The sequence below is a fragment of the Zootoca vivipara genome, chromosome 6 (genome assembly GCF_963506605.1).
Source record: "Zootoca vivipara chromosome 6, rZooViv1.1, whole genome shotgun sequence".
Lineage (NCBI taxonomy): Eukaryota > Metazoa > Chordata > Lepidosauria > Squamata > Lacertidae > Zootoca > Zootoca vivipara.
Genome location: NC_083281.1, coordinates 23,671,570 through 23,740,318, shown reverse-complemented (window position 1 = coordinate 23,740,318; position 68,749 = coordinate 23,671,570). Strand labels below are relative to the sequence as shown.

Below are 68,749 nucleotides of genomic sequence, written 5' to 3'. Positions count from 1 at the left end.
AGGAACATATTTTTGAGGAATAATGCTGTTTTGAGAGGAGCCAAATTTGCCAAACCCTTCCTGCCTGAAAAGAAGAGGGGATTTGGAATGAACGGGGGAGGGGCATATGGGCTGATTTGCACCATGAGGGAAGAGGTAGAGTCCAGGGCATTTGAGCTGCTTCTGCCCTACATTCTTTCTTCTCATCCTTCTGCCCTTTACAGCCTGGGCTTTGCTAGTTTCTCTTTTGAGGGCTGAGTAAGAATTCTGAGGGGAGTTCTTGATAGGCTTTTGGGATCTCCCCTTTTCACCTGTTTTATGTTTGATGTGTTTAACATGAAAATAGATACAGTGGTACCTCGGTTTAAGTACACAATTGGTTCCAGAAGTCTGTACTTCACCTGAAGCGTATTTAACCTGAAGCGAACTTTCTCATTGAAAGTAATGGAAAGTGGATTAATCCATTCCAGATGTGTCCGCGGAATACTTAAACTGAAAGTACTCAAACCGAAGCGTACTTAAACCGAGGTATGACTGTATGGTAAAATAAAATGAGGATTCTCTGGATGCTTAGATCACAGAGGCAATGAGGGGACCTCAGTTGGCATCCAACAGTCTTGAGAGTCAATGGAATGCACCTCCAGCTTTTTTTTTTTTTTTTTGCTGCTGCATCACATTGTTGAAACATGCCAGGTTCACACACTCAAGGCTCACACACCAGGGAGGGAGTGTTGTTTTCAAATATTGTTGCGTGGCCACAGCATGTGACTTTTAACATGCCCAGGAGATGGCAGGGATAGAATTCCTCCCATTTTATTGCAACTCAGCTGCACACAAGAATTTTATCTGGTTAATCTAGTTAATTAGGACTGTTTTCAGATCCTCTAATTTCATTATATTTTATAAATATAACCTGTTTGTTAATAATCTTCATGTCTTGAGACTCATTTGGGTATGATGGCCATTTTGCATTACACCTGAGTTATTGTTTTACCCAAACTTCTAACGTAGAAATTTTTTTGTATATTCATGTTCCGATGAAATTTTAGTATTTTCCAGATTTCTTATATATGCACATTTTAAAACTAACATTAAAATTCCCATTCACAGGCACAGGCACAATCTCCTAGTCCCTGGGTAAAGGACTAATGTCAACATTTCTTTCCTTTCCCACTCAGATAGCTTTATATACCACGATTTCACTTTCCAAGGCTGTGGAACAACAGATCTTTGTGCCATCCGGAATGATGTAAGAGCTGGAGTCGCAGCTGGAAGATATGGCCTATATGTTACCAAAGAAAGATGTTATAATGCTTCACAAATATCACAACAGCCTGAACAGGAAGGGTAAATGGGACAAGTGTAGACTTCCTCCTTGTGTATTCCCAAACCCATGACAATGAGGGGGAATTGGAGGCCTAGTGGTGAAATCCAGGTAAAGGGAAGCAAGAGACAGAGAAAAAGAGGTCGGAATATGGGAATTGTGGATTCTAATTATAAAGAATCCTGCAGTGTATCATTAAAAATAGTTAAGTTTTCATTGTGATCATTATAATGCAAAATAAATGGTTATGGTGAATAAATTGCTGGTTCTCAGATCTGTTTCTTTCAGATACAAATGCAATTATTATTTATTGGTTTAGCCAAAGAGATTACAAAACATAAAATACATAAAATACAATAAAAACAAAATAATATACATTGCACAGGGAAAAAATCATTATTAAAATCAGACGTTTTGTTAGATAAAAGGTTTCTCCTCTGCAGAATGCCCTCTGTTCCTTCTGAACTTTGTTTGGCAAAAAAAATACCTTGAGTGATAGTATGAGCGGGAAATGAGGGTATTGGTTGCGTCCAAGAGCAATGGAAAGAGAAGAAGGAGATAGGCCCAAAGCTGTCCCTCACCCATTGAAACATAAGGTGAACATACTTTGGGTATCAGGTGAAGGTAAAAGTAAAAGTAAAGGTAATGGACCCCTGGATGGTTATGAGCAGTTGAATTCGACTTTGGGGTGCAGCATTCATCTCCACTTTCAGGCCGAGCGAGCAGGTGTTTGCCTGCAGAAAACTTTCTGGGCCCTGTGGTCAGCACGAGTACCGGTAAATCGATTCTGGCGCATAGAGTGGCTGATTCATACCTGACACTCTCTCAGCCATTGGCACATTCAACTCCTGAGCTCTCACTTCAACCCTTTTACCCTTTGGAAACCATGGCCAAGACAGGAGGATCGGTTTTACTGGTTAAAGCCTCCATTGCATCCTTGTGCACCCACAGCCCTTTCCATGTGAATCTAATATCCAGGCTTTCTCTGAAGGAGAGTCTCCATCCCTGTCATTAGGCCCACACACTGAGACATAGCTCTGAGGGTCTTCTGGCAGTTGTCTCAATTTGAGAAGTGAGGTTAGAGGGAACCAGGCAGAGAGACTTTTGGTAGCGGTGTCCACACTGTGGAATGATCTCCCACCAGATGTCAAGGAGATAAATAACTATAGAACCTTTAGAAGACAACTTCTCCTACCTAGGTAGTTATCTTTCCACAAGGGTCAACATTGATGCCAAAATCCAGCATCACCTGAGCTCTGCAAGTGTGGCCTTCTCAGAGTGTTTGAGGACCAGGACATTCGCAGGGAAACCAAAATGCTTGTTTACAAAGCTAATGGTGTCTCCGAAAAATCTTACACATTAAGTGTACTGGATGAAGCAAAGATCACCAGTGTTGAAGCAATGATTCTTCAACAACAGCTTCATTGGACTGGTCATGTGCAGATGTCTGATTATCGTCTTCCAAAGCAACTACTCTATTCTGAACTTAAAAATGGAAAGCGTAATGATGGTAGTCAACAAAAGAGGTTTAAAGACTGTCTCAATGACATTGTTACAACTATGAAGGCCCTAAATCAATCTGCCCCCTCCTTACAACAGCTCAAGATCCCCATATTACTCTATGCGGACGACATGGTGATACTTTCATTAACCAAGCAGGGCCTAAACAACATGCTCAGAGGGCTCATGACATATTGTGATACCAACTCCCTCAAAATCAATTTCGCCCAAACCAAAATTCTTACTTTTGGCACGAAAACTCGGAAGTCATTCTGGAATTTTGAGGGCCACCCCATTGAATATTGTTCAGCATTCAAATATTTGGGTATCACTTTTCAGCATGGGCTTAGCTGGTCAGCTCACCTAAATGGTCAGCTCACCTAAATATGACCATCCTGGCCGCCCGTAGAACCAGCAAAGCCTTGGAGAAATTCTTCTATGCAAAAGGTGGTCAGTTGGTTCCACCAATTAGAAAAACATTTATCAGCAAAGTCCTCCCGATGTTACTGTATGGGGTTGAAATTTGGGGGTGGAATTTAAAAATACTACAACGGCTGGAGATTCTACAAAACTCATTTGCACGAAAGATACTGGGTCTCCCCAAGGGCTCAGTTGCTGCACAGTTAAGAACAGAACTGGGCCTCCCCTCCATTGTTGCGAGAGCCCACATTAGAATTATCAGTTTTTATTGTAAATTAATAAACGTCCCAGGTTCCCTATTAGCCAGGCAAGCCTTTTTAACTTGTTCCCATAGCAACGAATGGTCTAAGGGTATGGAGACTCTTATTACACGCCACTCCCTCCCAGAATTCGACACACTGTCATCCTGGGACCAACATAAAATTCGGGCCTGGATTCTTACAAGGAACGAGGCCATGGACCGGGCACGGTCCACCACAGCCCGCCTCTCTATGTGGTTTCCTAAAGTGTAAGTGGTAAGATCACTTGCCAACTACTTGATAGACCTGACGGAGCCCAATTTGAGAAGAGCGTTTACTATGGCAAGTTTCCATTCTATACCCACGGCCTTCCTGCAGGGGATTTACTCTAAGACCCCTATTACTCAGCGCCTATGACCATGCACAATGAATGAAATAGAGGACTTCCTACATATCTTTTTCTATTGTCCCATTTATGAGCCAATAAGATCTAAGCTCCTCCTCTTGATCTCGTCCACCATTACATCTAAGGAAGACTGTTTGAAATCACTTCTTGTGGATGCAAATCCCCAAATTTCACGTGGGGTGGCAATCTTCATAGTGCAGGCTCTGAAACTCAGGGCTACCCTGGCAGGGAAGTGTGTCCTAGACCTGGACCTGTTTTAATTCTCTCTATTTCATTTTTAACTTAATGTGCCGAGCCTATTTGGGGCTATTTTATGCTTTACATATATCCGCATATTAGATTTTTGGTGCTGGCACCTAAATCTTTGCATTATTGTCTTAGGGTAATTTAAATGTTATTACGCCAGCAATATCGCCTTGAATTATGCTTTGTTGCTTGTCTCTGGCATTTTGTATTGTTTTATTTTGCTATGGCTGTATGTTAACGCAATAAAGGTTTTTTTGGACTGTCTCAAGGCAAATCTATAAAAATGTAGTTTAAACACTGACAACTGGGAAACACCGGCCTGCAAGCGCTCCAGTTGGAGAACAGCTTTTACCAAAGGTGTCATGGACTTTGAAGACACTCGAACTCAGGATGCAAGGGAGAAACGTGCTAAGAGGAAGGCACACTTGGCAAATCCACACTGTGATCAACTCCCACCCGGGAACCAATGTCCCCACTGTGGAAGGACATGTGGGTCCAGAATTGGCCTCCACAGTCACTTACGGACTCATTGTTAAAACCGTGTTTATGGAAGACAATCTTACTCGGCTACAAGTGATCGCCAAAGAAGAAGAAGAATGTTTCTGTATATCCTTGAAGCCACCCAGAGTGGCAGGGGTGATCCAGTCAGATAGGTGGGGTAGAAATATTATTATTATTATTATTATTATTATTATTATTATTAGGAATAAATCTGAGATGTATCTATTAACAAGTAATGAGATCATAGAAATAATTTAGACAATTCCAACAGTGAGCTTTGAATTTCAATATGTCCCTCTTTATCTTTGTAATGAACAAACAATTTCCATTTCCACACCTCACTGAACTATTTGTTCCCAAGAGTTGCCTGCTACATGAGACCATGGCCTATAAATCTCTCCAGGCAAGCCTCTACCTGCATCAAATCCCTTGTTGCTCCATCTCTGCTCTGAGTCTCCTAACCTTTCTAGAATGATGAAGGCACTCCTGAGCACATGTCTCCTCTTGGCCCTGCTTTCTCCAGGTAAGATGTGGAACATTAAATTACCTTTAGAGGACACTGAAGAGAACTTGCTGCTTGGGAGGGAAGGGGAGTTAGGAGTGCAGATCAACACAATGGGGGCAAGGACTGCTGAGTTGCCAAGAGGAAGTAGGGGAGAGTCAAGTCAAGTTTATTTCTATTGAGTTCCAGCAATATACACAAATCATGGATTCCCCCCCCTCTCTCTGTGTGTGTTAATATATGTTTGTGTGTTTACACAGACACAGACACAGACACAGACACAGACACAGACACAGACACAGACACAGACACAGACACACACACACACACAGAGAGAGAGAGAGAGAGAGAGAGAGAGAGAGAGAGAGAGAGAGAGAGAGATGGTTAGGTGTGGAAACAGAAGGGGTGTGCAAAGGCAAGAGATTGTCAGATGAAAATGTTGGATATGATTTCAAAATGCAGGGAAAGTGCTCTTCAGTGGGAGAGGGAGTGAAAATTTGACTTAGAAAATAGGACAGAATAGTAATTCCATTGGAATGGAGAGTAAAAGTTGCTTAGGAAAGGGAAGAAAACAAAGTATGATCATAGCAGGAAGAAATTAAATACATTTTAATAAGAAAGAAACCATCCCTTGGAAAAGATCACAGAAACCCACTGGTGAGGATCCAGATTTGCTACTCCTACTCCTACTCCTCGTTGATTGTGGAAATCTGGGGAGCTGAATTTAAGAGAGCCAATATGCTGTTGTGATTAGAGTGTTAGACAAGGATCCAGGAGGCCAGGGTTTGAACCCCCACTCAGCCACGAAGTTCACTGGGGGATCCTAGACCAGGCACTATTCCTCAGCTCAACCTACCTCACAGAAATCTTCTGGGGATAAGATGGGGATGGGAGGACCATGTACACAGCCTTGAGTTTCTTGGAGGAAGTGGTTGCAGATAAATAAATAAATAAATTTGAAAAAATTTATATTGAGAGCAAGCAAAACTGATTTGTTCATCACTAGTCCCGGATCCTGTCCTCACACTGGACAACCCATTGTCTATGGGAAGCACACAATCAGGACCTCAGCACAGCAGCAACACTCTGGCTTACTGTGGGTTCCAGCAACTTATATCTGAAATATGCTACTTTTTATATTGGACGCAGTTCATAGCCATCATGATTTGTAGCCACTGAGAGTCTTCTTCTCAATCAATTTGTGCTCTGATCTAAGCATGTAATGAAACAGTGGGAAGAGAATGTAATTAAGTGGGAGTCAGGATGGGAGGACAAGTTGGCCATGGGAAAGGGAGGGTTCCCCTCCCCACCTCTTTGAAATTATTCAACCAGTGATTTGGCCAATGGCTTCAAGAGTTTTAATTAATGAGTGCTTTACTCATATCATTTCATATTATTCTATTAAAATGCTTATTATTTTGGACCCCTTAAAATTTAAAAGTTTTAATTCACTATCACCTCCTCCTCTGTGTCAAATTAAGCAAACCACAACACCAAATAATAATAATGGTAATAATAATCTATGAAGTAATCTTTTGCTCCTGTCCTCAGCATTAGCTAGGATGTGCAGAGCTACCTATAACAAGACTGGACTGACATCTCATGGCTATTTGAAAACACCTTGCGACGCCAACCAAGATTCCTGTGTTGCTAGTGCTCTGCGAACAAATTTAAGTAAGACTTTGTCTTTTGCTGTTGGATTAGATCCAGGTTAAGATATTTGGACTTTATTTATTTTCTCCCCCCCCCCTTGTCCCATCCTGATTTGGGAAGTTTGCCATTGTGTCTAAACCAGGGAAATTATGCTTGAAAACCCACCAAAGCTGTGGTTTCTGATTATCCTCCTCCCCCGTTTTGTATTACTTTATTTAAATTTTCAAAAACAAAAAACAAAAGAGCAATTGAAAACAGTTCAGTACATATTCAAACATAGGAATCATAGATCCTTTTACAGTTTCAATACCTTCATCTCCCTTCCCCACCCCCGTGCTTCCCTTCACCCATGTGCAATCTTCTTTGCCTACTATTCTTTTTGTTATCGTTGCATTGCCCACTATCTTATTTATCATGTCATTACTATTCTATTGTATTTTGTATCTCCTTGCGGCTTATTTTAATTAGAGCATATTAAATTTCAGACTCCAGGACCAACTTTTTCCATATATTCCTTTACTCATTCCCACTCTTTCTTATTTTCTTGAGTCAAGCATCCTCTAATTGATGCTGTTAGTTTTGCCATCTCCACAAACTCAAACATTTTAGTTCTCCATTCTACTACTTCAGGTGTTTTATCAGACTTTCAACGTTTTGCCAATAGGATTCTGGCTGCTGCGGTTGCGTACAGGAATACATTCCTTTTATTTTTAGGGAAGTCATTTGAAACTAAACCTAATAAAAATGCCTCTGTTTTTTTTAAAAATTGAGCTCCTAAATATCTTTTTAAGTTCTTCATGTATCATGGTCCAGAATTGTTTCACCAGCTTGCACCCCCCACCACATATGGTACATTGTCCCAACCTCTGTTTTACATTTCCAGCAGAGGTTTGTTTGTTTTTTTATACATCTTTGATAATTTAACTGGGGTGAGGTACCAGTGGTAGAGCGTCTTCATTATATTTTCCTTAATCGAGTAACGCACCGTGAAGTTTATGTCGGTTTTCCATAGCCTTTCCCAACTATCTAACGGTATTATTTGGACCAACTTTTGAGACCATTTTATCATTGGTTCTTTTATTACCTCATCTTTCAGTTCCCATTCGAGGAGCAAGTTATATAATTTCGATATTATTTTTTTATTTGGTTGCAAAAGTTCGCTTTGTAGTTTTGATGTTTCCTGGTCAAATCCTTTTTTAAAATCTTGATTAAAGATATGCAGTATCTGATGGTATTGTAATAATTCTTGACTTCCTCGTAAAGTCTTATTTTAACCTCACCATGTTCTCTTGTTATAAATTGTTGGTATGTTGGCCAGCCCTTCTCCATATTTACTCTTTTTAGTGCCAGTACTTCTAGTGGGGATACCCACCATGGTATCTTAGGTTCCAGCAACCATCTATAAGTTATCCATACTTTATATAGAGATCCTGTAATTATATGGTTTAAAAAGTCATTATTTACTGCCGTTTTGTCGTAAATTAAATAGGCATGCCATCCAAAGCTTCCATCTATCAAGATCTAAAATCTCTGTTTTTTCCAAAATGATCCAGTCTTTTAGCCATCCTAAACATGCTGCCTGATAGTAGATTTTCCAGTCTGGGAGTCCAAACCCACCCCTCTCCTTAAGATCTGTTAACAATTCGTATTTAATCTGTGGCTTTTTGCCTTGCCATACTCATCAAGATATGTCCCTTTTCCATTTCTCAAATATATCATATTTACTAATTACCGGATTCATTTGAAATAAGAAAAGTATTTTTGGTAATATACTCATCTAAATCGTTGAGATTCTCCCCCACATTGACAATTTTAATCTCTGCCAAATTTCCAATTGATGTTTTATTTATTTCCATGTTTTTATATGATTATCCTCAAACAAATTAATATTCCTCATTGTTATGTAAATCCCCAAGTACTTTATTTTTTAACAATTTGCAGACCGCTTGATTTTTTCTGAAATTCTTTTTTCCTGTTTCATTCATATTTTTAACCATTACCTTAGTTTTTTCTCTAATTAATTTAAATCCTTCTACCTTTCCAAATTCTTCCATCTTCTCTAATAGTTTATTTATACTGTTTATTTGATTTTCTACCATTACTATCATATCGTCTGCAAATGCTCTGATTTTATACACATTATTGCCAAACATTATACCCTTTATTCCTTCTTCCTTTCTTATAGCCTCATTTAATACTTCCAGTGTTAATATAAATGAAAGGGGAGAAAGTGGGCATCCCTGTCGTGTGCCCTTCTGTATAGGAAAGTGCTCTGAACTTTAAGGGTTCTACTAACTAGCATATAAAAGTCTATGCTGGGGCAACTCAACTATGAAAAAGTGAGGTGAGGAAACTGTAACACTTCAGCTGTAGATGAATCAGAACTCCCATCAGCCTCAGCTAACCAGGCCACCAGTCAGAGATGATGGGAGATGCAGTCCAACAACATCTGAAGTAAGGAATGGCTTGCATATGAAAATGGGGAATCTAACATCACCTGATCACAACCAGTGGCCGAATTTGGGTGCTGATCGTCAAGCTTGGAGAACTTGATTTGCATTAACTAGAAATCCTTATTGACCCAGACCAATGAACTCTATCTTAGTTTTGGTTGTCAAACTAGGACAATAAGCCTGGAATATAAGCTGAACATCCCCTTCGCCCTAAATGACCTTAAAATTGAGAGTCCTTTCACAGTTCTATAAAAACTATTCAAAAGCTGTGTAATCAGGATGGGAGTTGAAGGTGCTTCACACTTTCATGGCTCTATGTCGTTCCCCCCTAATTTTTTTGAAATAATTCTTAGTGATGAAACAATGAGGAAAGAACCAATATAAAGGAAGTATTCCTGTAGTTTGCCTCTTAAAATGGGATTCAGTTACCCAGCTTGATTCAGAGTGGCTCCTCCACTTTGACAAACTTTGGTTCCTACTTCAACCATTGGTTAAGGTTGATTTGATCCCTTTGCTTGTTCCTGATTCACCCACCCCTTCTACCCAGGTGGGTGTGGGTGCCATTTTGTGGTTCGCCTCAGGTGCCAAAATGCCTTGGGGCAATTCTGGGTGGGATGGTGGTGCTCACTTGACCATCTGTTCCAACATCACTCCTACATTCTTGGAGGGAGAGGGGCAAGGGGGCAGTAAGGTTGGTGCAATGCAAGTGTCTTGCCAAGTGTCTTGTGTTGGGCAACAGCAGTTCCGGGAAGCATTTACCCCACCCTGCAAACTGTTATGATAGACCAGGCATCCCCAAACTGCAGCCCTCCAGATGTTTTGGCCTACAACTCCCATGATCCCTAGCTAACAGGACCAGTGGTCGGGGAAGATGGGAATTGTAGTCCAAAACATCTGGAGGGCCAAAGTTTGGGGATGCCTGTGATAGACTATCAGTGAGAGTTTGGTGTATGACAGATGTACAGAACAAGCAATGAGCCTTCGTGCTACGAACCTATCCTGAAATGACGTTCTACATACATTCCAAACTAGCTGTACCGGCCACACGTTGCTGTGGCTCCATCAGGGCCCCCGTTTCCCAGGACAGACACATGCCGTAACGACACCCCAACCTGCAAACTGTTAAGATCAAGTAGCAGAAAGAGTGCAGTGTATGGCAGGTGCATTATCAGATTCATAGAGGAAGGCATGAGTCTTCGTGCTACAAATTTGACCTGAAATGAAGTTCTGCATACATTACATTGCCAAATTTAATAATACTTTTCCATATTGTTAGTTTGAAATGGTCCTGATTCAGGCAACACAGAAACTTGGAACCATTACAATGAATGTGCCTTAGGAGCAATAGACCAGCATCCCGCCCCCCCCCCCCACCCCCAAACTAAATATTTCGTTCAAATTCTTTTTCATAGTGATAGCCAGAGTGCAACTTTTGAATAAGTGCTCGTCATCCAGCTATTGCTTCTCAGGCCATTACAGCTTCACTGCAGCAGATGGCAAATTCTTTGAGATGAAGAGGCACTGCTGCAACACTAACCTGTGTAACTATGAAACTCTCAGCCGTAAGTTTCTGCATCATTTTGGAATCCTTTCTTTTTTAAAAGAAATAATGTTTTTATTGGGTGTTCTGCAAGTGTAACAAACATCACATATAAACAAAAGAGAACAAACACTAACAAACACTACATCAAAAAATTTAAAAAGGAAAAAGAAATTTTTTTTTTTTACTGCATATCCTTTCTACTCCAAATTGGTATTTTAACGTCAAGTTTCCTGTACCGTCTCTAAAATTACAAGTGTTTTTAAAAACCTGCCAATGTATTAAGATGATTACAGTACTTTTGTAAATATATAACAAACATTTCCCATTCTTTTTTAAATTTCTCATCATCTTGGTTTCTGAGCTCTCCAATTAATTTCACCATTTCAGCATAGTCTATTAACTTGGTTTGCCAGTCTTCTTTGGTGGGGACTGATTCCTCTTTCCAGCTTTGGGCGAGCAATGTCTGGGTGGCCGTTGTAACACACATAAACAATTTCTTCTGGTCTTTTGGAACCTCTGCTCCTATAATACCTAATTAAAAGGCTGCTGGTTTTTTTAACAAAAGTTCCTCTAAATATTTTTCCCCATTTCATCATAGATCATTTCCCAGAAGTTCTTAATGACCTTGCATTTCCACCACATATGATAAAACGTACCCTCTGTTGTTGGATCTTGTTCTGTATATTTTTGCTAGTTTAACTGGGGTGAAATACCACAGGTACATAATTTTATTATAATTTTCTTTCAGTGGGGTACATGCAGTAAATTTATTTTTTGTGTTTCAAAGCCTTTCCCAGTCTGACATTTGTATATTATGTCACACTTCTTTTGCCCATTTTATCATCACACATTTGACCTGTTCCTCCTTGGTATACCACTCCAGAAGCAAATTATACATTTTCACTGTAATTTTGTATTGTTTTCTACAATTTTTCTCTGAAACTTTGACACTTCATAACTACCTGTAAATCCTTTCTTTTTATCATTTTAAAGGTTTCATTTAATTGAAAGTATTGTAGCCAGTCTGTTACTTTCCTACTGATTTCTTCATAACCTTTTAATTTTAATTGATTATCTGTTTCTGTTAATAGCTATCTATATGTCAACCAATCTGTCCTCATATTTACTTTTTTTAAAAAGATACTGCTTCTAATGGGGAAAGCCACAATAGTGTTTTTTTGTTCTAGCAAATCTTTATATTTCTCCAAAACTTTAAAAATCACATTTCTTATTATATGATTATGAAATCTTCTATGCACTTTGGCCTTATGATACCATAATACACATGCCAACCAAATCTATTACCTGTATCATGACCTTCCTGATCCAGCAGGTCACCATGCTTTAGAATTATCCAATCCCGGATCCAGCAAATGCAGGATGCTTCATAATATAGTCTTAAATCTGGTAGAGAGAAGCCTCCTCTGTCTTTAACATTTATTAATAATTTATGTTTTATTCTTGGATTCTTCCCTCTCCAGATAAATTTTGAAATATCTCTTTGCCACTCTTTGAAGCAGCTCACATTGCTTGTCACCGGGATTGATTTGAATAAAAACAACATTTTTGGCAAAACATTCATCTTGATCACTGATATTCTGCCTAATATTGACAAATTCATCCTCCAGATTTCTAATTTCCCTTTTTCCTTTCCATAATTTTCATAGTTGTCTTTAAATATATTAATATTCTTAGCTGTCAACCATATTCCCAAATATTTAACTTTTTTAAAAATACCTATCTCTGTCTTCTGTTGTATCTCCTTTTTATCTTGCTCTGAAACATTATTCACTAAGAGTTTAGTCTTGTTCATGCAATTAAAAACCTAATACCTGTCCGAATTTCTGTATTTTTTCTAATACTTTCAATAGTGCATTTGTGGGGTCAGCATCCGTTACAACTAGGTTGTCTGCAAATGCTTTCAACTTATATTCTTTATTTCCTACTACTATTCCTCTAATAGTTCCCCCCCCTGCTCTTATATTTCTCACTAGGACTTCTAATATTAAAATAAACAATAATGGTGATAAGGAGCATCCTTGTATTGTCCCTTTCATGACTTTACATTTTTCTGTACTAACATTATTAACAATTAATCTTGCTTGTTGCTCTGAATAAATTGAATCTATTCCTCTTCTAAACCAAATTCCATCTCTTCCAGAACCTTATGCATAAATGACCAAGATATATTATCAAATGCCTTTTCAGCGTCAATAAACATCAATGCTGCTTGTTTTTTTGTTTCTTACTTCCAGGTATTCTGAAATCCTTAGCATGTTAGGGCTATGCACTGGATTTGGTGAAGGCCTGGATCCCTAGTATATTAGCAGTACTCAGAGGACCTGAGCTTCATTCAAATGGGGAGAGTCAGCCCCAGATGGATACAGGTTCGGTTGAGCAGCTCAGGACTATTAGGGCCTCTCAAGGGGGGTAGAGTCAGGCAGGACGGAGAGGCAGACATGAGGAGAAACTGTGAAAAAGAGGGACCTACAGGGCAACTATGTCTCTGCTTGAGAAAGGATGGGTTGCCTTTCCAAACAGGTCTCTCCTTCTTCCTGCCCCTTGTAGCAGCAACCTGCAGGATCAGATCCTCCTTCTGATAGGTGGGAGGATCTTATCTTGCACAATGCCAGTGCCCCTTGTCCCAGCCATATTTTTACTGGATGTTAAGATGTTGTTAGACAGCACCCCAATATCCAAGTAATTTGAGATTTCAGAAGTACCAGGCATGCTTCCACCCAAGGTCTGTGTTTCTTGTGGGACCAAAATACACAGCCAACATTGTGGTGTCTTTATTATTTATTTATAAATATATACAACCTGAATCTTACAATGAAGGTGTCCACAACAAGGAGTTCTGCCCCTCTCATAGGCACAGTAAGATCCTTGCCTTGGAAGCTTGTCTTTTCCTGAGAACAGTTACATCCCTCATATTCTAATAAAACCTAACCCTGGTTTTATTATTATACAGGGAGCAGCCTCCCAGGGCCGTCTTAAGCCTATCTGGTGCCGTGGTGCAGGGATCCCTCGGGTGCCCCCCCTTCCCTCCCATCCGCCGCCTCGATGGAGCGCAACAGGAGGTCCCCACTGTGCTATTGACAGAGCTCCATCGGCGGAGCATGAGGCTCTTAATCTCGGGGTTGTGGGTTCGAGCCCCATGCGGAGCAAAAGATTCCTGCATTGCAGGGGGTTGGACTAGATGACCCACTGCCTGAGGAGAAGGCAACTCACTCAACCTTCACTACTGCGGGGAGCTGCTGGAGCCTCTTCGTCAAGGTCCTCTCCTCTTCTTGCAGAATAAGGCGCCTGATGCCACTTTAGGCAGGAATCTCGCTGGTTCTGCAACTCGCTGCTACTGCCGTCGCTTTTGCCACCTCACATGGAGCTCCTGGCTGCCGCGCTCAGCCGGACACCAGCCGTTCAGCATCCCTTCAGCGCCCCTGGTGGCCAGGCGCCCTGGCGCATCGCGCCACCCAGCCTGGGCCTAAAGACGGCCCTGCAGCCTCCATTCCTTAATCTGTTATTTTAATGACCCACTTCTGCAGATGGTCACCTCACAAGTAGATTGCCTCTGACATAAATCATGATAATTTGCTAGAATCAAGAGGTGTCTAAAGAGCCAAAAGTATGACCTTGGCCTAGGTTTATTAACCCAGTGGATAAGTCCAAAAAACTGGGCCAAGAATACAAAGTTTAAGACACCTTTATAAAATTCCCTATGCATGATTAGCCTGTGAATGATCTATTTCAAGCAGAATAATTGGATACTTAAGCTCATGAACAGCTCATGAACAGTTTATGGTTCCTTCAAGTTAACGTTCAACTTTTTCAAATATTGACCTTACAACCCACGTATCTTGTCCAAGTGTCCTCCTAAATCAGTCTCAAGCTGGTCCAGGTCAGTCTTTTAATTGGCAAAGTAAGCAAATTATCACACAAAGATACAAAAACAGACAAAACCATTAACATGCTCCATATATTTGTGATCTTGGCAGTTCCTGATCGCAACATGCGGGCTGAAAATGGTCTGCGGTGTCCAGCCTGCTTCTCCAAAGGAACCGAAAAGTGTAAAAGTGAGACGACCGTCAACTGCCTTGAGAATGAGACCCAGTGTGTTGTTTTTAAAGGAGTTCTTTCTATAGGTAACATTGCTACTCAGACAGGGGGGAAAGGCCTAGTCATTGGCTGGGTCATACAGACTCCCTCCTGTTTTCCTTCTCTCCCCCCTCCCTTTCCCTTTCATGTTGCTGGAAAAGTGAGTGGGAACACATCTCTCACTGGCCCCACTCTGCACCTTTCCTTAGTGTTTTGCCTGCCTGGACTGTGTCTTTTATCTCTCATAATGCCACTTGCTTATACAGAAGGAGGATTAAAAGTGAGATGTGCATATAAAATACCCTTCCAAACAAAAGTAAAAAAATGCATTGATTCCTCCACCCCTGTTGCATCTGGATCTCTCTACCACTGAGATGCAATCCAGGACAAACTATATCCCTCACTCAAAAAACATGTTTATTATGTACAATGGTGCCTCGACTTACAAATTTAATCCATTTCAAAGGCACCTTCGTAGGTCAAAAAATTCGTAAGTCGAAAAGTGCCATTGGAAACACGATTTCCCATAGGAATGCATTGGAAATGGAAAAATTCGTAAGTCGAAGCATCCCCATCTAAGAATTCGTAAGTCGAAAAACCTCCTATCTAAAATGAGGATGCATTTTAAAATTTTTAAATTTTTAAATATAAATTGTATTTTAACCTGTATTTTAACTAATTGTTTTTCTTTTTTATGTTTTGTTGTGGTTTTGTTTGTGTTAGCCACCCTGAGCCCAGTTTTGACTGGGGAGGGCGGAGTATAAATAAATAATAATTATTATTATTTATAGTGGGGCAATGAGGGAGCCTCAGTTGGCATCCAACCATCCTGAGAGACAATGGAGTGCACCTCCAGCTTGATTAATGCCAGGTCCACACACTCCAGGCCTGTTTTCACATCCTCTAATTTCAGTATATTTTATAACTATAACCTGTTTATTCATAATCTTCATGTCTTGAGAGTCCGTTGGGTATGATGGCAATTTTAAATTACATCTGAGTTATTTTTTTACCTGAACTTCTAATGTTGAAAATTTTGAAACCCAGCCAGATGAGTGGGGTATAAATAATAAATTATTAGTAGTAGTATTCTTGTATATTCATGTTTGGATGAAATTATAATATTTTTCAGGTTTCTGAAATATACATATTTTAAAATTAACTTATTAAAATTCTCATTCGCCATCACAGGCACAATCTCCTAGTCCCTGGGTAAAGGACTAATGTCAGCATCTCTCCCCCCCCCCCCCAGCTCTTTTTATCAGCTATGATTTCACTTTCCAAGGCTGTGGAACAACAGATTTTTGTGCCATCCGAAAAAAAGGAAGGAGAGTTGGAGCAGGAAAATTTGTCCTTTTTGTTGCGCAAGAAAGATGTTATAATGCTTCACGAATATCACACTAGCCTGAACATAAAGAGTAAATTGCACAGTGTAGGCAATGAAGGGGAATTGGAGGCCTACTGGTGAAATTCAGGACTCAGGAAGTCTGGTTATTTCTTTTCTGCTTTTGGTGGAGATAAAGGGAAGCAGGGGTAGAGAAAAAGGGGTCAGAATGTGGGGGTTCTAACTTCAAAGAACCCTGTAGTGTATCATTAAAAAACATTTAAGTTTTCATTATGATTATTACAATACAAAATAAATGTTTATGAGAAATAAAATGCTGGTTCTTGGATCTGTTTCTTTCAGATACAAATGTGATTATTATTTATTGGTTTAGCCGAAGAGATTACAAAAGATAAAATACATAAAACAAAATAAAAACAAAATAAAATACACTACACAGCTAAAATCATTATTACAACCAGACGTTTTCTCAGATAAAGGTTTTCTCCTTTGAAGAATTTAACTTGGAGCATTTTTTTCAGCTCCGGCACCTCTCTGGTGGGTGCCATTACCATTTTAAGAGAACAAGGAAGAAGTTCATGGTGAGCTCTGTAAACCTGTAAATCTAGAAAAATAGCACTGATCCCAACAAACTATTCCCCTTATAATCATCCTGCCTTTTTATAATTAAGTTTTTAGTCTTTCTTCCATTACCAATTGATTTTTAAAAACCCCAAGACTTCTTTTAGATGAATAATTTAGAATAGAGAAGCATGTATAGCAAACAGAAAGGTTGAAAGTTACAGGACCCTTGGGGCAATCATGGTGGAGCAGCTTCAGTATCAGGATTGAGGTTCAGCTTTCCAGTCAATGCTTTACCATCACAGAACTCAGCCAGTTCATCTCTCCTGACACTGATCTACAGGCCAAGGCATCAGTAGTATAAGGATACTGCCTCCTGTCAATTGATCATGTCCCACCCCTCTAGAGTTTGATTGATGATGTTATATGACACTCCACCCCATAAGTCCCATCCAAGAAAGCCCACCCCCGAGGGCCACCATGAAATAACCAGGGGAGGAGCATCCACGTAACCCATCTGTGATGATGGCACACTACTGCCTCCTTCAAGTAGGCAGGGACCACCCCCTCTTGCAAGGAGACATTAGTCACCTCCCTGATCCAGTCAGCCCCCCCCCCCTTCCTGCTAGTTTTCCTCAGACAAGAGGGGCAAAATCTTACCAACTGATACTCATCCAACACAACAGGGCTAGACAGTGAGTGCTCTGGACACCCCTTCAGATTCAGCCTCAAAATACTTTGCAAACAAGTCACAGCATTGACAAGTCACAAGCACACTCCCTGGCTCCCAATGACAGGCCCTCCCCATTTTCACATTGGAGCTTTCCTTTTCTCACCCAGCCTCTCCCCTGGGAGATGCCACTTCTCCACCTCTCCACCTGGTTTACTGGCACCAGGTTGAGATTTACCACCACTTGCAGCACATTAAGCATTTCATTTTATTTTTAAAGCTCAGACCAATTTTTCATATCATCATGTGTTTTAGATACATATCATAGCAATGCCTTATTGCACCCCCTTTAGTGGATTCCCTAAATAATGTGTTACGTACTGAGCTATTGTTCTATGATTCAGCTCAGTACATAACATAATGAAACATTGAAAATAAGCAGGAGGGAAAATGCCACATTTTGTTAGATGTTATTACAAACATATTACCCTTCTCCATCCCTTCGAAATTCTGTTAGTATGAGCAAATACTAAAAAACACGCCGATACAAAGGGAATGAATAGAAAGAGGTATATTTAAATAAAATTAAAAATAATAATGATGGTAATGACGATGATATTAGGGTGTATAAAAGAGAGAACACAATAAAAGCAGGAAAGGGAGGAGAAAAGAAAGGGGGAAATATGAGAAAAAGGGAAGGAAGGAAGCAAGGAGAGGGGAAAGAGAAAGATGGGGAAGGGAGGGTGTGTGTGTGTGTGTGTGTGTGTGTGTGTGTGTGTTAAAATGCAGATGAAAGCTGTTCAGAAGTCAGGTCACAGAAAATAGGTTACAAAAGATGTTATATACAACCCTTCCATTCCTGTAGCTTATGAAAAGGACCTATCATCGTGGGAGCTTGTTCTCTTGTTGGCTCTTAAAAACAAGCCAAACTCCTAGAATATTAGTAGTATGTCAACACTCTTGCCCCTTCATGGATCAATGCCTTGTCGTGGCGAAGGGGCTTGAATAACTCAGAGAAGCTATGAGCTATGCCATGCAGGGCCACCCAAGATGGACAGGTCATAGTGGAGAGTTTTGACTAAACGTGATCCACCTGGAGAAGGAACTGGCAAGCCACTCCAGTATCCCTGCCAAGAAAACTCCATGGACAAAGACAACAGGCATATAAAAGTTATGACGCTGGAAGATGAGCCCCTCAGGTCGGAAGGCGTCCAACATGCTACTGAGGAAGAGCGGAGGACAAGTACAAGTAGATTCAGAGCTGATGAAGCGGCTGGGCCAAAGCCGAAAGGACGCTCAGTTGCGGATATGCCTGGAAGCGAAAGGAAAGTCCGATGCTGTAAAGAAAAATATTGCATAGGAACCTGGAATGTAAGAACCATGAGTGGAGGTAAGCTGGATGTGGTCAAAAATGAGATGACAAGAATAAATATAGACATCCTGGGCATCAGTGAACTAAAATGGAAGGGAATGGGCGAATTCAGTTCGGGTGAGTATCGTATCTACTACTGTGGGCAAGAATCCTGTAGTAGAAATGGAGTGGCCCTCATAGTCAACAAAAGAGTGGCAAAAGCTGTAATGGGATGCAATCTCAAAAATGACAGAATGATCTCGATACGAATCCAAGGCAGACCTTTTAACATCACAGTAATCCAAGTTTATGCACCAACTACCGGAGCTGAAGAAAGTGAAATTGACCAATTCTATGAAGACCTACAACACCTTCTAGAAATGACACCAAAGAAGGATGTTCTTCTCATTACAGGGGATTGGAATGCTAAAGTAGGGAATCAAGAGATAAAAGGAACAACTGGCAAGTTTGGCCTTGGAGTTCAAAATGAAGCAGGGCAAAGGCTAATAGAGTTCTGTCAAGAGAACAAGCTGGTCATCACAAACACTCTCTTCCAACAACACAAGAGACGACTCTACACATGGATATCACCAAATGGGCAGCATCGAAATCAGATTGATTATATTCTCTGCAGCCAAAGATGGAGAAGCTCTATACAATCAGCAAAAACAAGACCTGGAGCTGACTGTAACTCAGATCATCAGCTTCTTATAGCAAAATTCCAGCTTAAACTGAAGAAAGTAGGAAAAACCACTGGGCCAGTAAGATACAATCTGAATCAAATCCCTTATGAATACACAGTGGAAGTGAGGAACAGGTTTAAGGATTTAGATTTGGTGGACAGAGTGCCTGAAGAACTATGGATGGAGGCTCGTAACATTATACAGGAGGCAGCAACGAAAACCATCCCAAGGAAAAGGAAATGCAAGAAAGCAAAATGGCTGTCCAACGAGGCCTTACAAATAGCGGAGGAGAGGAGGCAAGCAAAATGCAACGGAGATAGGGAAAGATACAGGAAACTGAATGCAGATTTCCAAAAAACAGCAAGGAGAGACAAGAGGGTCTTCTTAAATGAGCAATGCAAAGAAATAGAGGAAAACAATAGAATGGGGAAAACCAGAGATCTGTTCAAGAAAATTGGAGATATGAAAGGAACATTTCGTACAAAGATTACCATAATCAAGGACAAAAGTGGTAAGGACCTAACAGAAGCAGAAGACATCAAGAAGAGGTGGCAAGAATACACAGAGGAATTATACCAGAAAGACATGGAGGTTTCGTACACCTCAGGTAGTGTGGTTGCTGACCTTGAGCCAGACATCTTGGAGAGTGAAGTCAAATGGGCCTTAGAAAGCACTGCTAATAACAAGGCCAGTGGAAGTGATGATATTCCAGCTGAACTATTTAAAATTTTAAAAGATGATGCTGTTAAGGTGCTACACCCAATATGCCAGCAAGTTTGGAAAACTCAGCAATGGCCAGAGGATTGGAGAAGATCAGTCTACATCCCAATTCCAAAGAAGGGCAGTGCCAAAGAATGCTCCAACTACCGCACAATTGCGCTCATTTCACACGCTAGTAAGGTTATGCTTAAAATTCTACAAGGCAGGCTTAGGCAGTATGTGGACCGAGAACTCCCAGAAGTGCAAGCTGGATTTCAAAAGGGCAGAGGAACCAGAGACCAAATAGCAAACATGCGCTGGATTATGGAGAAAGCTAGAGAGTTCCAGAAAAACGTCTACTTCTGCTTCATTGACTATGCAAAAGCCTTTGACTGTGTCGACCACAGCAAACTATGGCAAGTTCTTAAAGAAATGGGAGTGCCTGATCACCTCATCTGTCTCCTGAGAAATCTCTATGTGGGACAAGAAGCTACAGTTAGAACTGGATATGGAACAACTGAGTGGTTCAAAATTGGGAAAGGAGTACGACAAGGTTGTATATTGTCTCCCTGCTTATTTAACTTATATGCAGAATTCATCATGCGAAAGGCTGGACTAGATGAATCCCAAGCCGGAATTAAGATTGCCGGAAGAAATATCAACAACCTCAGATATGCAGATGACACAACCTTGATGGCAGAAAGCGAGGAGGAATTAAAGAACCTTTTAATGAGGGTGAAAGAGGAGAGCGCAAAATATGGTCTGAAGCTCAACATCAAAAAAACCAAGATCATGGCCACTGGTCCCATCACCTCCTGGCAAATAGAAGGGGAAGAAATGGAGGCAGTGAGAGATTTTACCTTCTTGGGCTCCTTGATCACTGCAGATGGTGACAGCAGTCACGAAATTAAAAGACGCCTGCTTCTTGGGAGAAAAGCAATGACAAACCTAGACAGCATCATAAAAAGCAGAGACATCACCTTGCCGACAAAGGTCCGTATAGTTAAAGCTATGGTTTTCCCAGTAGTGATGTATGGAAGTGAGAGCTGGACCATAAAGAAGGCTGATCGCCGAAGAATTGATGCTTTTGAATTATGGTGCTGGAGGAGACTCTTGAGAGTCCCATGGACTGCTAGAAGATCAAACCTATCCATTCTTAAGGAAATCAGCCCTGAGTGCTCCCTGGAAGGACAGATCGTGAAGCTGAGGCTCCAATACTTTGGCCACCTCATGAGAAGAGAAGAATCCTTGGAAAAGACCCTGATGTTGGGAAAGATTGAGGGCACTAGGAGAAGGGGACGTCAGAGGACAAGATGGTTGGACAGTGTTCTCGAAGCTACCAACATGAGTTTGACCAAACTGCGGGAGGCAGTGGAAGACAGGAGTGCCTGGCGTGCTATGGTCCATGGGGTCACGAAGAGTCGGACACGACTAAACGACTAAACAACAACAACAACACTCTTGCTAACAATTCTTCCCTTTAGGGCCAGGGAACACCTGTGGGTACAAAGGACATCTGGGTGATTCCAGAAAGCAGGAGCTAAATGACCACTCTCTGTTGCCTGATGTCTCCAGCAAAATATATCACACAGGATACTCAAAGAGATCTGATGCACTGCTTTGGATCAAGACTGTATCCAAATAAGCACAAAAAGTACAGGATTGCATATTTATTTAAGAGAAATAAAACAGCAGTGTAGTAAGAACCTTGTTACCAAATCGGAATAAAGGATGATAGAAGAAGGTCAATTAGGAATTTGGGAACATCTGAGAAAAATATGTACACAGAAAAAAACAAATCTGATTTAGTCTAAAATAGTATATTTTAACACCTGTCAGGTGGCAAAGGAACCAACAATCAAGGCAGGTTGCCAGGAACAGATAACACAAGAAAAATTCCTTCCCATCTGCTTTTTATTCAATGTTTACAGGGAGATGCTTGGCAATGCAGCCTCTTGGAATAATGGCATAGTCCTGAGTAAATCTCCACTTCCCTTCTCTCCCACTTCATCATTCATCAACAGAACCACCCCTTCTATGGTTGTCTCTTAGGGCCATCTGTCTTTGCTCGCAGGGTTCAGGGAGATGGTGGGTCTGAAATGCTTTCTAGTGATAATGTGTCAGCCAGCTGCTCCGGCTCTGCCTCCTGCTACTCTCCCATTATGTCCCAACTTCTCCCCTCATCTTCCTCTGTTGTAATTCTGAACTGTCTTCTTCTCTGGAAGGGTCACGTTGGGGAGGCGGTCTCCACCATTCCTCCTCTGCCCTGTCCCTGACATCACTCCCCTCTCCAGAGCCCTCCGTCGCTCACCCTGGTGGTTTTGGGTCAGTTGGGGTGGCATGTATGGAATGCCCTTTGCAGGTCTGGTGCATGGACATGTTCTGCATACTCCCAAGATCTTTCTTCTGTTCAATACCCCTTCCATGCAATCAGGTATTGCAACTTCTTTCTTTGCATCCTGGAGTCTAGAATTGTTCCACTTCATACTCTCCTTCTACCATGTCTTGGTGCCTAGCATGGGTGTGCAGGCACGAGAGGTGACAAGACTGATCTGTGCAAAATGGGGTGAATCTTCATAGATACAGGCAATCGGAGCCAGAATGTCACAGGGTTGATCTGGTCCACAACTTCAAACGGGCCCTCTCTCTGTTGGTCCAGTATCCTGCACCTGCCCTTCTTTGGCAAATCACATTTTGACAGCCACACCTGATCTTCCACATTAATCTCGGAGCCAGGTTGTCAGTGTGCATTGGCCAATATCTTATAGGCCTCTTTAAGCACAGTCCAAACACTCTTTTAGCAAAGTCTGCATTGCTGACAGTTCTTCTACAAAGTCAGTTGGGGTTGGGAACGTTGCGAGGATGCTATCCATAACTGACAACAGCACTTTGTGACCCACAAAGAGGATATGGTAACCATCAATGCCTGTGTATCCCTTGCTGATCACATCTTCCACTGTGATCTGCAACAACAGGTATTCAGAGGCTTACTGGCTCTCATATTGGAGGAAAGATAACTATCATAACTGTTGTGTATTGAGTCAAAGGATTTTATATCTGTATTACAATTGTGTGTGTTTGCTTTAGGGTAAAGTAACTGCCTTTTGGTTCCAGAAGGTACAGTTACTATTGGTTCATTTAAGCTGCTGTATTTGGATCCTCTGCCTTATTGGTTTCCTCCAAAAGGCAGCACTGTGATTGCCTGATATTGTTCCCTACAAAATGTATCCCTTTCTAGCTAGTTCCCCATCCCTATTAATGTAGCTTTCCTGTCCTCTGAGTCATTCTTGTCTTGTTGCCTTAAATAAAGAGCGGTTATCAAGAAGATGTTGTCACTGAACAGGGTCGTCTGAAGCACGTCGGGCGCCCGGGTGCCGTGGTGCGGAGATTGCTCTGGCGCCCCCGCCCCGCTCTGTTTCTTGACGCAGCTGGTGGGTGGGCGCAGCGCGCAGCACCGTTTCCGCGCGGCGCCACCCAGACTACACCTAGAGCCGGCCCTGTCACTGAATGACTACTATTAAAAAACTCACGACACAACAATAACTACATTAAAAACAAAATACTGATAAGGTACAAAACTGACAGTACAAACTTGAATGACCCCCATGGATACAAGCAGGTTCCAGGTTCACCTGATTTCTGGGAAGAGCATGTGTGTGACATGCTAATTGTTGATTACTTTGTGCCTCATTAGGATTAGTTTGTTTCAAGCTCAGTTTTACCATAAAGCCCGAGGGAGGAACACATTTATAAAAAGCACCTGCTTATTGACAGTGTAGGTGTGGCTGGACTGGAAGAGGCACTTGGCTGACACCCACAGAGTTCCTTAAAAAGATTGCATCCAATATGATAAAAGAGCTTTGTGCTACAATATAAAAATATAGGATTTATGGGAAAGCATGCACTCTCTATTTCCATGATTTCCTGCTCCTCACTGGACCAGTCCTTCCCAGTTGAAATCATTGGTCACCCTTCCTCGGTCCCTAAATCCCTCCAAGTCAGCTTCTTCTTCCATAGGTCACCTGTTGGTTCATTCTTCCTTGGCTTTTGATCACTCCCACATTATGAGGGCCTTCCTGAGTATATGCTTCTTCCTTGCACAGTTGGTTTGGACTACTGCTCAGGCTAAACAATACAGAGGTGTGGGAGCAGTGCAATGGTTGGACAAGCCCCTTCTTTCTGGTTTGAAAGAAGCAGCAATAGGATGTGCTTCAGGCAGGAGGTGTGAGGACTCTGACAGGGCCCTAGAGTCAAACGGCCTTTTCCCCAAAGCCTTTTAAGCATGAAATAGTGGTGCCTCAACTTACAAATTTAATCTGTTCCAAAGGCACCTTCGTAAGTCGAAGAATCGTAAGTCAAAAAACGCCATTGGAAACGCGATTTCCCATAGGAATGCATTGGAAACGGAAAAATTCATAAGTCGAAGCAATCCTATCTAAAAATGCATTAGTCAAAAAATCCCTATCTGAAACCGCCACGGTTTCCTTTCGGATGTCGAGACATTCTTAAGCGCACAGCCATTAACCCCATTCGGTTGTCGAGTCATTCATAAGTGGAGGTACCACTGTATAGCACTCTTTTCTCTGTGTCCTGCATCCGATTTCCCTCCATCAACAGCAAAAAAGGAAGCGACACGGATCCTGAGGCCTGATTCTCACCACTAGGCATCAACCCTCATTGCTATGAATTATTGAATTGACAAGGAGAGTATTTATGCTGAACTGTTGTTGTTGTTGTTTAGCCATTTAGTCGTGTCCGACTCTTCGTGACCCCATTGACCAGAGCACGCCAGGCACTCCTGTCTTGCACTACCTCCTGCAGTTTGGTCAAATTCATGTTACGGTATGTGGGAGTAAGACCCATTGAAATCAGTGGCACTTACATCTAGGTAGACTGATATAGAATTGCATTGTAATATCTTTGAAATAAATGGTTATTACTTCCACCAACAGTGCATAGGAGTGTGCTGAAATCCTTACGCCACCTCCAGTCCTTCCAGCCAAATATATTTATTGGTGAGGGATGTGGTGGAAACATGAGAAATATATTTCGCTATCAAGGAAGGAGGCAAACTTCCTTTGAAAGCAGAGGTGGAACACGGCCATTGTGAGTAACTTTGCCCTGCCTGAATTTGTCTAATCCTCTTTTGAAGTCATCTAAGCTGGTGGCCATCACTGCCTCCTATGCATGTGAGTTCCATAATTGAACTATGAACTGCATTAAAAATTATACAGGACATTAACTTCTGAACTGCACTAAGCATGCTTTACACCTCCTTTCAACTATCTCAGCAAAAATATTTGTGATATTATGGGGTTAATCGTTAAATAGGAAACCTATCTTTCTTCTTTAACTTACTAAACACAAGCAAAATAATTAAGAAAAATTAGATTACCTTCTCCAGGACATCAGAAATTCTGCTGAAGCAAAGCATGATCTGCATCAGCAAAACTCTTCAGTTTGATCATATAATTGTAGAGTTAGAAGAACTCCAAGAGTCATCTAGTCCAACCACTGCAATTCCCCCCATGAGACTCGACCATGAGATTAAGAGTTTCATGCTCTAATGCAGGCATCCCCAAACTGCGGCCCTCCAGATGTTTTGGCCTACAACTCCCATGATCCCTAGCTAACAGGACCAGTGGTCAGGGATTATGGGAATTTTATTCCAAAACATCTGGAGGGCCGAAGTTTGGGGATGCCTGCTCTAATGACTGAGATACAGAAATATAGAAAACCATGAGATATAGAAAACCCACATCAGCAGTGAAAGGCACAGTTGGATAGACTTAACAGTGGACTAGTCAAAGTTATGGAAGAGGCTATCAGTGGCAATTAATTTGATGGATATACTATTTCCAGTTGCTGGGGGAGAACAGTGGGAGTGGGTGACTGCCCTCCTGGTATGATAGTTCTGTACCCATGGACCTCTGATCAGCCACTCCAAGATGGATGCTGCCTACACTGTGGGGTTCTTCTTGTCTTCTGAAAATGGAGAATGGGATTCGAAGCAGGTATAAACAACTACGTAGCTGGATTCAGTTCAGGACAATGTGGCTAAGGATAGTCATCACTAAACACATCAGCTGACTCAAAGTATCCTCTGCCTTTCACAACAATCTGACACAAATTAGAACAAGGAGGGGCAATGTTCAGTAAAATGATTTAATCAGCTCTCAGTAACGATCTTGTAGTCATTGTATTCTATTCAGTGCCTACCAGTGTGTCCCTGGCACCTTGAGCTATGTCTAGCTTTGCCACCTTAGCAGTCACCTGAGCAGTACCCTGAGGCTTTCATTGCACATTGATTAGTGGCCTGGAAGCAGAGAAAGAGTATATTGCTTCTTCCCACTCAATAAGATCCCACACCAAGAAAAGGCAAAAAGCAGAGGCATTGGCTCAGAATTATTTTTTCTACTTTTAATAATGAGTTTAGTCAGATGGCCTCAACTGACTTTGCAGACTTCTTGGAACAAGTTTCAGTAACCAGAGGTATTACAGTGGTAACTCTGGTAACGAACTTAATTCGTTCTGGAGGGCCATTCCTAATCTGAAACCATTCTTATCCTGAGGCCCGCTTTCACTAATGGGGCCTCCTGCTGTGCGCGATTTCCATTCGCATCCTGGGGCAAAGTTCGCAACCAGGAGCAGCTACTTCCGGGTTAGTGGAGTTCGTAACCCCAAGCATTCATAGACAGAAGCATTTGTAACCAGAGGTACCACTATCCTTTCTACCTCAGCCTTACTTGCCTGCACCTGAAGTTATGGCTTCGCTGCCACTGAGTCACCCTCCTTTTTGTGTGTGGATCAGTTTTACTGGTTGAAGCCTCCATTGCATCCACGTGTGCTGCAATATGAAGTCGACATTTTACCCACAGCTCATCCCATCCTTCCCAGCCTTCCTGGGATGGATCTAGTATCCAAGCTTTTTTCTTCTTTATAAGAGGAATCCTTACATGGAGACTGTATTGAGGAGGTTTCTTGTAAGTGGCTTCCGGGGCTTGCCCTTCGCTTTTTGCTCTCAGATCCTTTATTTGGTGCTGTCAGAATTTAAAAATTGAATGAAGTGTATAGAGGAAGAAATTTGAAAAGTGTCTATGGACAACTAATGAGATTGTGGAGAAATATTCAGACAATTTCAACAGTGAGCTTTGAATTTCATCATTTTCTCTGTGTCTTCATGCCAAAGAGAGAGAAAAAAACTCCTCTTGCCAAAACTCACTGAACATGTGTCCCCAACGTGTTGCCTGCAGCTCAAACCCGTAGCCTATAAATCCCAGGAAGTCTCTTCGTGGATCAGTTCTCTTTTAGAATGATGAAGGCACTCCTGAGCACATGCCTCCTCTTGGCCCTGCTTTCTCCAGGTAAGTGGGAACCAGTAGGATGGGAAACTTTTAATTACGTTTAGAGGACAGAGGAATCTGGAGAGCTGAATTTAAGAGAGCTAATGTGTTGTAGTCATTAGAGGGTAAGACAAGGATCCAGGAGACCAGGGTTCAAATCCCCACTCAGCCCTGAAGCTCACTGGGAGATCCTGGACCAGTCTCTATACCTCAACTTAACCTACCTCACAGGGTGCTTGTGAGGATAAAATGGGGAGCGGAGAACCATGTACACTTGGAGGCAAGTGCAACAAATAAAAAAAAATTAGAAAGGAGGGGCAACTGAAATGGATAGTTCCTCCCTAGTCCTGGATCCTCTTCTCACACCAAAAGCCTGAAGATTATGGTATGCATAGGATCAGGAGTTCAGTGCAGAAGCAGCACTTTCCCCTCTTGTAGTTTCCAGCAACTGATATTTGAAATAGGCTAGGCACTGAAGGTACTATGTTTAGTAGCCACTGGTAGCCTAATTCTGCATCATTTGTCTAAACCATGTTTGAAGCCATTCAAGTTGGTGGCTTTGTCTATTTTAAAGCTTCCAACATTTAGTTTCATTGGATGGTCTAATCCCTAGCGTTATGACAGAGAGATCAAAATGTTTGTATTTCCACTTTGTCCATATCATGCAGAACAGTATGTGCTTCCAGAAAGTCCCCCCTTTCCCCCCTCTTAACTGTGATGATTTTACACCAGGCTCTGTCCACGTCTTGGGTCCCTTTTCTGCTCCGACTGGGCCAGCAGGACGACTGGAACACCTTCATGTTAAAGCAGGATACCATCGACCCAAATTTTCACATTGTGAGCACCAACTCCAACTTCAATAAACGATGGATGAGGAAGTAGAGGTTTTATCCTCATTTTATTTCTGTCTACAAGCTATAGCATATTTACAGATATTTACAGGCTGTCTTATATGCAGCACGGAGAAAAACATGCACTCTGACTGCAGACAGAGAACTCAGAGACAGATTAACTCAAAATATAAAGTCAGGGAAAAGATCAAATCAATTAAACAGTTCCCGCCCCCTTCTCTCTGACCACCAGATCATCCGTGGTGGGAGGGGTGAAAATTCTAGCAAACTGTACTACCTGAAGGAGCCTCTCCACCCCCATCGTTCTGCCCGGACACTGAGTTCCAGCGCCACGGGCCTTCTGGCGGTTCCCTCACTGCCAGAAGCAAAGCTACAGGGAACCAGGCAGAGGGCCTTCTCGGTAGTGGCGCCCACCCTGTGGAACGCCCTCCCACCAGATATGTCAAAGAGAATAACAACTACCAGACTTTTAGAAGACATCTGAAGGCAGCCCTGTTTAGGGAAGCTTTTAATGTTTAATAGATTATTGTATTTTAATCTGTTGGAAGCCTCCCAGAGTCGCTGGGGAGGCCCAGCCAGATGGACGGGGTATAAATAAATAAATTATTATTATTATTATTATTATTATTATTATTATTATTACTATAAAAAAACCAAACATTGTCAACTTTTTTCATAGGTGAGATGCCCCAGCATAGCTAGTAGAACCCTTAAAGTTCAACTCTCTTAACCTGGATCTAACCCTATTAAAAAATCCTTCCAGTAGCACCTTAGAGACCAACTAAGTTTGTCATAGGTAGGAGCTTTTGTGTGCATGCACACTTCTTCAGATACATATCCATTGGTTTTGACTGCGTCAGACCAACACCTGCAACTGGATCTAACCCTGTCCATTTAACTGTGCTTAAAACTGGTTTAAATGCAAAATCTTATCCCCAAGAGGTCTAGTAAGAGATGGTACAGATTGTTCTGGCATTGGGTCCCTAGTATCCCCAATGTTCCCCCCCCCCAATGCCTAAATGATGGGATAAGACCAATTTAGATTGAAAAGTGGTCCTGCAGGTGAGGGGGACAGAATCTGCACACTGTCACAATTTGCCTTCCTGCTGCTCATCGTCTAGCCATTGCTCCTTTAGCTAAGTTCACATCTAAGATTGTAATTGAATAGTAGAAGAAAAAATGTATTTAAGTGGATGGGAGAAAAAAATGGGCCATGGGAAAGGGAGGGTTTACCTCCAAACCTCTTGGAAATACAGTGGTACCTCTACTTACAAATAACTCTACTTACGAATTTTTCTACTTACAAATGGAGCTCCGTCCACCATCTTGGATGCGGTTTAGATAGGATTTTTTTCTACTTACAAATTTTTAGATAGGGTTGCTTCGACTTACGGATTTTTTCTCCCAATGCATTCCTATGGGATTCGACTTACAATTTTTTCAACTTACAAATGTGTGTTCGGAACGCATTAAATTCGTAAGTAGAGGTACCACTGTAATTAAAATGGCTTTTACTCATTTTATTTTTTAAAAAAGATCTTATTAACTTGAACCCCATTTCACCACCTCCTCCTTGTCAAACTAAGCAAACCACAAAACCAAATAATAATAATATTAATGATAATAATATTCCATGAAGTAATTCTTTTGTTCCTGTCCTCAGCATTACCTCTGCAATGCAGATTCACTTTTAACAAGACTGGACTGACATATGAAGGCAATGTAGAAACAACTTGTAACTTTGAAGAAGATGCCTGTGCTGCCAATGTTCTGCGTACAAATATAAGTAAGATTTATCTGGCTTTTTGTCTTTTGTTGTTGGAATTACTAAAGTAGTGGTAAGGAAGCTGTGGCACTTCAGCTGTAGATGAATTTAAACTCCCATCTGCCTCATCTAACCTAGCCACCAGTCAAGGATGATGGGAGATGTAGTCCAGCAACATCTGGAGGATCACAGCTTCCCAATCCTGCAATAATGTCATGAATGAGCCAGCTCCCAAGAGAAGTTTGCAGCCAGCTCCCAGTGAAGGAAGGAGCCAGGATGAGAGAGGGTTAACTACAAGACAGGAGGATTATAGCCGAGAGCCAACTCCCCCGCCCTTAGGAATGCACATGATAGCAGCTTTTTGGAGAGTCAGCCAGCAGCTTCCCAGTGTTCTAGTGAAGGACAAAATGCAGGGCCTAGAAAGGAAAGCAGGTTAGAGAGCGGGAAAGACCACGAATGTGCACTCTCAAAAGAAAGAGGAAGGGGTGGGAGCTGACCCCTTAACCCACGGTTTAGGTGTATGGGGGGTCTTCAAGACAAAATACATCACAAGAGGAAGTTCAGCTGTTTCTGGTCTCGCTGGAAACACACCCCATAGAAGGGACATCTTTGATTTATGGACGGACGGCCCTGATGAACTCTGTTTGTTTTGGCAATATATATTCCTTTTTATTAACTATGCTCATTTGTTATCAAGACTCCCTGACAAGTAAGGAATGGCTTACATTTGAAAATGGGGAATCTAAAATCACCTGATCACAAGCATCAGATTTTCAGCTTGGCTTGGAGAACCTGATTTGCATTAACCAGAAATCTCCATTGACCCAAACCAATGAACTCCAGCTTAGTTTTGGTTATCAAACCAGGGCAATAATAGTGATAATTCCCCTTGCCACAAATGACATTAAAGTGGAGAGTCCTTTCACAAACTCCATAAACTCTATTCAAAAGCCAAGCAATCAAAGGATGAGAGATGAAGGTGCTTCACACTTTCATGGCTCCTTATCATACCTCATGTAATTTTGAAATAATTATCATGAATTGTTTCATAATTCTCTGATGAAATGATGAGGAAGGAACCAACATAAAGGATATAGTGTTCTTCCTTGTGCCTGATGTACATATTCACCCACCCCTTCTTCCCCGGAGTGTGTGGTTGCCATTTTGTGTTTTGCCTCAGGTGCCAAAATACATTGGGGCAATTCTGGGTGGGATGCTCCCTTGACCATCTGGTGCTACACTATTGCTCCATACTTGGAGGGAGAGGGGAAATGGGGCAGTGAGGTTGGTGCAGTTGAAGTGCACTGCCAAGTATCTTGGGTTTGGGCAAAAGGAGTTTTCAGGGAAGTTTTTCCCCACCCTGTAAATGGTTATAATTGACTAGCAGAGAGAATGTAGTGTATGTCAGATATATTGTCAGAATTATAGAAGAAGCCATGATCCTTCATGCTGCAGATTGGACCTGAAATGGAGTTCTGCATACATTCCAAATTAAATGCATTTTACTCTGGTCTATGATCATAATAAAGCTTTGAATGCTTTGGTTGTATTTTACAAACCACAGTTGCAATTGAAATTATTCAAGCCCCATTGCAAATTGGGTTGATTGTCAAAATTTACAGATTTTCGGCTGTTTTCTTTGAGCAAATCAAAGAAAAGCCATTGAAATAGCTCTGCACAATGGCTGCTTCAAGTGGTTTCCTCAAACTCAGCTGAAAATGCAACTTATACTGTCAAGAACAACTACATTATTTATTTCGGTCGAAAGACCCACCAAATTATTTTCAAAAAGCAAAATAAAGCAGAAATACAGGGAAATGGTTAAAATGCGGTCACTTTGTTTTATACAGAGCATGTAGGTTTCTATTTTTTATTACTTCCAAGAGGAACTTAGCCAAGGCCATTTGACTTATACTGGCTTCTCTAGTTTCACTATTATTCAACCTTTCCTTGGCAAGAATCTTTTAAATGGCTGCAGAACCTTTTTGTATTCCACTAGGTTCATATAAGCCATACATCTTTCAACTGTTTAACTGAAATCCATTTCTTTATTTTTAACACAGTTTTTATTGTATGCTTTACAGTATGTATTACGGCTAGAAAACATTTTGATGTTTTTCTTTCTATGATATGGTGGTGTATATATATTCTAATTAAGAAAGCCAATGACTTTAGATTACTGAATTTAATAATACTTTGCATGTTGTTTGTTTGAAAAGGTGCTCATTCAGACAATACAGAAAATTGGAATCATTACAATGAATGTGACTTAGGAGCAATAAACCTCCATATCTAGATATTTCCTTCAAATTCTTTTTCATAGATCAATTCCAAGCACATCTTGCGAATAGATGCGCTATATCCAGATCTTGTCACTCAGGCCATTACAGCTTCACTGCAGCAGATGGTAAATTCTTTGAGCTGAAGAAGCAGTGCTGCAACACTAAACTGTGTAACAATGAAGTTCTCAGCCGTAAGTATCTGCCTCAATTTAGAATCATTAACATGTTAGGGCTGTGCACGTCAAAGTGCAAGTAGATAAATAGGTACCGCTCCGGCAAGAAGGGAAACGGGGTTTCCGTGCACTGCTGTGGTTTGCCAGAAGCGGCTTAGTCATGCTGGCCACATGACCCGGAAGCTGTACGCCGGCTCCCTCGGCCAGCAAAGCAAGATGACCACCGCAACTCCAGAGTCATCTGCAACTGGACCTAATGGCCAGGGGTTCCTTTACCTTTACCTTACAACCTGAAGCCTACAATGAAGGTGTGCACAACAAGAGGTTCTGTCCCTCTTATAGGCACAGCAGCATCCTTGGCTTGGCCGTTTCTCTTTTCCTGAGAACGGTCACATCCCTCATATTTTAATAAAACCTAATCCTGGTCTTATTACTACACAGGGAGCAGCCTCCATTCCTTTGATGTGCTGCTGTGCTAATCTGCTAGTTGAATGACCCACTTCCCTAAAAGGGTCACCTCAGAAGTAGATTGCTTCTGACATAAGTCATGTTAATTTCTTAGGCTTTAGAGGTGTCTAAAGAGACACAATTTAGGAACTTTGTCCACGTTAATTAACCCAGTGGATAAGAAAAAATAAAAATCTGGGCCAAGAATACAAACTTCAAGATGCCTTTATAACATTCCCTATGCATGATTAGCCTGTGAATGATCTATTCAAGCAATTTAATTCTATAGTTAGGTCATGAACAGATTATGGTCCCTTCAAGTTAACTTTCAATTGACTGTTCAAAATAGGGCCTTACAACCCACCTATCTTATCCAGGTATCCTCCTAAATGACCCTCAAGCTACTTGTGGTCAGTCTTATAATTGGCAAAATAAGCACTTTCAAAGCTGGCAGTTATTATCATTCATTATTAATTAATTAATATACTGCCCTGTACTTGGAGGTCTCAGGGAGATTCACAGAAAAGCACAGTTAGTTCATTGCTGAAGTGCGGAAGACAGACAGAATCTCTGTACAAAGTTAAGGGAATAAGAGCATATATTTTCAGGGGGGCTACACCATAACTTATGGCAGGAAAACCTTCAGAGAGATTGAGAAGGTAAGAAAGTTCACAGCCCCCCACCCCCATTTGGGTAAAGGCAGGGGCATCACAATGGCGGGGATGGGGGTGGTCCACTCAGGGAGGTGCCACTTGGCACCCCACCCCCATGACTCCCAAACCGAGCCTCCCGCCTCCCGTTAAAAAGTCCGCTCGGCGCACCGCATGCGTCGTTACATGATGGGGTACCCCCCCGGGCCTCCAAAGTGCCATGCTCCAGGTAAAAAGCCTGCCCGGTGTGGCGGGCATGCCGCACAGAGCAGGCTTTCTACCTGGAGCTTGGCACTGGAGGTTAGTGGCTTTGGAGGCACAGGGGCGGCAATACCCTGCCACGTAACGACGCATGCATGCGTTGTTATGTAGCACACATGTGCCGTTACGTAGTGATGGATTCGTCGTTACGTAGTGATGCCGTGTGCCCCCCGGGTGCCGAGCGGACTTTTTACCGGGAGGCTGGAGGCTTGGCTGTCATGGGGTGTGGGCGCCAAGTGGCACTCCCCCCGCCGCGCCAAGTGGGTTTTGGGAGTTTGGAGTTGGAGGCGCGCGGCTTTGGAGTCACGGGGGCGGCGATACCCCGCCACATAACGGACACATGTGCAGCGCGGTGCTGCGCATGTGTCATTATGTGGCAGGGTATCTTTACCCCCGCGCCTCCAGCGGCAAGGTCCAGGTAAAAAGCCCGCTCGGTGTGGCGAGCGGTGTGGCGAGCGGGGTTTCTACCTGGAGCTTGGCGCCGGAGGCGTGCGGCTTTGGAGGCGCGGGGGGCGACAATACCCCACCACATAATGATGCATGCATTCACATGTGTTCACCATGTAACGACGCATGTGTTTAAGTAGCGACACCGCGCCCCCCCGGGTGCATGGCAATTTGCCACCCTGGGTGTCGAGGCAGCTCGCTACGCCCCTGGGTAAAGGTCGTTCATCTCAGAGACTAATGGTTACTTTGTCCCATGCTCAGCCCTGAACCCAGATTGTTTCTAGATTATGTTTTATCCAAGAGTACTTGCAGCTGCCCCACCCAAACTGCACAGCCCTAGGGTGGATTCCATTAATATAACACAGAGATACAAAAACAGAGAAAACCTGAAATAATACCTGTAATAAAAAAAACTTCAGAGTCTCTGACCATAAGTAAGATGGGACTATAACATATATAAAGGGCAGCGATGGATCTAGGAAAGCTGAAAATTGAGTATTGAATTGAAAACCAATACTGCATTGGTATCTGAAGAAGTGTGCATGCACACGAAAGCTCATACCAAAATAAAAACTTAGTTGGTCTTTAAGGTGCTACTGAAGGAATTTTTTTTATTTTATTCAGATTCATCTTAGTCTTTCCATCTAGAAATATGATAAAAGATGGATTTGTGAAATGTAAAGTATGAGTGTTAAATGTGTTTCTTTTGTTATTACGAAAATAAAAATAAAATATATTAAAAAACAACAACAAACAAAACCATAAACATGCTCACTATACTTTTTATTTTGGCAGTTCCTGATCGCAACTTGCGGGCTGAAAATGGTCTGCAGTGCCCAGCCTGCTTCTCAAAAGGAAAGAAAATGTGTAAAAGTGAGAAGACCCTCAACTGCCTTGAAAATGAGACCCAGTGTCTTCAGTATAAAGGAGCTATTCTTACCGGTAAAATTGCTACTCAGAGAAGGAAAAAAGGCCTAGTAATTCTTGGTCATGCAGACTCTTTCCTTCTCTCCCTTCCTCCCTTTCCCTTGCATGTTGCCGGAAAAGTGAGAGGGATCATATCTCTCACTGGCCCCACTCTGCACCCTTCCTTAGTGTTTTGCCTGCCTGCACTGTGTCATTTAACTCTCATAATGCCACTTGCTTCTCCAAAAGGAGGATTCAGAGTGAGATGTGCATATAAAAAACCCTTCGGAACAAAAGTAAAAAAGTGCATTGATAAGATTGCTTCACCCCAGTCACATCTGGATCTCTCCACCACTGTGATGCAGTCCAGGACAGAATGTGTCCCTCTTGCTCAAAAGCATATTTATTATATAAAAGGAATGTAATACGTTTCCTTAAATTCTGTGACAATGAGCAGTATCTGGCATTAGTGCAAGGATTTATAGTTCTGCAAAAGAAGAGCTGTGCAACAAAATTTCTGCTCTCTGTATGTGCTCTGTATCTTCCCAAAATCTGCTCCACAGAATTGGGACAACCCCCAGAATTGATTTAGGAGATACACGGGAAGTTCTTTGTAATAATCTAGCATATTTCCTTTTAATTGTTGAATGATTCTTTGTACATTGTGCCAGCCTTTGGCTATCTATATATTAAAAAATGTAAAAAGGACATGTGGGTGTGTTTCCACTTTTCACCAAAACCGCTTGACCAATTGAGGTGAAATTTTGACACAACATCGCATGCGAATGTCCAAAGGATATAGGAGAGTTTGCTAAGACAGATGTCACACCTAGGCCATGAAAAACCCCGTGTTTCAGAACACACCGATCAGATAAAAGTGCATGCTGGGAAATAGAATTGAGAAGCAGCGTCTCCATTGGCTGTAGACAATGAGACCACAAAATTCCATGGCAACCAACTGAAAGCAGCCCTTTTGCAGCAACAAGGCCCAGCATTGCCCAACCAACTGACTAGGCCGCAGCATTCCCCGGTTGGGATAAGTGACCAGGCTGCAGCATTGCCCAGCCGGGAGAAATGACTAGGCTGCAGGCCACAACAAACTGAATATGGGCCTTTTACAGGGCCATGCCTTTGGGTAGGATGAATGTGTCGGGGCAGGGTGGGGGGATTTCATAGAACACTTGTGAGTAGGCGAGTCAGGGTTGGGACAGGACAAAATTTTACATAACACGTGTATTGGGGGGAATGATTGTGTGCAAATGGAAGGGGGAATTTGAAGGTGAGGGGACTCTGAAGGGAGGCTCTGAAGGTCCATTTAAGAAAAAGGTCCATTCAACACAAAAGTCACAGCAAGACATGGCAGGGCCAGCTAGTGTGCAATAAAACTGACTGACTGAGTGCGTTTTATGAGTTATAACACTTTGACACCATATGGTGGTGTGGAGTCCTGTGTATCGTCAACAGTGTATTGTACTGTATGAGCCAGGCCGTCTTAAGCATATCTGGTGTCCTGGCGCCGTGGTGCGAAGGTCCCTCCGGCGCCCCCCCCCCCGCCCCGTTTCCCAACGCGGCTGTATCAGCAGCACGGTGCCCCCCTGGCAGCCCGGCACCCTGGCGCTCTGTGCCACCCAGCCTTGCTGTAGGGCCGGCCCTGTGTATGAGGTTTACAACACATCTAGCTGAATCAATTTTTTGATGTGTCTAGATCTATCCTTAGATGAATACCTCCCTATCAACATAGTTTTGAGGAATAATGCTATATTGAGAGGGGATTTGCCAAACCCTTCCTTCCTGAAAAGAAGAGGTGATTTGGAATGAACGGGGGAGGGGCATAAGGGCTGATTTGCCCCAGGAGGGAAGAGGCAGAGTCCAGGCCCTTTGAGCTGCTTCTGCCCTACATTCATTCATTCTTTTTTTTCTTTTTCTTTTTAAAAAATAAAATCACATTTATTTAAGAAAAAAGGACATTAAACAAAAAGAGTAAATAGAGAAATAATAATGAAAATGATAACATTAAATATTAAACATACTTCCGATTGTTTGTATATCACTTCCTCCACTAATCTCTGTTAACTCGCTTTTCCTAATCCATTCATACCCTTTATTCTTTCTTCTCATCCTTCTCCTGCCCTTTATAGCCTGGCTTTGCTAGTTTCTTTTTTGAGGGCTCAGCAAGAATTCTGAGGGGTGTTCCTGATTGGCTTTCGGGAAACCCCCTTTTCACCTACTTCATGTTAGATGTGTCATGTTAGATCCCAACAAAAATTTGATTTGGTTAATCTAGTTAATTAGGTCTGTTTTTAAATCCTCTAATTTCATTATATTTTATAAATATAACCTGTTTATTAATAATCTTAGTGTTTTGAGACTCCTTTCTGTGTGATGGCAATTCTGAATTACATCTGAGTTATATTTTTAACTGAAATTTTATATATTCATGTTCTCATGAAATCATGATATTTCTCAGATTTCTTAAATACTGTATATGCCTTTCAAAACTAACTTATTAAAATTCTCTGTGTAAAGAAGTAATGTCAAAATTTCTTTATTTTTCTTTCCAGGTGTCTTTGAGCCATTTTATTTCACTTTCCAAGGTTGTGGAACAGATTTTTGCAGCAACAGGAGAAATGGAATATATTTAGTCGGAGCTGGGAATGTGTCCCTTGTTCTTGGCCCAGAAATTATATGTTATAATGCTTCACCAATCTCACACCAGCCAGAACATGAAGAGTGAATAGGACAGTGTAGACCTCCTCCTTGTGAATTCCAAAATCCGTGGCAATGAGGTTGAACTGGAGGCCTAGTGGTGAAATTCAGGACTCAAGATCTCTGTTTCTTTCTTTTTTGCTTTTGTTGGAGGTAAATGGAAGGAAGGGGCAGAGAAAAAGGGAACAGAATGTGGAGATTGTGGATTCTAGCTACAAATAACCCTGTAGTGTAACATTTAAAAGAATAGTTAAGTTTTCATTATAAACTTCATAGTGCAAATCAATTGGTTTTAGGAAATAAAATGCTGGTTCTCAGATCTGTTTCTTTCGGGTATAAATGCAATTATTATTTAATGGTTTAACCACAGCGATTACAAAAGATGCATGAAACAGAGTAAAAACAAAATAAAATACATTCCACAGCTGAAATCATTATTAGAATCAGACAATTTGTTAGATAAGATGTTTCTCCTGTGAAAGATTTAAATTCAGGAATATTTTCAGCCAGAGTTCACTGGAGCTCAGCTCTGGCACATCTCAGGTTGGTGCCATTGCCATTCTAAGAGTACAAGGAAGACGTTCGTGGTGAGCTCTGGCACCTGCAAATCTAGAAAAATAGCACTTATCCCTACAGATTTCTCCTTATAATCATAACTGTAAAGGCAGAACAGACCAATTTTTCAGAGGTGTGAGGGGATTTGTCCCATAATAAAAAGTTCATCATATACCCAATCCAACTCTCAATTTGAAGACTTAAATATTTGAGCAAAGCTTCTCTTAGTCCTCATAGATGGAACAAACCAGTCAGTAGTTGGGTAAGTATTACTTCCACATAGGCAAACTATATAGGGGATCCGGCGATAGCAGCCTTCAATGATGACAGCGTTGTAAAAGCTTTTCCCCATTTGGTATTTGTGATGTGCTTACAAAGTGAGGGTGAGGGAGCTGAATGGGTAGTTTGGCATTCCTAGGTGCAGGTCGGTCCCACCCATGAGGCAAGGTGAGGCAATCATCGGATGGATCCATAGGGGAAGCAGATCTGGCCTCCAAGGAATTTCTTGCCCACTGCTGCTGTCACGGTGGCAGTAACAGCCGCACTGTGCTACTTAAAGACCAGATTTGCCCCTCCCCCTACACTCAGGTTCCCTCTTCTTCAATCTCATGGCCAATAGGAGGCGCTGGTGGTCTCCTCCTATCCTTGTTTCCTGTGGATATCTTTATTCCTCACCCCTCGCATTGTTCCGGATGTCGATCTGCACTCACCCCTTTTCCCCTGGAATGGGGAGGCACAATTTTTTGGTTTGCATCAGCTGCCAACATGTCTTGGGACAGATTTGCCTAGGAGCACATTTGACCATGAAATCATGCTTTAAAATATGAAATTTCATATGACAAGGTGTCACCTCAATACATAACGCACTCAGAATATCTCAAGTAAGATCATAATCATCAATAATGTGTAGTATTTTCTTATTCCAAGATGGAGGCTCTCTATTGTTAAAAATAAGAATCTCCTTGAAACCTCAATTTCCTTTTTTAATTTAAGCCAATACCTAAGGGAAGGGATATGCACTCTGACCTTCAATGAACAAACACCAATTTACATAGGAGCCAACTCCTAGGGGGCAAGGGGTCTTCACTCACCCCCCAATAAAATGTCTGAGACAGCCAGTCCCTCCCAAAGTTGATGGGCATGGCAACTGGTCTGCCCGTCTCTCCTAGTTGCCTTCAGACAGGATGCCATAGACACTGCCCCCCCCCACATTCCACTGACTGAGCAAAAGGTAAAGGTAAAGAGACCCCTGACCATTAGGTCCAGTTGCGAAGGGCTCTGGGAATATTACCTCCTGTCAATTGGTTATGCCCCACCCCTCTAGAGTTTGACTGAAGATGTCATATGACACCCCACCCCAAAAGTCCCATCCCAGAAGTCCCACCTCCAAAGGCCACCATGAAATTACTTGGGGGGGGGGTCCACAAAACCCACCTGTGATGATGGCACACCACTGCCTCTTTCATGTAGACAGGGACCACCGCCTCTTACAAGGAGGCATTAATCACCTCCCTGACCCAGTCAGCTGTCCCCTCCCTGCTGGTTTTCCTCAGAAAAGAGGGGCAAGGGGCAATCTCCTTGAATCTTATCAACTGAAAGGCATCCAACACAACAGGCCTAGACATTGCTCTGCACACTCCTTGAGATTCATCTGCTGTAGAGGTCGACATTCTTTGTTCAGTAAAAACTGCGGCAGAAGGAGCTTCCGGTTTGCTCACAGATCAAAATGGATACAGGTAGGTAGCCGTGTTGGTCTGGATCGAAGTAAAATAAAAAAATTCCTTCAGTAGCACTGAAGAAGTGTGCATGCACACGAAAGCTCATACCAAAATAAAAACTTAGTTGGTCTTTAAGGTGCTACTGAAGGAATTTTTTTATTTTAGATCAAAATGGAGTGCGGGATCATTTCTGCTGAGCGATCCTGAGCTTTGCAAGGGTAAAAAGAGGTCTTGCTAGGGCTCCGCGGACCACAAAACCCAAGAATAAAATCCTTGGGGACCAGGGGACTTGGCTGAAACCGGGCTCGCTAGAAGAGTCTGGAGGGACAGGATGGAGACATGAATGCTGGAGTCCATTCTACCCTGGAGAATGCTTCCTCGAACTCCTAATGAGAAGCAGGCAAACACCCTGAATTTAAAGTTTGGCTCCAGAACCCCGAGATAAAGAAGAAGAAACAATCATAATTATAATTTAAGGAACAGTAAAAGGGAGTTCTGGAACTTTGGGAAAAGGTATGAAGGAAGGGGATTCTTCCAGGCGCTGTCGGAAATATAGCGCAGGAACGCCAAGCTATGAGAGAGTAAGCATTTAAGCGAGTGGCTGAGTAAGCTCAAAGGCAGCAAGATTTCTGAAAGAGAGAGAGAGGAAGATAAGCTGTAAAACGTATACAACGTATCTAACAAAGAATGACTTAGGTAATGTTTCGAGTGCCCAACTAAGATTGGAACTTTGTATCCACTATGGGACTTTTTAAAAAGAATCTCCAGACTTGTTTCCCGGCTGGAGAGGAGGAGAGAGAAGACAAACTCCACATTATAGAAGTGTGCATGCACACGAAAGCTCATACCAAAATAAAAACTTAGTTGGTCTTTAAGGTGCTACTGAAGGAATTTTTTTATTCCACATTATAGAGTTATGGAGCTACTAACGGTAAACGCTCCTGTTGGAGGACGGTAATTTAGGATAATTTAGTATAAAAAGGACTTTTGAATTTCTAGCCCCTCGAAATCAGCTAAACTTTCTTGACTGTACTGACCCAGTGTGATTGACATAATTAAAGTGCCTTCAGGATACGGAGGATTTGAGGCAAAGTAAACCAGAAGAGGACGGCCAGATTTTTAAGAATCAGAAGAAGATTTAAGTGCCCAGGAAATATATACCTAACTTATTTAAGACCTGTAAAGGGCAAATGGTAAAGGACAAACGGTGGGAAGGCACAACGTGGCTTGAGGGGGCTGGATTTGGTTAATTTACTGGTATTGCTTCCTAACGGTGTTTAACGGGAACAAAGGAAGACTGCCAGGGGGACAAGTGACATCTATAGGCTGCAGGTGGAATCACAGCAAGAAAATAGGTTGTGAGAAAGGGTTGTGCAGAAGGAAAATTGGTTGTGGGATATATAGGACCTCTAGTGGGGGAAGACAGTATAATATAATAGTAAAGAAATAGAAGAACCCCAAATAAGGAGAGCTTAAAATGCCTCGTAAAGGAATAAAAATAACAACCCCTGGGGAGAGAAGACCTTCAGGACCAGAAATAGAAGGGGAAGGAGTTCTAATTAAAATTCTGGAAGAGATTAAGGAAATAAGGAGAGAATTTAAGGAGAGTGAGATGAACATAGGCGAAAATTAGCTGAGGTAATAACAGAACTATCAGGGCAAATAAAGACATTGGAAAATAAAATCCAGACAGCCAAATTGCAGACAAAAAGGATACACATAGAGGTCAGTAAAAATAGGAAAGGGGGGGGTGAAAGGACAAATAACAGGAATAGTAAAAACACAGGAGAATATGTTGGACAATCTTGCGCTTCTTGAAATGAATCAAAGGGCACAGAATTTAAAATTTTGTGGTGTCCCAGAAATGGAGCAGGAAAACATAAGGGGCTAATTAATTAGAGAAACTGCTAAGTTGCTAGATATGAAAGAAGAGGAAGTTGACTATATGATAACAAATGCATTTAGAATAAAGGTTACCTCACCCATAACAAGATCAAAAAGATATCCAGGGGACTGCTTAGTAACATTGAGTTCAATAGAAGCCAGAAATACAATTATGAAGAAAAGTAGAGAGGAGAAGGAGTATATAGATGAGAAACCAATCGCGTTCAATAATAATAATAATAATAATAATAATAATAATAATAATAATAATAATATAATATTTATACCCCGCCCATCTGGCCCGGTTCCCCCAGCCACTCTGGGCGGCTTCCAACAGAATATCAAAATACAGAAATCCACCAAACATTAAAAGCTTGCCTAAACAGAGCTGCCTTGAGATGCTTTCTAAAGGTCTGGTAATTGTTATTCTCTTTGACGTCTGGTGGGAGGGCATTCCACAGGGTGGGCGCCACCACCGAGAAGGCCCTCTGCCTGGTTCCCTGTAATTTGGCTTCTCGTAGCGAGGGAACCGCCAGAAGGCCCTCGGCACTGGACCTCAGTGTCCGGGCAGAACGATGGGGGAGAAGACGCTCCTTCAGGTATACTGTACTGAGGCCATTTAGGGCTTTAAAGGTCAGCACCAACACTTTGAATTGTGCTCGGAAACGTATTGGGAGCCAATGTAGGTCTTTCAGGACCGGTGTTATGGGGTCTCGGTGGCCGCTCCCAGTCACCAATCTAGCTGCTGCATTCTGGGTTAGTTGTAGTTTCCAGGTCACCTTCAAAGATAGCCCCACGTAGAGCGCATTGCAGTAGTCCAAGCGGGAGATAACTAGAGCATGCACCACTCTGGCGAGACAGTCCACGGGCAGGTAGGGTCTCAGCCTGCGTACCAGATGGAGCTGATAAACAGGTGCCCTGGACACAGAATTGACCTGCGCCTCCATGGACACCTGTGAGTCCAAAATGACTCCCAGGCTGCGCACCTGGTCCTTCAGGGGCACAGTTACCCCATTCAGGACCAGGGAGTCCTCCGCACCTCCTGTCCCCCACAAACAGTACTTCTGTCTTGTCGGGATTCAACCTCAATCTGTTAGCTGCCATCCATCCTCCAACCGCCTCCAAGCACTCACATAGGACCTTCACCGTCTTCACTGGTTCTGATTTGAAAGAGAGGTAGAGCTGGGTATCATCTGCATACTGATGAACACCCACCCCAACCCCCCCTGATGATCTCTCCCAGCGGCTGCATGTAGATGTTAAAAAGCACGGGGGAGAGGACAGAACTCTGAGGCACCCCACAAGTGAGAGCCCAGGGGTCTGAACACTCATCCCCCCCCCCACTTTCTGAACACGGCCCAGGAGGAAGGAGCGGAACCACTGTATGACAGTGCCCCCAGCTCCCAAACCCTCTAGACGGTCCAGAAGGATGTTATGGTCAATGGTGTCAAAAGCCGCTGAGAGGGAGTAAGCGGGGCGATCTTTTGCACTTACTACTACTACCATCGCCGCCGCGCTCAACTCGGAGGGGGAGAAGAGAGGAACCTTGTTCCAACCTCCGACCTGTCAATCATCCTCCCTACTGCTGCTGCGCCGCTGCACCAGGGTCGCCCGGCTATCCGGAGCCCCGGGACTGGAGGGACCCAGGAGGCAAGTGCGGGGGTGCCTAGGGAAGGAAAGAGGTCCTGGCCTCGCTGCCCCACTGCCGAGCCACCGCCATTTCTTCCGCCGCCGATATTGAAAGAGAGGTAGGCCCACCCTGAGCCCACTTTCCCGCCAAGTGAGCCAAAGGCCCAGAGGAAGGCCCAGTGGAAAGGCCTCGATTTTTCTATTTTCAAATATATATTTATTTTTATTGTTATAATTTTTTATTGTTATAATTTTTTATTGTTATAATTTTTTGAATTATTTTTATTATTATAAAAAAAAATTTTTTTTGAACATATATATATATATGTATATATATATATAGGGTTCTTTTTTAAAAAAAAAAGAAATATAATTTTTTTTTAAAAAAAAAATTTTTTTAAAGATATTTACGTATTACACACACACACACACTTCTCGTTTCCTTCTTTTAGAAAATATTCCTTTTCCTTAAAATTTTTCTTCTATAAAAATAGAAGTGATTTTTTTCCCTCTCTCTCTCCCCCTTTTTTTAGAAGAAGAGAGAGAGGGAGAATAATATTTTTTCCTTTTTTTTATCTTTAACTGTATATATATATATATATATTTTTAAAAAAAGAAGTATCATTACCCTTTATCCCTTTCGCTTTTTAACACCCAAACCCCCTCTTTTCATACACTTTAACCCTCTAAGAAAAATTCTTATTTTTACCCTCCATCCCACTTGTTACTTCTGCCCCTTTTCTCTCTCTCTTTTTCGACTCCTTCTTCCCTTTAATTTGAATCCCCCCCCATCTACTCTGTTTATCACCCTATCTCCAATAGGGTAGCCTTTCCTCCCACCCATCACCTCCCCCTTTTAAAAAATAAAATAAAGTAAAGTAAAATAACTTAAAAAACAAAACAAAAAACCCCCACTTCTGTTATACCTTTATCTTCCTTCCTTCTTTCCAATACATAAACCTTTATCTTCCTTCCTTCTCTCCAATACATAAACCTTCTCCTTAAACCCCTTCCCAGAAGCTGGATTCCCCTTTATTCTTCTCTTCCTTATCTTCCCCTTCTACCTCACTTCTCACCCCACCCTCACTTTTGTTTTATACCCTTTTTGCTTGCTAGATTGCTTACTTGATCACCTCTAAATCGAACCCCCCCTTCATTTGCCTGTTTGTTTGTCTGTCTCTGCTTGTTTGTCTATCTGTCCACTGGTACACCCACCTCTCTGAGTACCAGACCACCGCTTTGACAACACTGTTGAGGCGAACACGACAACCTCAGAGGCGTCCTTATAACATCACCAAGGCATGACACAAATGATTGCCTAAACCGAACGCTCTGCAGAAGCCACCAGTCAACAACGCCTGATTAATCCAATAACCCAACACCCAGAAATCATCATCGCCATAACTCCTAACCGTAACACGTCCCACTCTGAGAGAATGCCAAACAAACCTCAAACCAAGAACGTCAAGGAAATGAAGGTGTCACCAACTAAAAAGATGGTAAAAAACAATGAGACCGCAACACCTCCTCAAAATGATGAAATATTACAACACCTAAGAGAAATGGAAGAGAGGATGACAAGTAAATTGGAAGCTGCAGTGGAAAATGCAACGACCCCTATACAGCTACTAATCAGTAATCTTACCTCCAGAGTGGAAGCTCTAGAAAAGAAGAATCAACTGCAAGAAGGAATAATAGAGCAATATCGGGATGAAACCACACGCATGAATGAGAAATTGTGCGAACTGGAAAGAGAAAATGAAGAATTGAGAATTAAACAAGCAGACATCGAAGACCGAAACAGACGCTGCAATATCCGCTTCCGCAACTTCCCAGAAAAAGCAGAGGAGAAAAGCCCAGCAGACCTAATTGTGAGCTGGTTGAAAGATACAATCCCAAATCTGACACTCGAGGTTTCCGATCTGGAAAGGGCACACAGAGCTCTAAAACCTTTGCCAAAACCTGGTGCCCACCCAAGAGACATCATAGTGTGCTTTTCACGCTACAGAAAAAAGGAGGAGATATGGAACAGCCTCAAGAACTCAACCAATCTCCATTACAAAGACAATTCCATATTGGTCCTACAGGATCTATCCCAGGACACCCTAAATCGGAGAAAAAACCTACGTCCATACACTCAGCTTCTTCAGCAAAAAGGGATTCGATACCGTTGGGGCTTTCCCTTCCGTCTCATCGTGACAACCGATACAACGCAATACATGGCTACCAACGAAAGGGAAGCCCAACAACTATTGAGGAACCTTGGACTCGACCCTCCATCGAACCAGCAACAGAAAGACCCACCAAGTGACAGCCGAGATCAAGAAAGTGGAATAACAGTAAATGAATGGATGGAAGTAAAGAGGGGAAAGAGACAACAGAAGCAATACATCAAGACTCGTCGATTCAACCATCTACCATCGCGCACAAAATCATTCTACCGAACATTCTCCACAGGATGCCAAACCACGATCAACCGAACCAAAACATCACTGATGAACAACCCTACAACAACAACAACAACCACAGCTGAATGAGGCAACTGGAAAGCATCTCAAACTGCAGGACTGGTGATCCCCCTACCCCCTCCCCCCTCCCCATAGGCCTTGAACATAACTATCATCATCAATATCCCCCCCCCAACACCACACCTCCATAGAATCTACCCCATCCCAACCCCACCCCGACACCAGTCCAGATAACCTCAATCACATTCCCCATCAACCACAGCCCATATCTCCAGTATCCCTTTCATACCAAACAAGAGAAAAACAGCTCCCCCAACATCCATAACACAACTCACTATCAGGCTAAAACATGATACCTATTCAACAACATGGTGGCACCAGAGCGCGCCAACACATACACACACTCTAACACATCAGTGATGTTGCTATTAACATTGGCAACATTGCTCACGAACCTTATACCTGACACTAACATTACAAAACCACTCTACACCGTCTCGCTGATCACCCCCTGTCACAAACGACAAGGGGGAAGGCCTGTCCTTGAGTACAGCCCTTCACATCAGCCGAGATCAAGGACCAACCGGCTATTTGCCAAAAGGTCCAAAATACCCCAAACGTACACCTATATAACTACATATAGGAAACCCTCTATAATTTACCTCCCACTCTTTAACCCGATTCTAATTTTAATCCCATTGAACCCCCACCCGCCACATCATAAGTCAGCGCAACTCCAATGGTTCAATACACAACACGAAGTGAGGGACATAGGACAACCCAGACGGGTTGGCAAGGAACCATCCTACAGAATGAATAAACAAGATGGCTAGCTTAAAAGCAATCACACTAAATGTGAGGGGGCTGGGAAATCCCATCAAGAGAAAACGTATCACCTCATACATAAATACCATGAAACCACACATCACCTTCCTACAAGAAATACACAACCCACCCAAAGGGAACAAACTCCTGAATGACCCTCGTTTTAGTCAACAATGGGTAGCACAAGGCTCAGGAAAGGCTCGCGGAGTAGCTGTAATAATTAGTAGAGACTTAAATTTCAAATCCATAACAGTCCTAAAGGACAAAAAAGGTAGATTCATTTTCATTAAAGGAATACTAGATGGCAAAATTAAACTGACAATTGGCTCATTATATGGCCCTAACTCGAGACAACTTGAATTCTTTCAAAAAACACTAAACAAGTTCCTTTCTTTCTCTGAGGGGGAAGCAATTCTAGGAGGCGACCTTAACTTAAATATTAAGGGCATAACTCTGGAAAACACACATCCTGTAAACTTACAGGCAACCCTCCTCAACCCCCCCTCCCAAACAACTAAGGCTTCTTACAAGTTACTAAAAATGTTAAAAAACAGGGGTCTCTATGACATCTGGGGCGAACACAACCCAGGAGACACCACCCACACATTCCAGTCCGGACGTCATGGTACAACGTCCAGACTGGACAGCATCCTGCTCACACAGGGTCTGATCCCCTTGGTAGAATCAACAAACATAGGCAGCATCAAAATCACAGATCATGCCCCAGTAGAAGTCACTGTTAAAATAGGTGAAGAAACGCAAACCACTCCATCATGGTCTTTCAGTCCCATTCTAACCACAAACACCCAAATTAGAGCAAGTATCACAAAAACTCTCCAAAACTATTTTAAGGAGAATGATGTAGACAATATAAATACCCCCCTCTTATGGGACGCTATGAAAGCGGTGACCAGAGGAGTTTGCATAAAAGAGAAAGCACTCCTTAAAAAACAAACCTCTTCAAAAATTAACAAAATAGAACAAGAAATTATTGCCCTCTCATCACGTTACAAACAAACAGGTTCCAAAAAACTACTTAAACTTCTAGAACAAAAGAGAAGAGAATTAGACTCCTTAGAAATCAACAAAACAATGATCAATATTTTATATTCTAAACAGCGCTTCTATGAGTACGGAGGGAAAAACTCCAGACTATTAGCAAATAGATGCAGGAAAAAAGCACTTAAAACAAGAATACACTGCATCACCAAAAAAGATGGCAACGTAACATTTTCCCCGAAAGAAATAACTTCTGAATTTGCAGAATTCTACTCCAACCTGTACACCTCCCACAACCCATCTGAGGAAGGAATTAGAAAATTCCTGGCAGGACTGACCATGCCCACTTTAACCGATGAAGAACAGGAACGCATGGACAGCCCTATCACCCCCGAGGAAATAGACACAGTTCTTAAAAACTTGAAATCACACAAAGCACCGGGCCCAGATGGCTTCACAGCAGAATTCTATAAAAAATTTAAGGAACCCCTGCTGCCCTATATGTTACGCCTATTTAATGATATCATGAAAGGGGGGCTTATCCCCAAAACATGGAATCACTCCAAAATAGTCTCCATCCCAAAGCCATTGAAGGACAACCTCAAAGTAGAATCTTACCGCCCAATCTCATTAATAAATCAGGATTACAAGATATTTACATCAATCTTGGCCAATCGCTTAAAAATCTTCCTAGGTAATTTAATAGTCCCAGACCAAACCGGTTTCGTCCCTGGTCGCAACATTACAGACCCTATCAGGAAATTACTGAACTTAATTGAACACAGCAAAACAACCAAACTTCCACTGACAATTATGTCCCTAGATATCCTCAAAGCTTTTGATTGCTTAGAGTGGAAATACTTATTAGCGGTACTAACTAAAATGAAATTTGGCCCCAACTTCCTTCAAATTCTCAAACAAATATATTCTCAAGCCTCAGCAAATTGCAGAATTAATAATATGAACTCAAACACCATAGCAATCCAAAGAGGCACAAAACAAGGATGTCCGCTGTCTCCATTCTTATTTATCCTGGCTTTGGAGCCCCTAGCGATCCGAATCCGAGCAGCCACAGACATCAAAGGAGTGGAAATAAAAGGCAGAAATTATAAGTTAGGGCTCTTTGCAGATGACCTAATGGTCACAACATCAGACCCCTTAAATACAGCAACCTCCCTAATCAGAGAACTCAACGCATTTGCAATGGTGTCGGGCTTACAGGTAAACTTTGGTAAATCAGAAGCCATGTGCTTCAACACCCCTCCTCACATCCAAAAAGAACTTACCAATATCACCAAAATAAAACTCTGTCACACCAAATTCAGATACCTAGGAGTACAAATAACCAAGAACCTCAACAAATTATACCTCCACAATTACAAACCCCTGTGGCGACAAATAAACAAAGACCTAAAAAGATGGGACAGTATGAGTTTCACTCTTTCAGACAAAATAGCCATGGTCAAAATGGTCATCCTCCCAAAACTAACCTACCTATTCCAAACCCTTCCAATTTGGATCCCCCCAACCCAACTTCATAAATGGCAGGGAAAATTACATTCTTTTATTTTCTCACATAAAAAACCAAGGATTAGCATCAGATACCTTCACCTCCCCACCTCAGCAGGAGGATGGGGAATCCCCAACATAGAAACATACTACAACGCCAACCAAATACGCCATATAATCCCATATATACTTGAAGACGAGACTAAACAATGGGTACATCTGGAAAGGGACTCAATTGAAAATATCTGCACCACAGCATATCCATTTCTCCCAAACAAATTAAGGAAGATTCCCACAACACTCAACAGATACACACAAACCATGTTCAAAGCATGGAAAGCAGAAACTAGTAAATTATCTCCAACCCCATCCCCATTAACTCCCCTGGCTTACCATCCATTGTTCCATCATGCAGCACAAAACCTCCAGATGAAGACCTGGCAAACCAAAGGTTTACATCGCTTAATAGACTTTTATAAAGACAACAAACCTTTGACACCACAAGAAATACAGGACAAACTAGAAGACATCCCAATGCCCTGGTTAGCACAACATCAACTACATGCCTTTCTGAACAACCCAACTGTAAAACCAGCAGCAACTAGACCCCTGACAGCTTTCGAAAGCCTCCTCCAATTGCCAAAAGGACACGGAAAAGGGATGGTATCTGCAATTTACAAGATACTAATTCAGACTCCCATAGATCCTCTGGACAAGATAAAACGACAATGGGAGGATGACATAGGGTATGAAATCAACCCTACCCAATGGACTAAAATGTGGTCGAAACCCCCTTTCAAATCTATATCAATGAAAAGAAAAGAACTCTCGTTGAAACTAATTCACAGATGGTACCTGACTCCACGAAAATTATCACTAATACGATCAGGAATCTCATCAAAATGTTGGAGAGGATGTACTTCCACAGGCACGTACCTCCACATGTGGTGGGAGTGCCCTAAAATTCAATCATTCTGGAAGACATCCATGCAAGAAATTTGTAACATAACTAAGCAAGTGCTAGAAATTACCCCAGAATTGGTTTTACTAAATATCTTTCAGGATAACAACGCTCACGCAAATCATAAAGAACTTATAATCCATCTGTTGTCAGCAACCAGAAATATCGTAGCCAGGCACTGGAGGGACTTATCGGGAGTGGGCTTGGACCAATGGTACCAAGTTGTATGGGAAACAGCCTTGCTAGAAAAACTAACCAGTAAGCTGAAACTGACACGGGGACAAACAGAAGAAGACACCTTCACCCCAGTATGGTTCCCCTTCATCACTTATACAACCCAACAGGACAATGACAAAAAATTACCGTCAGCATACAAATCAATATGGCTAACTTGATCAAAACACCCTCCCTCCCCACTCACGCAAGAAATTAAGGATCATCACAGCCAACCATAAATGAACAACCACATTCTAAGACAAATCCTGACCTCTCTCACCAACAAAGAAGCACGAACTAACAACAGAGAACCTGCACAAATGACGCTGACGCTGAACCCCTACACATATCAAGAAAAACAGAAACATCGGCAATCCACCACACCCAACTCCCCATCCCACCTACCTCTTTCCCCCCTTTCCCCCCCTTCCTCATAATGTCTCAACAAGTAAAAAATTGATGTGTAAAAATGATGCATGAAAAGAAAGAGACATTGCACTACCTTTGTAACCTAAGAAATTCTTTAATAAAAATAATTTACAAAATCAAAAAAAAAAAAAAAAAGCCGCTGAGAGATCCAGCAGGACTAGGAAACAGCTCTCACGTTTGTCTCTAACCCGCCGGAGATCATCGACCAGTGCGACCAAGGCAGTTTCAGTCCCATGATGAGGCCTGAATCCCGACTGGAAGGGATCCAAATGGTCCGCTTCTTCCAGGCGTGCCTGGAGTTGTTCAGCAACCACTCGCTCGATCACCTTGCCCAGGAATGGAAGATTTGAGACTGGGCGATAGTTGGCCATATTGGCCGCATCTAAAGATGGTTTTTTAAGAAGCGGTTTAATAACCGCCTCTTTCAGCGGGTCTGGGAAAGCTCCCTCACAGAGAGAAGCATTCACCAACCCGCGAAGCCCAACACCCAGCCCTTCCCGGCTAGCTTTTATAAGCCAGGATGGGCAAGGATCAAGGAGACAGGTGGTTGGTTTCACTCGTCCAAGCAGCCTGTCCACATCCTCGGAGGTAACAGATTGAAATTGATCCCACACAACTTGACTAGACAGGACTCTAGCACTCCCCCGCCCCGGCCCTGCTCCCACGGTGGAGTCTACCTCTTCCCGACTTTATCTGCAAAAAACTGCGAAATCATTGCAGGAGATCATGTGGCCTGTACTGGGCCCCGATGGAGCAGGTGGTTCCGCTAAATTGCGAACCACCTGAAAGAGTCTCTTGCTGCTGTTTTCCGCAGATGCAATAGAGAAAGTCTTCTTCGTCGTCGCTACTGCCACTTGGTAGGCTCGACACTGAGCTCTAACCCGTGTCTGGTCAGCTTCAGAATGAGTTATTCGCCACCAGTGCTCTAGCCATCTCAGCATTTGTTTCATTGCCATCAGATCCGTGCAGAACCTATAGATATATTCCAACCCGGTTTCTATGTAAAATAAATGTCTACAAAGAGTTGTCAAAAAATTTGACTGAAAACAAAATAAGAGTTTGATGGGAATACCCCGAAGGTGTATTATCTATATATATAAAAATGTAAAAATCTTGAAATTGTTGGCCGCAATTTTCTCCGTAACCGCTTGACTGATCGTCCTAAAATTTTGACACAACGATCCAGGCCATTCCCCGAAGGTTGTTGGGGACAAAAAACCCTCCAATTTCGCATCTGGGCAGGTAGAAACCTGGTTTTCCACCAAGTCAAACAGCGCCCTCAAGTTATACCCTTCTCCAGCCCCTCCCTTCCTGTGAAATCTAAGCCACACCCACAAACCAAATGACATCATCAACCAAGCAACTGAAACCACCAAGGCGGCCATTATCAGACCCATAGGCCTTTGTTTTATGTAGTCCCCTGCTGCCAGGCCCCCACTAGGCCTGGGGGGGGGATAACCCACAGCAACGCACTTGGGGGTACGGCAAGGGGTTTTTACTTTACAATTTAGCACCACTACCCCCCCAAAAAAACCCTCCCACCAAATAACCACAAGACAAAAATAAATACCATCCTTCAAAACATTGTGAGATACGCCGGTCACGGAGGGGCGGTGGGACAAACAGAATAGATCATGGATCGGGACACGTGGGGGCAGTCACAGGGATTAGCTGCAACAACGCGCCACACCCACAAACCCCGCCTCCGCCACGAGATCCTGTAAAACAGGGGGACTCTGAGGCTCAGGGGGATCTGAAGGGGGCCAATTACCAGACAACCCACAGAGTCAGGCCAGGGCCAAGGAATGGAGATACAGGGTGGAGGCCTCGGGTCACATTTAAATACTAGCCCAAGCCAAGGCCTCACCTCTACTTTACAGCCTAAAGACCTTGGCTCCATTTTACAGACTAGGCCTCACCTCTACAGCCCTTTAAATACTATCCCGAATGGAGCCCTGGGTGGGAGGGGGGAGGAGGAGCCCAAATAGGTCATGGACTGACGTAGGGTGGGGTGGGGTGGGGGGAACAACTGTCCAACAACCACCAAAACAGCGATTCCAGCCCCAAAGCCAAAGCCCAAAGCCTTTCCCGGCAGCTGCATTAATAAACGCCTGGCAGCATTAGGCAGTTGTTCATCATTTCTCCTAACACGCACTTGGGGGCACAGCGAGGGGTTTTCGCTTTATAATTTAGTGGGCGTTGTGTCACATGCAAGGCTTCGGCGGCCATTTTAAGTAAGGGCAGTCGTGCCCCTTTTAACCTAGGCTTTACCGTGTTTCTCCAAAAATAAGAAAATAAGAAAATAAGTCTTATATTTATTTTTCCTTAAAAAACCCCCACAGTGGCTTATTTTCAGGGGATGTCTTATTTTTTATTACACGTCCAGCCTTGCCTCTTCCTTGGGGCCCTCCAGAACTGTGCCTATCACTATGTCTTATTTTTGGGGTATGGCTTATATTGCGCAAATGCTTAGAAATCCTGCTATGGCTTATTTTATGGGTATGTCTTATTTTAGGATAAACAACAAATACTACAACTGATTGCAAGCCTCTGTGTCTTTTTAAAAAAAACAACAACAACCATGCACTTTCTCTCCCCAGTTTAAGTCCTCAGATATTTGCAGTGGCCACCCCCCACCCCATTTACAATCCCCTACCTTCCCCTTGCCACTTCTTGGGGTTTTTTTAATGGAACTGAACAACTCTGGTGCTTCAGAACGTGCCTTCTGTTGCCAGGCCCTTGCAGGGCCAGACAGAGGCCCGGGCCAGGTACATAATGTGGCCCTGTTTTTATCCCTTTTGTTACTTTTTTCATTTTACTGATTGTGAATATGCTGACCGAGGCTCCCTTTAGATCCGGAGGCCCACGCCAAGTGGCCCATATGACCCCCCTCCTTCTGTCTGGGCCTGCCTGTTGCTACGGGGCTGTGGGGCTTCACTATTTGACACCCTCCCCCCCCTGTCGGGATTTTTAAAGTAGTTCTCTGCACCCCAGGGAGCATCATCACCCCCGATCCTTAATCTAAATATATAGAAATGTTCACGATGCGTGCACAGGGGCCAATGTATGGAGATACAGGGGGGAGGGGACAACAGAGGGCTCAGGCAAAAGTAAATACTGGGAAATGGAACCAAGAAACTGACATTTCCTTCTCCAAGGGTGGGGGCCAATGTAGGAAGATACTGGGGGTAGGGCCCAACACTCCCCAGGGACAACAGAGGGCTCAAACAAAAGTGCATGCTGGGAAACAGAACGTAGAAGCTGACAGTTCCTTCTCCAAGGGTGGGGGCCAAGGTATGGAGATACAAGGGGGAGGGGCCAACACTCTCCAGGGACAACAGAGGGAAGGGTATCCTACCGAAACACAGGGATTAGCCGGGGTGGAGGGAGGAGGGGCAGGATACGTCATGGATCAGGACAGGGGTGGGGAATCACAGGAAAGAACCACAGCAACGCGTGGCCGGGTCAGCTAGTTTCACATAAAAGAGGGAGAACTTGACAGCTATGGGAGGGGGGTATTGGTTTGTGAGAAGGGGGTTGATCTTGTTTTCATTAGGTGCTTTGTGTTTTTTCTCTTGTAAACTGCCCTGAGATCAACAGCTGAAGGGCAGTATTCAAATCTAAAAATAAATAAAAATAAAACAAAGTGTGGGTGGGGCGTGGGAGTTACATTAGAAACAAGAAGCTCAAAGTGACTTGCAAACAACACCCCACAGAGAAGGAGGGGGGTATTGGTTTGTGAGAATCTTCTTTTCATTACAGTATGTGCTTTGTGTTTTCCTCTTGTAAACTGCCCTAAGATCAACAGCCGAAGGGCAGTATTCAAGTTTAAATAAAAATAAAAATAAACCAATTTTTTTTTTTGTGTGTGTGTGTGTGTGTGTGTGTGTGTGTAAATTACATTAGAAACACCCCACCCACTCTCAGAATATTAGGATGTCACCACTCTTGCTAACAATTCTTCCCTTCAGGTCAGGAGACATCTGTGGGTACAAAGGACATCTGGGTGATTCCAGAAAGCAGGAGCTAAATGACCACTCTCTGTTGCCTGATGTCTCCAGCAAAATATATCACCCAGGATGCCAAAAAGACCTGAGGTACTGGTTTGGATCAAGACTGTATCCAAATATCCACCAAAAGTACGGAATACATATTTCTTTAAGAAAAATACAATAACAGTGTAGTAAGAACCCTCTTAGCAAATACTAATAAAGGATTGTAGAAGAAGGTCAATTAGGAATTTGGGAACATCTGAGAAAATATGTACAGAGAAAACAACAAATCTGACTTATTCCAGGCTAGTATATTCTAACACCACTTGCTGACCCCCAAAAAGATGTGGCAACCACCTGTGTGTGCACATCCCAGTGGGGGTGAGCGACTGCCCTCCTGTCATGATAGTCCTGTACCCATGGACATCTGATCAGCCACTCCAAGAAGGATGCTGCCTACACTGCGGGGTACATCTTCTCTTCTGAAAATGGAAAATGGGATTTGAAGCAGGTATAAACAACTACGTAGCTGGATTCAGTTCAGGACAATGTGCCTAAGGATAGTCATCACTAAACACATCAGCTGACGCAAAGTATCTTCTTCCTTTCACAACAATCTGACACAATTGGAACAAGGAGGGGCCAAGTTCAGTAAAATGATTTAATCAGCTCTCAGTAATGATCTTGGAGTCATTGTATTCTATTCAGTGCCTACCAGTGTGTCCCTGGCACCTTTCAACAGCCCTGAGCTATGTCTAGCTCCAGCACCTGGGCAGTCACCAGAGCAGTACCTTGAGGCTTTCATTGCACTTGGATTAGTGGCCTGGAAGCAGAGAAGGAGTATATTGTTCCTTCCCGCTCAATAAGATCCCACGTCAAGCAAAGGCAAAAAGCAGAGGCATTGGCTCAGAATGATATTTTCTACTTTTAATGATGAGCTTTGTCAGATGGCCTCAATTGACTTTGCAGCCTTCTTGGAACAAGTTGCAGTAACCAGAGGTATTACAGTGGTAACTCTGGTTACGAACTTAATTAGTTCCGGGGGTCCATTCTTAAGTTGAAACCATATTCTGAGGCGCGCTTTCACTAATGGGGACTCCTGCTGTGCGCAATTTCCATTCGCATCCTGGGGCAAAGTTCGCAACCATAAGCAGCTACTTCTGGGTTAGTGGAGTTCGTAACCCCAAGTGTTCATAGCCAGAAGCATTTGTAACCAGAGGTACCACTATACTTTCTACCTTAGTCTTACTTACCTGCACCTGAACTGATTGCTTCGCTGCCACTGCGTCACTCTCCTTTTTTGTGTGTGGATCGGTTTTACTGGTTGAAGCCTCCATTGCATCCACATGAGCTGCTATATGAAGTCGACATTTTACCCACATCTCATCCCATCCTTCCTAGCCTTGCTGGGATGGATCTAGTATCCACACAATATTCTTCTTTATAAGAGGAATCTTTACATGAAGACTGTATTGAGGGGGTTTCTTGTAAGTTGCTTCCGGGGCTTGCCCTTGGCTTTTTTGCTCTCAGATCCTTTATTTGGTGCAGTCAGAATTTGAATTAATTGTACAGAGGAAGAAATTTGAAAAGTGCCTATTTACAACTAATGATATTGTGGGGAAATAATTCAGACAATTTCAACAGTGAGCTTTGAATTTCATCATTTTCTCCATGTCTTCATGCCAAAGAGAGAGAAAAACCTCCTCTTCCCAGAACTCATTGAACATTTGTCCCCACGTGTTGCCTGCAGCTCAAACACGTAGCCTATAAATCCCTCCAAGTAATCCTCTTCGTGCATCAGTTCTCTTTTAGAATGATGAAGGCACTCCTGAGCACATGCCTCCTCTTGGCCCTGCTTTTTCCAGGTATGTGGGAACCAGTAGGAAGGGGAACTTTTAATTATATTTAGAGGACAGAGGAACCTGGAGAGCTGAATTTAAGAGAGCTAGTGTGTTGTAGTCATTAGATCGTCAAACAAGGATCCAGGAGACCAGGGTTCTCTCATTGGGAGATCCTGGACCAGTCACAATACCTCAGCTTAACCTACCTCACAGGGTTCTTGTGAGGATAAAATGGGGAGCGGAGAACCATGTACACAGCCTTGAGCTGCTTGGAGGCAAGTGCAGCAAATAAACAAATTAGAAACCAGGAGCAACTGAAATGTGTAGAATAGTTCATCCCTAGTCCTGGATCCTCTTCTCACACCAAAAGCCAGAGGACTATGGTATGCATAGGATCAGGACTTCATAGGATGGTCTAAACTCTAGCGTTGCGAGAGAGGGATCAAAATGTTTGAATTTCCACTTTGTCCATATCATGCAGCACAGTATGTGCTTCCAGAAAGTCCGCCCTTTCTCCCCTCTTAACTGTAGGGAAAAAACCCCAAACGTTGTCAACGTTTTTCATAGGTGAGTTGCCCCAGCATAGCTAGTAGAACCCTTACAGTTCTACTCTCTTAACTTGGATCTAAGCCTGTTTATTTAACTGTGCTTAAAACCGGTTTAAATGCAAAATCTTCTCTCCAAGAGGTCTAGTAAGTAAGAGTATTCCTGCAGAGGGTTCCCAGTTTCCCCAATGCTTTTTTTCATGCCTAAATAATGGGATAAGACTAATTTAGATTGAAAAGCAGTCCTACAGGTGAGGGAGACAGAATCTGCACACTGTCACTATTTGCCTTCCTGCTGTTCATCATCTGGCCATTGGGCCTTTAGCTAAGCTCACATCTAAGATTGCAATTGAACAATAGAAGGAAAGAAAGCATTGAAATGATAGAGTGGATGGGAGGAAAAATGGGCCATGGGAAAGGGAGGGTTTACCTCCAAACCTCTTGGAAATAATTAAACCAGTGTTCTGGCCAATGGCTTTTATTCATTTTATTTTTAAAAAAGATCTTATTAACTTGAACCCCATGTCATTTATGATTTCATAAATTTATAATTTAATTTACTCTCACCTCCTCTGTGTCAAATTAAGCAAACCACAAAACCAAATAAAAACAATGTTAATGATAATAATAATCCATGAAGTAATTCTTTTGTTCCTCCCCAGCATTACCTCTGAACTGCAGATTTGCTTATAACATGACCGGACTGACATATGATCATGTCTATTCAATAACAACTTGTAGATTTGAACAACATTCCTGTGTTGCCAGTGTTCTCCGTACAAATATAAGTAAGATATATCTGGCTTTTTGTCTTTAGTTGTTGGAATTACTAAATTAGTGGTAAGGAAGCTGTAGCACTTCAGCAGTAGATGAATTAAATCTCCCATCCGCCTCATCTAACCTGGCCACCAGTCAAGGATGATGGGAAATGTAGTCCAGCAACATCTGGAGGATCACAGCTTCCCAATCCTGCAATAATGTCATGAATGAGCCAGCTCCCCAGAGAAGTTGCTCCGATGGAGTCTGTTTGTTTTGGCAATAAATATTCCTTTTTATTAACTACACTCATTTGTTATCAAGATGCCCTGACAAGTAAGGAATGGCTTACATTTGAAAATGGGGAATCTAAAATCACCTGATCACAAGCATCAGTTTTCCAGCTTGGCTTGGAGAACCTGTTTTGCATTAACTAGAAATCTCCATTGACCCAAACCAATGAACTCCAGCTTAGTTTTGGTTATCAAACCAGGGCATTAATTCTGCAACACAAGCTGAAAATTCCCCTTGCCATAAATGACATTAAAGTGGAGAGTCCTTTCACAAACTCCATAAAGTCTATTCAAAAGCCAGGCAATCAAAGGATGAGAGATGAAGGGGCTTTACACTTTCAAGGCTCCTTATCATACCATATGTAATTTTGAAATAATTATCATGAATTATTTCCTAATTCTCTGATGAAATGATGAGGAATGAACCAACATAATGGATATATTGTTCTTCCTTGTGCCTGATGTACATATTCACCCACCCCTTTCCCCCCGGAGTGTGTGGTTGCCATTTTTTGGCTCGCCTCAGGTGCCAAAATACCTTGGATCAATTCTTGGTGGGATGCTCCCTTGACCATCTGGTCCTACATCATTGCTCCGTACTTGGAGGGAGAGGGGAAACTGGACTGTGAGGTTGGTGCCGTTGAAGTGCAATACCAAGTATCTTGTGTTGGGCAACAGGAGTTTTCAGGGAAGTATTTCCTCATTCTGTAAATGGTTATGATCGACTAGCAGAGAGAATGCAATGTATGTCAGATGTATTGTCAGAATTATAGAAGAAGCCATGATCCTTCATGCTGCAGATTGGACCTGAAATGGAGTTCTGCATACATTCCAAATTAAATGCCTTTTACTCTGGTCTATGATCATAATAAAGCTTTGAAAGTTTTTAGTGTATTTTACAAACTACAGTTGCAATTGAAATTATTGAAACCCCAATGCAAGTTGGGTTTAATAGATGTCTCTGATCTAGAGCACGTAGGTTTCTCTTTCTTATTACTTCCAAGAGGAACTTATCCAAGACCAGGGCAGTATTATTTGACTTATATTGGCTTCTCTAGTCTCACTATTATTCAACCCATCCTTGGCAAGCATCTTTAAATGCCTGCAGAAAAAAATTGTATTCCACCAGGCTCATGCAAGCCATTCAGAATACATCTTTCAACTGTTTAATTGATATATGTTTCTTTATTTTTAACACAGTTTTTATTGTATGCTTTACAGTATGTATTATGGCTAGAAAACATTTTGATATTTTTTTTCTATGATATGGTGGTGTATATATATTCTAATTAATAAAGCCTATGACTTTAGATTGCCGAATTTAATAATACTTTTCATGTTGTCTGTTTGAAAGGGTCCTCCTTCAGACAATACAGAAAATTGGAACATTACAATAATGTGCCTTAGGAGCCATAGAACTCCAGATCTAGATATTTCTTTCAAATTCTTTTTCATAGTGAAATTCCAAGAGGAACTTTTGAATCAATGTTCGCGATCCGGATATTGTGTCTCAGGCCATTACAGCTTTACTGCAGCGGAGGGTAAATTCTTTGAGTTGAAGATGCAATGCTGCAACACTGAACTGTGTAACAATGCAACACTCAGCCGTAAGTTTCTGCATCATTTTAGAATCATTAACATGTTAGGGCTTTGCACTGGGTTTGGCCAAGACCTGGATCCTAGTCAATCAGCAGTACTCAGAGGACCTGTACCTCATTCAAATGTGGTGAGACAGCCTCAGATGGCTACAGGTTGGGTTCAGCAACAAAGGACTATAAGGGGCTCTCAAGGGGTGGAGAGGCAGACAGGATGGGGAGGCAGGCATGAGGGGAAACTCTGAAAAAGAGGGACCGACTGGGCAGCTACGTCTCTTCTAGAGAAGGGATGGGTTGCCTTTCCAACCATGCCTCTCCTTCTTCCTGCCCCTCGAAGCAGCACCATGCAGGATCATATCCTCCTTCCGACAGGTGGGAGGGTCTGATCCTGTACAGTGCCACTGCCCAGTCATATTTTTACTGTATGTTAAGATATTGTTACACATCGCCCCTATATCCAAGTGGTGTGAGATTCCATGGGTACCAGGCATTCTTTAATCCAGACTCTGTGTTTCCTTTGGGACCATAATACACAGCAGACACTGTGGAGTCTTTATGGTATATCAGTTATGTATAAATATATACAACCTGAAGCCTATGATGAAGGCTTCCACAACAAGAGGTTCTGTCCATCTCATGGCTGCTTGTCTTTTCCTGAGAACGGTCACATCCCTCATATTCTAATATAACCTAATCCTGGTTACCTCAGAAGTAGATTGCCTTTGACATAAGTCAGGTTAATTTCCTAGAATTAAGAGACACACAATTTAGGAATTTGGCCTAGGTTAATTAACCCAGTGGATAAGTAAATAAAAATAAAAATCTGGGTCAGGAATACAAACTTCAAGATGCCTTTATAACATTCCCGATGCACGATTAGCCTGTGAATGATCTATTTCAAGCAATATAATTGTATACCTAATGTCATGAACGACAAACCTAGACAGCATCTTAAAAAGCAGAGACATCACCTTGCCGACAAAGGTCCGTATAGTTAAAGCTATGGTTTTCCCAGTAGTGATGTATGGAAGTGAGAGTTGGACCATAAAGAAGGCTGATCGCCGAAGAATTGATGCTTTTGAATTATGGTGCTGGAGGAGACTCTTGAGAGTCCCATGGACTGCAAGAAGATCAAACCTATCCATTCTTAAGGAAATCAGCCCTGAGTGCTCCCTGGAAGGACAGATCGTGAAGCTGAGGCTCCAATACTTTGGCCACCTCATGAGAAGAGAAGAATCCTTGGAAAAGACCCTGATGTTGGGAAAGATTGAGGGCACTAGGAGAAGGGGACGACAGAGGACAAGATGGTTGGACAGTGTTCTCGAAGCTACCAACATGAGTTTGACCAAACTGCGGGAGGCAGTGCAAGACAGGAGTGCCTGGCGTGCTCTGGTCCATGGGGTCACGAAGAGTCGGACACGACTAAACGACTAAACAACAACAACAAATGTCATGAACAGTTAACTTTCTTAAAAAAAATATTAGTTTTTCCATGTATACATTATCTAACCATATTTCTCTAACAATTTTCCATATTCCGCCCTCCTCCCCTGGACTTCCCTCATATTCCCATTTTGTTTTATTTCCATATTACTCACCCTGCATGTTGTTTTGTTTCCCAAAATTTTCCCCATACATATTACTTTTTGTTATATACAATTGTGTTTCTTTATTCAAACCCTGCCAGGGAGTCCAATTCTTTATGTTGCTTCTTCATATATGCTATAAATGGTTCCCATTCTCTTTTAAAGTCTTTGTTATCCTTTTCATGTAATTTATCTGTTAATTTTGCTGGGTATCGCTTTGTAACGAATTGATGGGTCTATGGACCGTAATAAATATTGCTGTTGTTAATTTTGCCAGTTCTGCATATTCCATAAGTTTCCCTTGCCATTGTTCTTTCGTTGGTATTTCTTATGTCTTCTAAGCTTGTTCTAATACAGTATAATTTGTGCTGCTGTTGTTGCATACATAAATAATTTCTAATTTTCTTTTTTAAAATCTTGATCTAAAATTCCTAGGAGGAATGCTTCTGGTTTCTTAACAAAAGTCCTTTTAAGCATTTTCCCCCAATTCATTATATATCATTTCCCAATAATTTCTAACCCTTTTGCACTCTCACTACATACGATAAAATGTACCATCTTTTTCTATACATTTCCAACAGGTTTTAGATCCCTTTTTATACATTTTCGCCACTTTCTCTGGCATAATATACCATCTATACATCATTTTCATATAATTCTTTCAATCAGATACAATCTGTTAATTTTAAATTCACTTTCCAGATCTTTTCCCAATCTTCCAGTTTCATATTATAACCTAAATCCTGAGCCCACGTTATTTGTGCTGACTTTACCATTTCATCCAGCATTTCCTCATATAACAGGAGATTATACATTTTTAAAGTAATTGCATATCACTCTCAATTATCCCTTTTTGAAAGTTTGATACTGTGTAGCTGGAACCTTTTTCATTGTCTTCCTTAAACTGTTCGTTCAATTGTCTATGATGTAACCAACTCTGCAATGTTGTTATTAGTTCCTCATATTCTTTCAGCTTTAATCCTTTTTCGACCTCTATTAAAAATTCTCTGTGCGTCAGCCAATTTCCTCTCTTACTAAGAGGTTTTAATGATAATGCTTCCACCGGCGAGAGCCACCATGGAGTTTTTGGTTCTAAAAAATCTTTATGTTTAAGTTCAAGGTTTTAGCCATATCAAAGAAGGTTGTTGGAAGTTTCCCTTCTTTTGTCTCCTTTTTCTGATGGTTCTATCCACTTCCAACGATGACACTCCATTCAAGTCTCCCATTATAATATTTTTTTGATCTGCAAATTCCAACAGATCTACTTCTAGTTTTATAGATATATAAAATTCTGCTTTATTATTGTTTGGGACACAAATTCCTACCAAATATATATTCTCTCCCTGAATTTCAATTTGAACTATTACCACTCTCCCCTTTTCATCTTTTTTAATCAGTTTGGGCTCCAGTGCAGGTTTAATGTAAAAGACTACACCTAGTTTTTTGTGGTATCGTCAGCAGTAAGAAAATCCATCCCTAATTTTTTATTTGTCAGAATTCTTTGGTGTCTTTTAGCTCTGTGTGTGTCTTGTAGACAGATTATGTCTAAATTTTGTTTGAGAATTCTCTTTGTTTTACTATTCAACCCCTTCACATTCCAGCTCAATATCTTAAGGTTTGCCATTGTCTATTTTTCTTAAGATAGGTCTGCCCCCTACTGCACTTTTTTCTTCTTCATGTACCAACAGTTACATTGCCAGCCTTTGCTGTTCCAGAGGGGTCTTCCCATGCCTATCTGCTTTTTGTCTTTCTAAGTCTCTGCCTCGTTTGTCAAAAAATTTCATGTGCCTGTGTTTCTGTTGTAAATATGTATCTTTTGCCTTTATATATAAATGAGATTCCTTCTGGAAACTCCCATCTATATCGTATGTCTGCTTTTTTAAAGGCCTCTGTCAAAAATGTGTATTTCTGTCTTCTAATTTTCAGTTTGAAAGGAATTTCTCTAAAAATCTCAACACTGTTGTCCCCAACCCTTAATCCCATTTCAAATCCCTTCTGGAGGATTGTTTCTTTTATTCTTCTGGTTACAAAAGTAACCAGACAATCTCCAGGCTGCCGTCTCCCTCCATCCCTCTTATTTCTGACCCTGTGGCAAATCTGAATAGATTCATCTACCCATTCTTATCTTTCTCCTAGCCATTCTGCTAAAATTCTTGCTATATGCTTCTATATGTACTTCTCTAATCTCTGGTCTTGCTCTTGCTCTGGAAAATTGTGCGTTCTTACCGTGTTTTCAATTGCATCATAAGGACAGAATCTTCTAACGAGTCCAATCTACCCCCAGCCCCCCCCAGAGATTCCTTACACATATCTTGCTCTTGTTTCAATTGTGCCACCTGCTGAGAAGTTACCTCAAATTTAACTGTGCTATCTTTTATTTTAATGCTCATTTTTTTGGGAATAGCTCCAACATCTTTAATTCAAAATCCTTCCTTTGTTGAGAAAATTGCTCCATTACAAACTCTGTCAAATCTGGTTTAGGGTCTGTTTTTTCAGTGGTCTTTTCCTGTGCAGAGCCTCTTCTGTCTGCTCCCCCACCCCCCCGCAGCTTGTTTGGGTTTTTCCACCATTCTCAAAACAAGACTTTTACTCCCAAGGTCGCAGTTTAGTATTTACACAGCTGGTGGAAATTTCCACTGCTGCTGTTCTATCTCCTCCCCCTTCACCACAAAAACTTGCAAATGGTGTATATCAAGTTATGTACTGCTATATAGAAAACTGTACACAATTAAGATAATCCTTAATTATATGAAGAAAGAAGAAGAAGAAGAAGAAGAAGAAGAAGAAGAAGAAGAAGAAGAAGAAGAAGAAAACACGGCATGAGTAATTACTTATAGAAAATAAAATAGAGTAATAAAAGCGATCTTTTTTACAAGGTGATTCCAGTGGGCATTACAGTTTGAATCTTCTTATTTCAGTACTCCAAATGTCCAAATATGCAAATGTCCAAATGTCCAAATATCCAAGTGTCCAATAGTTAGAAGCTGTAAACTCTAATCCTTTTAAGGCTCTAATTAATGCCAAAATGCCAAAGCTTGAAATTTAAATCTTGATCAATAGCACCAAATCTTCTTCTTGTTGTTTAGTCGTTTAGTCGTGTCCGACTCTTCGTGACCCCATGGACCATAGCACGCCAGGCACTCCTGTCTTGCACTGCCTCCCGCAGTTTGGTCAAACTCATGTTCATAGCTTCGAGAACACTGTCCAACCATCTTGTCCTCTGTCGTCCCCTTCTCCTAGTGCCCTCAATCTTTCCCAACATCAGGGTCTTTTCCAAGGATTCTTCTCTTCTCATGAGGTGGCCAAAGTATTGGAGCCTCAGCTTCATGATCTGTCCTTCCAGGGAGCACTCAGGGCTGATTTCCTTAAGAATGGATAGGTTTGATCTTCTTGCAGTCCATGGGACTCTCAAGAGTCTCCTCCAGCACCATAATTCTAAAGCATCAATTCTTCGGCGATCAGCCTTCTTTATGGTCCAGCTCTCACTTCCATACATCACTACTGGGAAAACCATAGCTTTAACTATACGGACCTTTGTCGGCAAGGTGATGTCTCTGCTTTTTAAGATGCTGTCTGGGTTTGTCATTGCTTTTCTCCCAAGAAGCAGGCGTCTTTTAATTTCGTGACTGCTGTCACCATCTGCAGTGATTAAGGAGCCCAAGAAAGTAAAATCTCTCACTGCCTCAATTTCTTCCCCTTCTATTTGCCAGGAGGTGATGGGACCAGTGGCCATGATCTTGGTTTTTTTGATGTTGAGCTTCAGACCATATTTTGCGCTCTCCTCTTTCACCCTCATTAAAAGGTTCTTTAATTCCTCCTTGCTTTCTGCCATCAAGGTTGTGTCATCTGCATATCTGAGGTTGTTGATATTTCTTCCGGCAATCTTAATTCCGGCTTGGGATTCATCTAGTCCAGCCATTCGCATGATGAATTCTGCATATAAGTTAAATAAGCAGGGAGACAATATACAACCTTGTCGTACTCCTTTCCCAATTTTGAACCAATCAGTTGTTCCATATCCAGTTCTAACTGTAGCTTCTTGTCCCACATAGAGATTTCTCAGGAGACAGATGAGGTGATCAGGCACTCCCATTTCTTTAAGAACTTGCCATAGTTTGCTGTGGTCGACACAGTCAAAGGCTTTTGCATAGTCAATGAAGCAGAAGTAGACGTTTTTCTGGAACTCTCTAGCTTTCTCCATAATCCAGCGCATGTTTGCTATTTGGTCTCTGGTTCCTCTGCCCTTTCGAAATCCAGCTTGCACTTCTGGGAGTTCTCGATCCACATACTGCCTAAGCCTGCCTTGTAGAATTTTAAGCATAACCTTGCTAGCGTGTGAAATGAGCGCAATTGTGCGGTAGTTGGAGCATTCTTTGGCACTGCCCTTCTTTGGAATTGGGATGTAGACTGATCTTCTCCAATCCTCTGGCCATTGCTGAGTTTTCCAAACTTGCTGGCATATTGGGTGTAGCACCTTAACAGCATCATCTTTTAAAATTTTAAATAGTTCAGCTGGAATAGTTCAGCTGGGCTTCTAAGAAGATTTGACAAAGACAAATCTTCTTAGAAGCCCACAAATATCCAAATGCACTCTGGTATACTTTAACTCCACCTTTCAGAAGTTTTATATGTCCAGTTATTTATCCTGGTCTTTCAAGAACTCAATGCATATATTTTGTTCCACTCCAGCAGTCCAGGTACTCTACCTTCTTAGGGGTCTTCCCCCTCAGTTGGTTGAGCAAAAACCCTGCAAAGTTTTGGTGGTTGTTCTGAAAGATCCAGTACTTTATCAACTTTATATCAAGTTAGTTTATTTCAAAATATGTTCCAATATGCAGCTCTAAATAGATTCCAATCAGTAGGTCTCCATCCAATAAGGATTCAACTGTTAACATAATTTCTATCTGTTGAGAAGAGCAATCTCTCCAGTCTCCAACACTACTGTTTCGCTCAAAGGCAGCAAAGAGTTAAAAGAAAAACCTCTTCTCCCACTCACAAAACAATTGTTGCAGCTCCTACCCACAAAGTGGGAGTATGACTTCCTGTTCAGTACTCTGCCCTTTCTCCTCCAATCTCAGCCAAATTAAACTCTAATTCCATTTCTTTGAGAAAGCTTCTTTTGGTTACCATTTTTTGGAAACTTTGTTGCTTCAGGAGGTGGCCAGTGACTTCAGTCAGTGAGAGCGTGCTGGAGCCTTGAATCCTCCCCCCCAACTGCCCCACCCCACAAACAAATAAAGGAGGACCTACACAAACAAAGCTGACATCAAGCCCTACATGTATTAAGCAAAACAGAAACATTGTCACCTAATCCTACCCCCATCCACCCTCCCACCTCGTTTTCCCTCTTTCTTCTTAGTGTCTTAACAAATGAAACTGATTTGCAAGAAAGTGTATACTTCCGGGTTTCGCCGTGCACACACGTGCAGAAGCGTCGTGTGTATGTCGCACGTGCACAGAAATATTCTGTGCGCTTTGCACATGTGCAGAAGCGCTCTTTTGCGCTCCACATATGCACAGAAGCACCACTCTAGTTGCGGACTTTTTGGGCTGCGAATGGCACCCCGGAATGGATCATGTCTGCAGCTTGAGGTACCACTGTAATATAACACACGGATACAAAAACAGACAATTAACAAGCTCACTATACTTTTGATCTTGGCAGTACCTGATCGCAACATGCTGGCTGAAAATGGTCTGCAGTGCCCATCCTGCTTCTCCAAAGGAAAGAAAATGTGTAAAAGTGAGAAGACCATTAACTGCCTTGAGAATGAGACCCAGTGTATTGATTTTAAAGGAGCTCTTAAAGGTAACATTGCTACTCAGGCAGGAAAAAAGGCCTAGCCATTGGCTGGGTCACACAGACTTCCTCCTGCTCTCCCTCCCTCCCTCCCTCTCCCTTTCCCTTAAATGTTGCTGGAAAAGAGAGAGGGATCATATCTCTCACTGACCCCACTCTGCACCCTTTCTTTGTGTTTTGCCTTCCTGGGTTGTGTAGTTTAACTTTAATAATGCCACTTGCTTGTCCAGAATGAGGATTCAGAGCGAGATGTGTATATAAAATACCCTTCTGAAAAAAGTAAAAAGTGCATTAATTGCTTCACCCCAGTTGCAATTGGATCTCTCCACCAAGACAGAAATACTGTTCCTGGGGGACAGGAGGCGGGCAGGTGTGGAGGATTCCCTGGTTCTGAATGGGGTAACTGTGCCCCTGAAAGACCAAGTGCGCAGTCTGGGAGTCATTTTGGACTCACAGCTGTCCATAGAGGAACTGGTCAATTCTGTGTCCAGGGCAGCTGTCTATCAGCTCCATCTGGTACGCAGGCTGAGACCCTACCTGCCTGCAGACTGTCTAGCCAGAGTGGTGCATGCTCTCATTATCTCCCACTTGGACTACTGCAATGCACTCTATGTGGGGCTACCTTTGAAGGTGACTGGGAAACTACAACTAATCCAGAATGTGACAGCTTGACTGGTGACTGGGAGCGGCCAACGGGACCACATAACACTGGTCTTGAAAGATCTGCATTGGCTCCCAGTACGTTTCCGAGCACAACTCAAAGTGTTGGTGCTGACCTTTAAAGCCCTAAATGGCCTCGGTCCAGTATACCTGAAGGAGCGTCTCCACCTCCATCATTCTGCCCGGACACTAAGGTCCAGCACCGAGGGCCTTCGGGTGGTTCCCTCGTTGCGAGAAGCCAAGTTGCAGGGAACTAGGCAGAGGGCGTTCTCGGTGGTGGCACCTGCCCTGTGGAACGCCCTCCCAACAGATGTCAAAGAGGAAAACAATGACCAGACTTTTAGAAGACACCTGAAGGCAGCCCTGTTCAGGGAGGCTTTTAACGTTTAATAGATTACTGTGTTTTATTTTTCTGTTGGAAGCTGCCCAGAGTGGCTGGGGAAACCCAGCCAGATGGGCGGGGTATAAATAGTAAATTATTATTATT

The 68,749-nt window shown here is 42.3% G+C and overlaps 1 protein-coding gene across 1 annotated transcript; it reads left to right on the top strand.

Moving 5' to 3' along the window:
- The first annotated feature begins 27,481 nt into the window (after positions 1 to 27,481).
- On the top strand, positions 27,482 to 38,132 carry LOC118088025 (phospholipase A2 inhibitor and Ly6/PLAUR domain-containing protein). The gene is made up of 6 exons (XM_035121221.2): positions 27,482 to 27,534; positions 28,246 to 28,350; positions 30,028 to 30,150; positions 32,453 to 32,602; positions 35,185 to 35,331; positions 37,857 to 38,132. The coding sequence occupies exons 1-6, from the start codon at positions 27,483 to 27,485 to the stop codon at positions 38,027 to 38,029; spliced, it is 750 nt and encodes a 249-aa protein (XP_034977112.1). The 5' UTR covers position 27,482; the 3' UTR covers positions 38,030 to 38,132.
- The last annotated feature ends 30,617 nt before the right edge of the window (positions 38,133 to 68,749 follow it).

What these genes read in the sequence shown, in the direction of transcription:
- LOC118088025 (XM_035121221.2), top strand. Translation starts at nt 27,483, where the DNA reads ATGATGAAGGCACTCCTGAGCACATGCCTCCTCTTGGCCCTGCTTTCT. An exon ending in CTTGGCCCTGCTTTCTCCAG is followed by an intron (nt 27,535 to 28,245) that starts GTAAGTGGGAAC and finishes ATTTTACACCAG; the next exon opens with GCTCTGTCCACGTCTTGGGT. An exon ending in TAAAGGAGCTATTCTTACCG is followed by an intron (nt 35,332 to 37,856) that starts GTAAAATTGCTA and finishes TTTTCTTTCCAG; the next exon opens with GTGTCTTTGAGCCATTTTAT.